General features: G+C 39.8%; 1 long non-coding RNA gene across 1 annotated transcript; it reads right to left on the bottom strand.

Moving 5' to 3' along the window:
- Positions 1–27,612: 27,612 nt before the first annotated feature.
- On the bottom strand, positions 27,613–43,221 carry LOC116993342. The gene is made up of 8 exons (XR_004417273.1): positions 43,167–43,221; positions 42,096–42,310; positions 41,318–41,326; positions 41,164–41,228; positions 39,576–39,741; positions 38,159–38,310; positions 29,434–29,499; positions 27,613–28,302 (listed from the first exon to the last, which is right to left on the bottom strand). It is a non-coding gene; the product is annotated as an uncharacterized LOC116993342 (long non-coding RNA).
- Positions 43,222–72,089: the final 28,868 nt, after the last annotated feature.

The raw sequence follows: 72,089 nt of genomic DNA, 5'->3' as shown, positions 1-72,089 counted from the left end.
TCATGTGTCAACAATTTATTTCAGGTTTTGAACCAAAATGAATAGTTGCTATAGCAATTGTTACATCACAGCTCATTCGACATACTCTGATCCAGAACAACTATGGATGAGGTTTTAAACAATTTTGTCACCTGTGCAGTAAGAGCAAGGGAGGACATATTCTTGAAAACTTGAAAACTAGAGCCTTCCTGCTGACACATGGTTTGGTTTGGGTTGGTTTCCAGAATTCATGGTTTCCATGAATTCTGGAAGGACAATTCTGTACTAGTCTCAAACTGTGCTGAGAAAAAAAATCAGACATAAAGAAAGATTCAAAGGCATTTAAGGCATATAATTAACTTCTCTAAGCTGTTCATTACAGCTATGTGAAAATACAGTTCTTCTCAGTTCCACAGTACATGTATGAGCTCTCTTAGAAGATTGCCACATAGAGATGCATGACTGCAGCAACTGAGTGCAAACAAATGTACTGCAATCTTTTGACATGCTCTTTATTTTGCTCTGCACCTTTGACTGGTGTCAGTTTTCTCTCTAGATGAGGCTTAGGTAGAACTTACTGGAAAAACTTCTGCATTTTGCCAAAATATAGTTTAGGACCAGAATCTTCACTAACACATGAATAAATTAGCTGCTTTATTAAACTATCGAGGGGAACTGGACCATAACATAAATTACAGTGCTGTACTCCTGTCAAAAGCTTTTGCACTTTTTGTCTTCACTTTTCTCATGGTTCTTAAATCCAAGTTTTATTGGTAGAAACCTGGCATTAGCAACTTTAAATTTACACAGGCAACTATTCACAAAATAAGATCTGCTACGTGTGTGGGGAGAGCTTTCTGTCAAACATTTCCAAGGATTTTGGCACAAGCGGAGCTAGTCAGGGAGATGAGGTTCTAACTTTAACTTCTGAGTTGTACTTAAGGCCATCAAGGTGTTGAAGGACCCTGCAGGACAAAACAAGACTCTGCAGTTTCCATACAGTCGAGAGGTATTTGTTCAATGCAAGCACTGTCAAAAGCTCACTTCTTCAACTATTTTTATTTCTATAATATATTCAATTGACTAAATTAAAGAGAGAAGGCTTTTCCCATTTTCTTTCATTCCCATTTAAAATTAAATTAAAATTTTCTTGTTCTCTGAAAAGATACATGACAAAACAAATAAATTGTGGCAGAATAGAGTGCAAGAAGTGAAACTACCAAGTTTTTACAAATACATGAAAATCCTTGTTTTCTACCTTTTCAAGTTCTTATTTGGTTGACTCATTCCTGTTCCTCGAAAAAAATTCTTACAACATGACTCTGAAACAGATCAATGTATTCAGGTCACAGGAAATAACAGAAAGAAAAAGATTGAATGTGATTTCCTGACTGAAAGAGCTATTTCTCTACCACCCCTCCCTAGATATCCTGCCTTCAGCCCATCCTAATTCAATAAGGAATAGTACTAGAAATGTCTCAAGTTACTGCAATTGCTGCAGCAAAGGGGAGGAAGATGATAAAAAAAGTACATACCCCTGACCTGTGTGGGACTGCTCCAAAATAACTCAATTACATGTTATAAAAATAACTGTTACCTATGCTACTCTGTAGTGGTGATAGCTACGTGGGAATAGATGCCATCATTTATAAAGTGCCTCTGACCTATTCACCTGGACCCAGATCAGTAATCCATCTGCCCTGGGACAATTTCTAACACTCCCAATCTGTCAACAGCTCCAAACAGCTGCCATTTCCAAAATGAAGCCAGCCTTTCAGACAAATGTCATCTCCTTTCTCTCAAGATGTGGCATTACTCTTCTCTGTGCTCCTCCTCATAAATTTCACTGATGTGATGGGGGATCAGTAACTGCTCCTTGAAAAGGTGACTGAAGAAGTGGCAGATCCAGTAGCTGATAAACCATCTTAACCTGAAATGATAAAAGATTACTCACACTCATGCTCTGGGACTTGTGATTCTAAAGAAATATGGGCTTCATTTCTGCCTGAAAAAAATAGAGTGAAACATTATACTAAAAAGGGCAGAAAGGGTACATCAAATCTACTTTTGGCTTTTTTTTTTACTGGATATTTTTGTTTTCATGTTTATGAAAATTCTGTGAGATGACATTCTATCTTTATTATAACACCGCAGTCAGTGGAAAGTAAATTAAATTTATTTGTGAGGAGAAATGATGACAGGGGACTGTTTGGATGAGGAAGGGACAAGATGTTCCATTGGTCCCATTTGCTCTGAATTCCCATCCCCAAAATTTCCCTAATTTTTAACACAGCCAGGGGTCTTTGGGAGTCACCTGTTTGTAAACGAAGATCATCCATAGGTGTGGTGTGAAAGGAGGCTGTATGAAGATGGACTTCTTTCACAGAGCAGATTTTTATGTATGAAACTCTGCTTCCATCTGGTTGAGTTCCTCCAGTACATTTGCCTTGAAGTGGGAGAGAGCTCCTGCAGCTTTCAAAATGTTATAATTAGCTTTAGTACTGCTCTCTGCTGTCACTGCCAAACTGTTTTGCCATGTGGAATTAGCAAGTTCAAACCCTTCTGTGTCATGGTTCCCTGTGTAGCTCAGATGTGTGTCACGATGTCCACAGCAATGGTGAGCATCTTATGTTTCTGTATCTGCCTATAACATGCAGCTACAGAGGATAAATATATGTACATTGAGTAGAGCACTGAATTTAAACTCCTATAAAGGAAGATTTAAACTCCTATAAAGACTCAATATCAAAAATTAAAATTAGATTATTTCACTAAGAAGATTGTCTGGCATTTTCAACTTGAGGTAAACTTGTTAACCAGTTGCAGAGAGACAAAGTAGAACTGCTAAGAAAAGTGTTTAAGATATGATAAAAAGTATTAAAATTATTTTCTCTGAATTCCTGAGAAACATTGTGCTAGCAACTAAGGGATGGTTGGAAGTGTGGTTTTACTTGTATTTATTTTTCTGTTACTTGAATCATAATGAGTTCCCAATGAGTGCCAGTGATATTTTTATGTAACACAAAAAACACAGCTAAAAGAAAATGCAGCAATAGCATATTAATTGCCATGAACTTAATCAGTTGTGTTTAAATGGTGGATTTTGCATCTGTGCCTCACAAAGCTTCCTACATGGGACTGTTGTTGGAGCCAATTCTACCTATTTCTCCAATTACTTCAGAAGAATCTGCAAGTACTCAGCACTACTGGGCCTGTTTAATAAGAGCATACAACCTTTGGAAGTCAAAAAAATTTCTTTAAAAAGGGAATCATACAGAATTGGCCATTTATGATGTACATAAATAACATTGATGATAAAGACTCTGTAGCACTCAATGGAAAATACAGAAGTTTGAACAATCCTACAGAATTTAGCAGGTAAGGCTGTGTTTAGTGGACGGCATGCAGGAACCTTTGAAAAGAAAGTATGCAAAACATATTTTATATCAAGTCCCCAAATATTTTATACCACTTTGACAGGGACTGTATTCGGTTTTATTTATTTATTTATTAGGTATAAATAGGACAGTTTAATTAAGTTTATCAGGTGTTTTCATGCCCAGGAGATACTATCTAGTGTCTTTCTAAAATAAACTTTCCACTGAAGCAAACAAGAAGACTTTAAGACTTCCTGGGAAACAATCTCTCTTAAAGAGAAATTGGTGATATCATTTATTCCCCATCAAGTCCTTTTCTAACTTGTGAAGTTTTTTAATGTAGTTGTTTAGAAAACCCACTGGATACAATGAAGTTAGTTTATAAGTATACACTTTATCTCATTGTATTCATCTAACTAGCTGTGGATAAGAAATCATGGGACTGTTTTATCATTTCTCTGAGCACTAGTGAATGGAGTTTTTCCATTACAAATCCTTTTTACTGAATTAAAAAGAATAATTCATTATCAGTCAGGTACTTTAGTCCTGAGATGTCCCAGTTTCAGAAAGGTTTTATTTATGCCTAAAGCTTTGGCAACTGGATAATCTGTCACTAAGTGGGAAATAGGTTAATTTATATGGAAGAGTGAAACCAGAAATAGTGAAAATTTTTTTACTGATTCTTTATACAAGTGCTGTGACAAAATAAAACCTTTTGATAGAATCCTTTGATGTTAAATTTGATACTGTATCAGCCACAGGAAAAATAGGCAAATTCCTTTTGGCTAGAGTATCCCAGGGCTTCAAAAACAGGGAAGCTAATGCTGTTCTTATATGATATGATAAAGTATGTAGGAGTTGTTTTTTTTTCAAGCAACTGCACTGAAATTTCACAAGCAATGATGGTTGTTCAAAATTTGAAAAGAGATTTATGTCCAAGTGTTCAATTAAACATACCAATATGTGACTGAATTTTGAGACAATGGCACCCAAGAATACTCCTGATACTTTATTTTACTTTTAATTACAGAGCTGGGACTATGGAGGATCCTAAGGAACTGGCTACTGGAATTTCTAATGTGTAATAATCCTACATCCCTCCCCAAAAAAGGAAGGGTGTGAAATGAGTAAACAGTAGGTATGGCAGCAGTAGCCCAAGTGGTCTGCAAGAAGGATTAGGGTCAAAATGGAAATTACATTACCTTGGAAGCTTCTTAGGTGACAAGAATAAAGACCTGAAAAAACCAGCAATCTGACACAATTTTTACACCTCTCTAAAAATATAAGCACAGTCACTGTGGATTCATGGTGAAGACTTCATAATACCACAAAACCAAGACCGCCTACCCGGCCACCCATTTTAACCTCTGGATAGAACTGATGTATGATTGATAGACACTAACTATGGAAATATTTTACAGGGGGCAGAAAAGTAAGGTTTTCCATGGGGCTTATTGTTTTCACAAGGTATGTTGGCTCCATAAATAGTTCTGGTTAAAGTAAGCACAGAGGATGCTCTGCAGTTTTTTATCCCTGTGCTGTAACCTGGGAGGCTGCTGGCTGGGCTCACAGTGCTCCCACATCTGCCATGCACAAAAAATCTCCAGGTGCTCAGCACCTCAGATACACAGCCCCATGGAAGGAATGCCTTTTCCGAGGGGAAAGGCAGCTCACTGTGCTCCCCACTCACACTTCAGCCTCTGGAGTTGAGATTGAACCTTGAACACAGTTTGGACAAAGGCAGTTTGGGTTTTGGTGATGCTGCCCATAGGCAGGTTTAGAGGATGCCAGGACCCTGGAAGTGAGCAAACCCAAATGTGCAGTCAGCCAGAGTCTTTATCTGGAAGGTTTTGACATGGGGCTTCTTTTACTTGAAGCATGTATAAGATTATGAAGAGGACATGTTAATGTTTGCTAACCACAACAGAACTGCCCTGTGTGACACCACACAAAGTGATGATACTGTAAAAATTCTTTGGGGGCTTTATGGAAAATAGGTCCTTGTTTTAAATCTGTTCTAGGATTAGTTCTTTCTTTTTTTTTTTTTTTTCCTTATTTAAACATCCTCCGGGGACAGTCACTCACAATTCTGTGCAGTTTATAAACCAGAGTTTATTTTCTGTTAGCACAGCAGTACCTCAATGCTGTGTGAGAACTCAAGGCTTTATGCATTAGTGGTGCAAACAGAAAGCCTATTTAGAATTTACCACGGCTCACATTGTCTAATCTTTTTTCCCCCAGCATTAGATCTACTGAAACATCTGTAAGTCTGCCCTGCTAAATAAAAGCGCCTGACTTTTAGAATGAAAGCAGCTCTTGTAGATTCTGTTTGCAACATGTCATATGGTACAGCTTGGTCAGGATATTTTTGAAGTTAAATAGTGTTTAGAGAAGTTCCAAAACAAAAATCAATCCAAGAAAAAAATTCCAAATAGAAGATTTCTGGTTTGCAAAATGTTGAAATGTTGTCAGCCTTGCTTCTTTATGAGTAAGGCTGATCTATAAAAAATGGCTTTGTCTGTACAGCTCTAACAAAGGGGATTGATTTAATTTTCTTTTTCAGATGAAATAATTACTTTTGTACAGACATGGAGGTATGGTGTTGCCTTATTTGAAGAACAATCAGTCCAATTTGGGAAAGATAAATGTTTGTGTGGTAACTTGTAGGTGCACAAGGGCTCACACCCCAATCTCCTTGTCCACGGAGGAAAATTCCCTGAGCACTGGATTACACACTGAAATACTTCTAGTTCCAGGCAGGCTACTTGAACATGTAACTACAACCTTGTTCCAGGTGTGCCACATGTCAGCACAGGCTTTAGAAAGCCAAAAATCTTCAGAGAGAGTACTTTGATCTTTCTACTCCTCAAGTACAACACCAAGCTAAAGTAAAAGCAAACATCCTAGTTCAGCATGTTTAATCTGCTCGGGAATGTGGTATTCCCTGAGAGCAGATGTACAGTTTTCATCTTCTGGCCTCTCATAATTTTACTCTTTTTTAAAAAAAAATGCATTTAGTTTAAGCTACAGGCTCCCAAACAGGCTTCTGATTAACCTCTTGCATAAGTATAGGACAAACTATTCATGTCCAAATTCCCCAGTCAGACCACAACTCACACAGACTTCTCATCTCTCCTCTGGTGGGGATCTTGGGAGTTTCCATTTGTCTGAGGAAGGGTTATTTATCACACATGTGATTCTGGTTCTGCTTCACCTGAGTCTCATGACCATTTTTAGGCTGTAATGATCAAGACCTTGTTTTTCCTTAAAATGGGAAAGAAAATTTCTAAATTCTGTGATTGCAGAAAAAATTTGAAAGTGTGAAATGCTCCTCTACAATGCGGAATCCAGATGTCAAATAAAATATTTTCCTCCTTTTTTGTTTCAGGTTCTTACCTTTTTCAGTCAATTTCTTCCTTTGGCATTGTTTTTTTCTGCAGAGAAGGTGGGGGCACAGGAATTAACTCTCACTTTTTGTAATCTATTTTTTGTTCTTTGAGGCTGACATTGAGCTTTTGCTGGTTTCTGACTATAAGGACTATGCTGATCTCATTCCAGCTGAATTGGCAACCAGTCTCCAAACAGCACCAGCTACCCCTCCTTCACAACAGCAGTTTAAGATCCACATGCCACGATCTATCTGAACCAAAGACATCCAAAGGAGCTCTTTTCTTGTAGTGCTTATGGCAGTCCTAAAAATAAGGGTGGGAAATGGCTCTAAGAGGAGACACAGCCTGACTGACGGTCTGGGCAGCATTCAGGGGATCAGAGGAATTTGCAGAGCAAGTGTTGGACCAACCCTTTGCCACTCAGCATTCTGAGAGGGGTGCAGAAGGCTTCCTTTTCCCCCTTATGAGAGTCCTGCAGCCTGAAGGTAAGGGTTCAGTGCTGGACAGCCAAGACATTTCTTGTTTAATTGTTAGTTCCTTGCTGGTATAATTTTAGATGTGAGTAATTGTTTTTTCCCCCCTCTTTTATTTTTTTTATCTTTCTTGCATCAGTGGAAACAAAATATCAGAAGTATGGGAATATTGGAGCAAGTGGAAAGAGTGAAAACAACTGTTTTCCTGGAATATAATATTATGCCATGGGGGTCAGAAACACATGAAGCTAAACAGTGACACGAGAGTGCCTTTACACGGTTTTTCTTGTTCCATTTTGAGCCATAAAATATACAAAGCTACTGATTTTACCATAAAAATAATTATTTTTCTTCTGAACAACTAGATTAAGATTTAAGCTACTGTTGAGTGACTAGTTTCTTTTTATTCTTTCTATTTACTTTTTAAATTTTTGTGGTGTCAGTATATTCAGTGCCCATTTTAGTATGGCTCGTGTTGCTCAAGAGTGGTTGCAACAGACTTTGTATTTAGTCCACCCAAGAAACGACTGCTTGTAGCTATCAGTGTGAAGGACTGAGAAGGGAACTTGCTGGTCTGTATTTGACCATGCTATTTTGAAAAGCACGTTTCAAGAAAGAGTCATTTACACAGTTTACTAAGAACAAGGAGTTCTACAATTAAAAAGCCTTCAAATAAAAGAAGTGGGTTCTTCTCGGAGAACCCACTGGAAATTTTCATTTGAGTTCACCCAAGAAAAATCACTTTAAAGCTATTGACAATGCCAGATTCTTGAATTTCAAGTTCAAGGTATTTCTTTAGTAAAAGGCATTTTTTTTTAAACAAGGCTCTGTTTTTTTTAAGTCACAGATTTGTTTACTGAAGACAATTCTTTATAAGTATCACAAAGAAGTTGTATTTTTTGAATGGAGGGAAAAGGCATGAATATGTCTGAAATGCAGATCCACTAGTTTAGTTTTGTATGAAGTGTTAGCTCTAAGAATTACTTCTGGTTCATTGCAAGGACTAATAAAATAAGTAGGCCTTCTCACATGTTTCAAGTTAAATATATGATCAAGTGTTCTGCTGGATTTGACAGGATGTACTCTTCAGTAGATACAGAAAAGCATATTAAAGTTTTTTCTTTTCCCTGAGAATAAATGTAAAACCATAGTGAACTCAAGTATTTCAGAAATCCATTTATGTTTTATCTTCTTGCTAATGCAAAACTCCTGAATATTGACCAGATAAAAGTTTGGTGGGTTTTTTTGGTTGGTTTTTTGGGTTTTTTGGGGGTTTCTTTTTTTGGAGTGAGGAGGATGGAGGAAACAGTTTTTCATTTAGAAATCTTCATTTGTAATTCTCACATACAAAAAAGCAGTACTTGAAGATTTAGCGCTTTGGATGACAGGAACTTTTTGTCTAACTTTGTCAGACATGAGATGAAATTTTCCAGACTATTTGATTCCTACAATTGTTTAGGCAACTCAAAATGGCTTTCATGCTTCAATTTTACAGAGCAGTCAGGAAATTTGTTGTTTTCCTTTGTCCAACATTCCTCTCTATCTGGAAAGTCTGCTTTTCAATATTAGGAACTTAATGCTATTTAACCGTGTTAATAATTTAACATTCTTGGATCTTTTTCAGGTAGTTCAAATCTTGAGAACACACAGTTTTTCACTCTTACAGATGAACTTCAGTTGGCTCACGTTCTCCAACTTCAGTTTGTCACTGAAATAAACATTACACAAAAGCATTACATTTTATGTGTGCTACCCCTCTCCCAATACAGTGAAGGAGGCAATTGGCGTTGCTCCGAACTGCAGAGTAACAACCATATTTAACATCAACATTCATATTTCCTTCAAAATATGAGTCCATGAGCAACAACAATGAATTTACATTATGCTTTTTACATGCAATGTTTTTTCCTTTCAGGCTGTTTGCACCTGGCAAGTTACCCCAGTTGCCAGCCCATGAAAGTCACAGTCATGCTATACAGAGCAGGTGTTTTAGTCTGGCTGAGAAGAGCAGATTTCCAGCTGGACAACAGCCTGCAGCCCTTTATACATACTGGAAGATGTCACATAACAATGTAAACAACAACAAAAAAGAAGAAGTTACTAAAACTTTGTTTTGGTACCAACAAAGTACAGCAGCTCCTTTTGTTGGCTGTAGTACTGTATGGAACGAGACAAGAACACATGAGATAACTCCCATATTTTTGAGATCTGAATAAGAAATTACTCGGGATGGTTCATGCAGAAATGCTGTCACATGTGCAGCAGCATCTTTGCTGATCGTCATGTGTGCAATAATAAAGGCAGCACCAGACCACCTAAACTGAAATCCAGTGATCTTTATGTTCTCCATTATACAGCCACTCTAGAAATGCCTTTCCTTTCAACTTGTGCATTAGATTCGTGTCTTTTGTTTTATACGTGTTTTTGTCTTTTGGTACAACATTCTGAAACTTACAATACTGCTTTATCTCTTTTCAGTCTCCTGTGGTTTGTGAGACCTCTTAAGCCCTTTCCATCTTTTCCACACACCTTCCTTGTGCCATTTACTTTGTGTAAGCTTCCAATCTTTTATTTTTTACATTTACAAAGCTGCCAATTCTCAGTCTCATTCCTCTTTCCATAAACACGTGGCTGCTGCTCCTTACTGGTCTCAGGAGAGCATCCTGCTCCCAGAAGTTCTTTTTTTTTTCCCTAAATAAAGGACCTAAAACTAACACAGACTCTTTGAGAACTTCCCTTTCCTCTCTACCCATGGTGGTGAGGCTGGGGCATACTTCCCCTCTGCACTAAGGGGAACTGACTGTGTACTTCTCCTTCCAGCCTTCCCCTCTTCCTGGTGCATTGGGTGCCTGCTCTAATGCCAGAAGGTAAGTGGCTGTAAGGTCAGACAGTGGCTAGCAATGTGACACAACTATTGTGATGTTATAGGCCATATGAACATTACAGCTAAGGCCCATTTGTCTTCACCAGGCTTCCTCAGTCCCAATTGAAAAAAAAGAAGCAAAAAAGCCCTGCCTCCTACTGCCACACAGATGCCATTATTTAAATCCATTATCATTGTGCTGAGAATTCTTCCATGGTCTCTTCTTCAAAATACACTTTTTTTTTTTTGGTGACATTTCCATCAAACCAGAAGAGAACCACTGAAAAGGGCCAGAAAGAAGGAACCTTCCCCAGCCCCACCATGAGGCCCTGACGAAAGCCAGAAACTGGAGAGAGAAATCAGAGGAATGAACCCACTGATTGCCAACTCCAAACCTTCAGTTCACCTGCTTGCCATTCGTTGATTGTGTAAGTGGTGTTCCATCTGTAGCCTATGTGCAATCTAACTCAATAGCAGGTTCTTTGGTGCAGGAACCTCATTTACAGCTGGGATTTGAAAACCAGTAATTCTATAAAACTACTTTCTTGCTGAGGGGGACCTAAAACAATTTTTTTTTTTTTAATTGAAGCCTGCATACGTATCTTCTGGAAATCAGACTCCATGTTTTTTAGTGTCCCTGTAACTCAGGCAAGCTTCTGGACAGGCTGTGGACCGTCTTTCAGGAGAAATTTTCAGAACACAGTGGAAACAAATAGTTGCTAGGAATGTTCTGGATATAAACAATTCTACTGGTAGTTTTCACAGCAAGGCTTCTGTCTTTTCCTGTAAGAGTATTGCAGGAACTCCCTCACAAATCCTTTCCTCAATTCCTTTACTAGTTTTCACATTTTAAAGAATGTCTCCAAACCATAAACATTTCATAAATAACAATTCAAAAACTAGACAACGCCATCACAGGAGGCTAAAAGGAATTCTGGAAATTATGGTGTTCTCTCACAAATCTGATGCTAATCATGTGCAGTAACAAATGAAGATCTGAGAAGAAAACAAAGTCATGGATGAGAGTCTAACAACAGATACAAACAAAAATGGTTTAACAGTAACAACAAAACAAAACAAAACAACAACAAAAAAAACCAAACCAAACCCCTCCTGCCCCCCTCAAAAAAGAGGAAGCGGAGCTAAAACAATCTCTATTCAAAATTCTGTTCCATAACAAGTCTCAGTGGAGCCTTTGGGACTGTGGTCCCCATATTTCAGTCAGCTATGTGTTTCAAGAAAAATTTAGATCTGAAGATTCATGAAGTTCTTGAGTGTTTTTAGCACACTGGCTTTTGTTCTTGTGCTTGTGCTTTTGCCCAGCACCTCAGCAGTTGGATCATCCCTCTGGGACGTGAAAAACCTGGGGTTTTTTCCTCCCTTTGTCCAACAGAATTCTGGCTTAAAAATCTCTCTCCAAAATTTTATGGAGGGTGCCTTGGGGAAATCTGGGATCAGAGGAGCCTCTGAATATTTCTGTGGAAACTGTTCCATTTTGAATGAAATAATTAAATACTTGCAAAGCTTTTGGCCTTGAGGTTAGAGAACTTGCCTGGAAGGGGAGAAATGAATATTTCAGACTGCTCTGATTCATAGTTCAGTATTTTATGTCAAACCAAGCGGGGAAAAGACCTCTAGCATTTTCCTTCCCAGCAAGCCTTACTTTAAAGTCCTATTCACACATTTCTTCACTTGTTTTTTTATGTTCCACCCAAACTTAGGTGAGGGGTATGACTGCAATATAACTCCAGGGAAACCTGGAATTTTGTGCTCAGCATTTCCTGCTGCCAGGCTTTGGTGCCTCTCTAGGCACTATGCCAGACTTTGCAAAGCTGCTTCTTATGTGCCCACACAGCCTTGGCACCTAATTAGGGTCCAGTGAATTTGGATATTTGGAGGTTCCTTGTGTGTGTTTCCTTTTTAATAATTTTCTTATTCTTTATCAAATTCCTATTCAATTCAAAATAAATCCTTCTACTAATTGTAGCAAGACATGGAAAGTATTTTGCTGTAACACTGTATATCTGTGGATTGGAATTGGTGTGATACCTTCTGCAGGACCCTTAGCTCCATATAACTCTTTCCCCTGTCAATGTTTGTCAGTCACACTGTTTGAGGCGATTCAAATTCAGGATGTAGAAAATCTTTGTACATTTTTTCCTAGCATTTCCTGATTACTAAAATAACCTCCATACTATCATCTTCTACGAGAATTTTTCCAGAGGCAGAGAATTTGGGTGGACTTCTAGTAAAACTACAGTTGAGATTTTCTTCTTTTTTTTTTGCCCCAAAGGCAGGGAACCATTTATACTCTCCATGGGTTCATGGTAAAAAGCCACTGAAGATTGTTTTCATGCTTTTTCATCCCCAAAGGTCTGTAAGATGATGGGTTAATCTTTGATATTAAAAAATATATATATATATTGCAATGGATGGCACTGCTAATATTAACACTGTTGGTTTAGATGCATGTGTCATAATATGCAAAATCATTCAGCACTAAATATCCTAAGTATCCAAAAGATATGTTGGTTACAAGAAGCCTCTGCAAGTCTCTTCCTTTAAAAATTATTATTGTGGACAGGCAAAAGGACCATAGAAGTTTGCAAAATGTTAAATTTGTACCCAGCTGACTCTGAAATGTCTCTGTAGAGTTATTTTAAACTTACTGCAAAAAACAAAGTGGATATGAGTATGAATTAACTTGTTACTTCATTTAGCACCTCACGGGAATCTGATACTGGAGAACATTAGTTATCTAGGCTGAAAATAATATAATTTAATCTATTTCATCCAGAACTCCCTAGTTTATAGAGCTGCTTCAAGGTTGAGATGTTGCATTTAATTACAATGCAATAAGAAATTACCTGTAGTACAATAATTTAAATTGTCTTTCTCTGAAGCTGGTCTTCCTTGCAGTTGCATAGTGCCAAACAGTTTGGGCAATTTGACTCTTGCCCTTGAATATCTGGAAAGTTTCTGCTTACCAAGAGTTTTGGTTCCCCCTCAAAGAAGGGTGATTAAATTTTAATTATTATATCATTGGTGTGGTTCCCATTGTGAGTACATCTAGAATGCCACAAAGCTGAAAAATAAAGAACTTTGACTGAGAATGAAAGTGATGACTCACAACATATTCTGTCCTGTTGCCTGTGTTACCCTGCTTGCCAAACATTGTTCAAAATTTCCAAAAGTAAACTAAATGTTTAAGTGGTGTTCATACTGTGAAAACCAGTGAGCCCATCTTGAGAGCAGGGAAACGAAGAAAAATCCAAAGGAGCAGGTCTAATATTCAAATCCTCTTTTTACTTCTTTCCTGTTTCTCCATTGATTCTTCCTGCTGCCACTAACTTGTGCTTTGCAGAGCCCTGGTCTTAGAACTGGCACTTAAACTGATTTCCAGAGAATGGGCTGGTCTTCATTTCACCTGGGAAGGAATGCAATAGCAGCTAGGATTTTAAAAACTCTTCTGGCTCAATAATAACTTTGTCACTTTGCTATGAGCTGCAAAATGGGAAATGAGCTGTATGGGAAATTCACACCAAAGAAGAAAGAGGTGGTATATGAGAAGGATGGGAGCAAGACCCAGAAGGGTTATTCTCTATTTAGTTCCTAACAAGCTAAAGCCAGCTATATGTTAACCTATGTTCAGTGGCATTATAAAATTATCCTTTCTGAATGGGAAAACACTAAAAGAAGAAAAACACAGTCTCTTATTAGGTTAAAATATCTTTAAATTTCTAGCTGCAACAGAAGAAATGTCATGGCAGGTTTGGAAGTGCAAGTTCAATGCCTTGAATTAAACAGTCACAGAACAAAGCACTGTCCAAAACCAGAAAAAAAGTTGAAGTGTGTGACAAGAATATTTCACCCACATCACTTTTTTTCACATCATGTGTAAGTGAACACTGAATCTTGGCATAAACCCAGCCAGATGAGGGGAAAGGTTTTCACAGGTCTGTTCTAACCACCAATCTGTTTCTTCTTTTTTTTTTTTTTTTTGGTAAGTTTAGGACATTTCTGTCTGCAAGCTGACCCATTCCTTAAGCATATATACATGTCACTTGAGGATTTCAGAGTCAGAGAGTCATTGAGAGACTGTCCAGATCCCTCTTTTACTGTCCAAGAGACAACTCCAAGAGGCTGAAATACTACTGGGATTTGAAACTGTGTGTGAAAAAAGTTTCTATTTCTTCAGCTAGTTAAAGTGCTTTGTTTCTATAATTTCATGTGCATTAAAAATAAAAGTGTGGCAAGTAATATTTTAAACTAACTTTCTGTTATACTCTTGGCATCATCTCCAAAACAGTCGTATGTCTTAATGACATTCCATTTATTTAACTGCTTTTCTCATTAGAAACACTGCCCTGGTGGTACTGATTGCTCAAAGTTTGACTCTAGACTATACAGATCTGCAGGAAGAGATGACAACCCAGGGCAGAGCAGTAACCCTGGAGAAGGGAACTGCCCTGTTATGAGTTAAAGGGCTGAGGAAAAACATGCATTGCTTGATGCACTTATTATCCAGGAAATTGCTCATCTCTGTTAATGATTCTCCCTGAAAATAACAAAATAATCCAAGAAACTGGGTCTTTCAATTAACACTGGGTCCAGTGCTATTAAAATGGTCATGGCACGATTCTGCAAATTGAAGCATTTTTAAGATTAAGTTAAATTAAGACAAAAAACTGATGAAGTATTTTTAATTTCAGTTTGTTTAATTTATCAGGAAAGTAGATTTTATCAGTGCCCTGAGTGGGTTTGCTACAACACATTACAGATATGTACATTTTGAGACCCTAAGTCCTTGGGTTTTTTTCTATTCACAAAGCTGGCTTGACCAAGCAGGCCCTTGAGCTAAGAAAGGGTGGCAAAAAAGTATTACAGTTTTAGTGTATAGGAGTATAAAAGTCTTATACTCCCAGTATGAGAAAGTCATTCATGTTTTAAGCTCTCTCCTGGTTAAAACTTGGGTTTTGCCCTTGCAATGAAGATCTTGGGAACCAACAAAAGTCAGTGCCCTGGACTGTAAAAAGCCTTTCTAGGGACTCTTCTGTGCCAAAGGGCAATGAGAATCTGCAGGTTCTCAGTACTGTGAGACTCAGGAGCTCTGAAAGCCTGCAGTGACAGTACTGATGGAGAGCTCCAAACTGCACTGCTCTCAGAAGGAGAGCCCCTGGGAGTGATTTGGGAGCACAATATAGACCCAGCCAAAATGGTCCGAGGATGGCTGCCAGATGGAAGGGCCTCTCCAGGGTGGGCATGCAAGGTTCATATCTGTGAAAAGTCCCATGCAATCTCAATTTCAAATCAGTGCATGGTGGCACTGAGGCTCAGTGGGAGAAGAGGTGCAGAGCACTCTGAGAATGAGAGAATTCCCAGAACACTCTGAGAATCCCAAAAAGGCACCTCCACTCTGTGACTCTGCTGCATTTTGCAGGATGCACATCCCAAGGGTGGTATGGTGCTCTCAGCATACCAGTTTTTATCACACACAACTGTGTGCCCTGTTTCTTGTATTTCTGCCTCAGGAGCCTCTGTTGTGTTGCACAAGATGAGCTGTTAGGTGACACAAAGTCATGCCCTGACACGTGTATGCCCTGTGAAATCAATCGATAGCAATACAAGGAAATACAAGAAGTTGCTCAAGAAATGGAGATTACAGGTTAGTGCCTCATTTTCTGACTATTCTGCTGATGGACAGAATAGTGCAAAGATCAGAGTTAAAATATGGTTCAACTGCTTGTCATTTGGTCTCAGTGACCTGCAGACCAGGAAGACATGAGTAACACACTGAGATTGGAGCTGTTTAACAATACAAACACTCCAGTGATGTACCAGGTGCTGCCTGAAGGCATCAGCTTTCAGAGGAGACCCTCAGCTCTTCCTCTGAGCTCTAGCATTTTGTAGATAAATGATCACACTGCACTTTTGGGAAGAGCACAGGGACAACCCCAGGTTTCTAGCTAACATTCACTTTCTTAACACATCATATAACATGCAGGGCTGTTACTGACTGAAGCTTGGCTGTTAATGTTTGCCTACACAGTCACTGTGTTCACCAGCACCTAATTCATCTGAAAGTGGTCTTTAGGATTTTGAGAGAGATATTAAATAAAATTAAATCACGTTTTTCCATTTTGTCTCACCTATAAATCTCTATAAATATAAACCAATCCTGTGCATGCAGTTTGAGCACAAGCTTTGCTTCTCATTTGCTTTAAATGAGAGTTTTTCACATCCTTAGAAGCAGTATCATTTCTGCTTTGATTGTTAATAACTATTCAAGGGGACTGAATGTTTTGCAAAAATATCAGCAGCTCAAGTCACAGGTGCACTTTTTGCAGCAGCACTTTCCTGAAGGAGTGTGTAAAACAAAGGCCATGTTAGCAGTAGAACTTCTCATGCCAGCATTTCCACCTCTATTTGTTATCTCCAGATGCAGAAGTTATTTGTGCAAGCAGCAGTTCAAGCAGTGGTTTAATTTTTCTGAGGCCTGTAGGCTGTCCTCTGCAGAACTAAATTATTTTAAGTGTTTAGAGAAATAAAAGACCTTGACAGCAAGTTAAGTATGAGCCCAGGGAGCCAGGGGTCCCTGTCCAAGTCACTTTCCTCTGCTGATTGATTGTGGATTTGTCAAAAATCATTTTTAGCTTTTATATATTATGTGTATTATCCTTGTAATAGCTGACAGAATCTTTGAATGCAAAGATAAATGAAGAAGTTCCTGTACTAAGTTCATAATTTTCTGGGAAAATTGATATACATTATTAAGGCCACCAAATGTCTGCACAAAACTGCAGTGAGTGGTGTACAGCAAGGAATAAGAAATTTGAGAATTTGAGAAAAGAAGATGTGTTTTCCATTTACCTAAGCATTTATCACAGGGAGGAATTAATTTTGTTATTCTGTGTTCCCTAACTCAGCTTTTCATTTTCCTAAATAAAAGTGTAAGTCAGTCATGTAAATCACACATATAATGTACAGAAGAGGCATCAACTGCAAATCTAACTTGTACAAAATTTTGTGCAAAGATGGAATTTGACTTTTTTTTTTAATGTTGCATAAGTATTTTCCCAATAGAAATAGCACCCCTGCAAAATCCCAGTGAAGTTAGGCACCCTCAGTATTCAGATAGAACATCAGACTAGCTCAGTTTTCAGTGTGAAAATATATTGGTATGAGTGTCACCACTCACCCTTTACTTGCTTAAAAAATTTGCAAGTGGCAGAGCTGATCAGAAAATAATGACAAATATCCCTGTAGCCTGTCTCAGGTTATTTTTGGGAGTCACATCAAATTTTGGAATCTAAATAGAATATAAACAAGAACAAAAATGTGTAGCAAATTTAGTGATATTCCTGGAAAGCAGGATATATGTGTATATTATAAAATAACAAAAAAAAAAATTAAAAATCAATATGTTATTGGATATAAAGTTGTAATTCTGTGTACAAATAGGTAGAAAACCTGAGAAGTTACTTATAAATGTTGCAAACTTTTCAGCATAATGACTTGTTTTGTGAGAAATGTTCAAAGTAACAAAATTCTTTAAGAGATCAGAAAAGAACAAAGAGATTCTGTAGAAACAATGGACCAAATATATCTCAAGGATAACCCCACTGAGATCAGTGGAATTGCACTAGGGATATACTTGGCCCAGTGACTCCAGAAATGATGTTAATGAGAAACCTTAACACTACTGCAAGAGAAATCTCTATTTAAACCATGCTGTGGCAGTTCATGTGAAAAAGTAAATGGGGCCTTCACACGAACTGCACAGCATGCCAGTGTGAATCAACAGGCTATAATAAATTGGTTTGGTTTCCTTCTCCCAGACTTAACCAAATGTATTATATTGTAGAATTTGAGAAGTTATAGTGAAGGTTATGTATTATTCTATTGCATTCCAAAAAGCCTGATTGGGTTCTAAAATGGCCTCATGTTGAATAATATATCATAATTCCTACCAAAAAGAGAAACTGTATCTCAGATTTAATGAGTGCTAAATCCCTATTAAAAATTCCCTTTCTGTCTAAAATCTGATCTGGTAGATATCAGTAAGCTCTAGATGAAGAAATGTTTTCTAAGATAAAAGCCTTATACTTTTCAAAGGAAAGTAAACCTGAATGGGTTTCTAACAAAGTTTAACTTTCTCATAGAAAGAAGCAATGATTTAAAAAGTGCAGAGGAATGTAACATCTGACATCCTATGACATGATAAATCCTGAAAATACTTAAACCCACAGAACTTGACCTAGCAGAGAAAGGAGTGACCCTTTCAACTTAAACTACTGATCATAAAAAAAAGTAAGGCTAGATCAAGATTAATTTTTAATTTAGGATAAAATACTCACAAATAACAGAAGCTGGAAATGCCTGGATTGCTCTGGCCTGCCCCAGACTGAATGCAGCTCTTACATAAAGCTGTTCAGCAGCAGATTTGTAGGCATTCCACATCTGCTGTTCCTAGGGATAAGTGGGGAATCTGAAATACAGAAAGATAAGTTGGGCAGCATCCCTGAGGAGTAAAAATGGAGCCAGGATCTCAGCACACCCACTGATGTGAGAGGCAGAATCCAGCAACAACATCCTTACAGCAGATCACATACATAAAATGTGACTGAACCCTCCACCTCTTTTCTGTTTGAGGATGCCAGCTTCAGCCTCCACCAAAAAGCAATAATTTGTTTCCTAATCTAGTATCTGCTTGCTGTGAAATGTTCAAACCTTTCAAAAAGAAAACAAAGCAAACCAACCCAAAAGAGCCTCAGCAGCCTGCGGGTATGTGAGTGGGATCATAAATGTGGTGCCAGTGTGCTGGACTGAACCCTGTGTGCTGGGTTTGGGGACCCTGGACGTCACTTCCAGTCCTCCAGCCCTACAAACTGTGATTTCATTCCAGAGGTCACTGGCAAAGAAACGCAGCATTTCACAGATTTTTATCTAGCACATGCAAAATGATTGTGTCCTGACATTTCAGCTGTTGAAAAGAACCAGCATTTACTACTTCACATGAAAAAGAGCAGAGCTAGAATGCGTAACAAAGTAAAGCCATGATATGAGACAGATGAACTCATTTAGATAAAATAAGACAAGACTCAACCTTCACCTGAACTTCAAATTGAAGCAGTTAAAGCTGCCATGGAAGGAAGATTAAAAGTTAGTAAATTTATTTGTTTCCCAGTTCTCCTTTTTACTTGAGACTACTATTGAAGAGCTGGCTTAGATTTGGGAGAGAGCAGTTCCCACTGCTGCTACAGCTTTCTGAGCCACTCTGAGCCAGGTAACACCCTCACACCTCAAATATTATCTCTGTGTCCCCCAATGTCACCAAGAAGAATAAATATTTTTGACAGAGATATATTCTTCATATTCTATCTCTCAGGCTTAGCATTCTGGCTGTTACTCATGTGAATTTAAAAAAACAGTAAGAAAAGAAACAGAAATATGGGACACACCTTTGCTTGCACTATATAAGCCCTGTGGTATTTATTACATGCTTTCATTCAAAAGTTAGAAGCAAGCAAAGGCATTAACTAAATTTTAATCCATACTTTATGGTATGCAACTATCATTCTGCTATGTGCCATTTCCCATATTGTTACAATAATGCTCTGGATCTTTTTGCATGAATCCTTTGGGTTAGAAATGTCCCACAAAACAAAATAGAAAATATTTTTATAGAAGAAAATGGTATACAACTCAGCACGGACCAATTCATAATTTTTTTCTAAAATTATTCAGAAATGTTAATTTCTCTACCTGGACTTCATAAATATCTCAGACACTCCCAGCTGAACATAAAAATAACTAATGTTTAATGGAAACTGTCTTTTGGGTCCTTTAATTGCTGTTTCTAAACTTACCATTTTCATCCTGTTTTGGGTTGCCCAGCAAAACACCTCAGTGACTCCTACAAATCTTGGTTTGTGAAAGTCTTTAACCAGAACCAATAATCCTTGCTCTAGCTCAGGAAATTCGGAAAAGTGAGGTTTAGAACACTCATTATTGGATTTCTTCAAAGGAATGAAATACTGGCTCAAGCTTCTCAGTCTTTCTGCTGGGACCTAAGCGATGTCTTCATCTTTCCCTTCCACTGCCACTGCCTCATTTTGTCTTCCACCTTCAAGGCACTTAAAGAAATCCTTGTTTTTATTCATTCTCAACTTATTCAACACATAATAATCTGGTCAACAGGCATAATAATATTGTGAGGGATTCCAGTCAGCATAGAGCCATGGAATCATTATGATTGGAAGCGGCCTCTAATATTGAGTCCAGCCCTTAGCTATACATAACTTGTCTGCCTGGAAATCAGCCTGGATACCACTACAAAAAAATTCAGTACTTGGGGCATTGTTGAAACTGGGCAGATAAGGCACAGAAGAGCCTTTAGAGTCTTGGATGAGCAAAAAGATAATCTAATTACATTCATTACACTCTCACATGATATAAATATACCAGACAGTTGTATTTTTCAGACTACTACAAGTAAAACAAACAAAACAAACCAGCAAGAAATATCTGTGCAGGCCAACTGGAACAAATAGTTAAAAAAACTGATGTTAAAGAGGAGAAGAAGGAGAAATTGTGAAAAAAACAAAACAAAAACACAGATATCTGATTCGAAGATCTTCCATGACTAACATGTGCGATATGACACAGTGTTGTCTCTGCTTGCTGTGAAGTATTTATAGATTTTGATAGGGATTTTTTGCAGCTGTGTTGAACAATTTTTGAATGTTACCACAGTCCAAATACACGTAACTATTACAATAACAAAACATTGTGAATCATTCCCCAATTTTCTTCCAGCCTGTGTAATAGTAACTGTGTTAATCATTTAAATGGTTTACTGTATTTCCATCCTTTATGCAGCAGTATTTAGAGGTGTTCCCATCATTCTGGCAAAGTACATTTCTGAGTTTATGTCATGCCAGTCATTGTATGGTCAAACACTAATTTAAAAACCTAGCAAAAAACAAATATTTAGTGAATAGGTCAGTCACAATCATTCATGGAAAAGCAGAAAATATGTTAAGGCAACAGAATATAGTTTGCCCTGACATTTAGGAAGAGAAGAATATAAATCACTGTCATGGCATCTAAAACATTACAAAACTGTCTCAGCTGAAACAGCAGGCTGCAGGGCAATATTTACTGGTAATTCTGTTTTTATGGGTATTCACTTTTGGTATTTCCATTTCCTTAACACCACTCCCCCAAAAGATTTAAATTACAAATTTCTGTTCTTATACAATAATTTCACCCTACCACTGTTGTTAGGATGTCAGCTCTCATTCTTGGTCAGTTCTTCAGTTCATAGGTGGTTATGGACACATGAGTCCTTACCTATTACAAGTGTTTTCCCTATTCAATTGAAAAGTACATTGAAATAAACTCAGTTTTTGTAGTGACATTAAGGAGAATAATTTCATTTCAGTTTCTGCTGCCATCAATGCCTATTTTTTATTTGTTTTCAATTTGTCAGTGGGGCACTTGGTAATGTTCTGCAACTTCACGCACAAAAGAACAAAGGTTTCGAGTAGGCCTTGCAGAAGATTACAATGACCTCAAAAATTAGAGAGCAGCATCCTCAAAATGAAAAAAATTAAGTTGATAAAGGAGAAAAAAAAAAGCAGAAACACCAATCCAAAAACAGAAGACAACTTAATATATTCTATCAATTCTGCAAAGAAAGTGATTAAAGAAGAAATTTTAAAAATATTTCCTCACTTATCGCAAAGTGGATGAGTTTAAGCAGCACCTCTGGAGATTGTCCAGTCCAACCTCCTGCTAAAAAAAGAGTCAAGGGGAACAGGTTGCTTATGACTGTGTCCAGTTCAATTTTTAATATCTCTGGAGGTAACTCCACAATCTCACCAGGCAACTCTGTCCAGTGTTGGATCACTTGTAGTAAAACTGTCTTTTACTTAAATTTTCTTAATGGAATTTCCTGTGTTTGAGTTTGTGCATTTTGCCTCTTTTCAATGGGTAGCAGTGAGAGGAGTTTGTCTCCTTTACACCCTCCCTTGGCACACACTGATGAAATTCCCACCATGAGCCTCCTCTTCTCCAGGCCCAGCAGTCCCACCCCTCTCAGTCTCCCCTTGCATGGCAGCTGCATCAGTTCCTCAATCATCTTCCTGTCCCCTTACTGGACTATCTATGAAGATTTTTTACTCAAATACACATTGTTTATGCATATTTATTATACTTATACTGCACATATTTTAAAAAGCACCACACGCCTGCTTTAGGGGGAATTCTGTAGGGAATGCTAGAATTAGATAGGCCTACACAACATTAATTCAGTTCATGTGGTATGCCTAACACTATTTTTAATCTGTTTTGAGAGGGAGGAGCATGATCCATTCAGTCTACATATTTGTTTTCTCTGCCCTCTTCAGTCTGTGGCTTGAGGCCCTTTTTTAGCATTTATAATCATACCCTGATCTGAAAAAAGAAATGCATTTTTTTTATCAGACTTTAATTTCTCACTAGTGTACTTACACAAATATTCACAGCACCCCTGTGAGGCAAGGTAGCATCTCTACTCCCATTTCACAGACAGCTTCTGGCCTGAATTTTTAAAGAACTCTGCATTATTTGCCCTTTAAATGTCCCCACTGACTTTGGTTGCAGCTGCCAGTGCTCAGCACATTTGAAAATCCAGGCTTCTGGGGCTACAGATTGGCTTGTCCAACACAATCAGCTTAATCATAAAGCACAACGTTTTTATCTAGTGAGATAACAGTTTGGAACTAGGGAAAATCCTATTCAATGGAATCTTTATGGTTACAGCTCCCCTGAATAACTGTCCTTTCCACACTCCTTCATTTCTTAACCACGGTATGAGATATGCAGCATGTGGGAATGAAATATGAAATGCATGCATTTTACTGAGCAAATCTCTCACTTGAAATCTGAGGTCTTTGGTTTGAAAATAAACATGATTCAAGGCTCAGTTGGGAAGTGTGTGCTGCTCTGACAGCCAGGTCCCACTCTCCTTACTCAGTCAGCCTTTTGCATTAGCCTGATCTTACACTTTCCCTGTGACAAGCTTCCAGAAGTAAGTGTGAAAAGGAAGATCACTTTCCACTACCCAGAGGAAATGAAATGACCCTTCTGCTGTCTGATATGTGAGCTCAATCCCCTGCAGAAGCCAAGGCTAGAATGGACTTGTTCTCATTAAACAAAGCTAAATTTTGGAAGGACATATAAACTCCTCCATATGCTCCATCTGAGCTTCTAGAGTTACTTCTGTTAGGTTTAGGATATTCAGCCTTAAGACTGAGTTGCTGGATGATGGCACTGCAGGTGTTACCTCTAGTGATAAAAATGGGGGGAGTGTGTGTACATGTGAGAGGCTGCCATGAACCACACTGCTTCCTAATCTTGGGGCACCTCAGGGTTTCAGTGGGCACTACCACAGCTCTGGAGAGGAGCTTGCATTGTGACAGCCTTAACCCAGCTCTTTGCTACTCAGAGTCCCCATCCAACATACTCCTTCCACCATGCCAGCAAACTGCAGAGCTCTGGCACGTTGAGTTGTAGCCTGTTTGTCCAGCTCCATCTCACAATAAGTTTAGGGGGCAGAAATCCACCCCATGAAGCTCAGGAATTCTTGTTTGAGGCTGCCTCTGTTCTCACAGCCACAGCTGAAATCCACACCAAAGTAATGGTTCCAACAAACTGTCCTGGAGACAGGGCAAGAGGAAAGGGGTTTTCATATTGCTCCATGGATGATCTGCCTCAGACAGCATTTCTCTTGCTTCCCAGGCACATGGCAAAAGCCATCTCCGTCCTCATCTGTGCATCCTGTTCTGCTGTGCTCAAGTTATGCCTAGGGACGGCGTATTAATAGGTTGTCCTTCTGTGTATGTTTAATTTTGAGGCTGATGACTTGAACATGATATGAGCACTGACAGCCATTGTAATTGTATAAACTTGGGGAGAGGGGGAAATTAAATAATCATAACAAAACCAATTGTCAAGAATAATAAGATTTTCCTTTTAGTGCAATAATAGTGTCATTAATTATTAAAAGAGGAAAAATTACAAGGAATCATGAAGGCAAAAAGTAAATGAGTGTGGAAACTGCAATTCCTTCTTATATAGCAGTGCCCTCTGCAGTCTAGTTCCTGGGGAGAGATGCTGTGCCCATTCACAGGATGCTGTACCAAAGAAAATCAGAAATAAGTTGGTAAAATTCAGCGCAGAAAGTTGGGATGTGGAGCCATAAGTGAATCCCTGAAGCGTGGGGCACACAGCAAAGAGCATTCCCTAGACAAAGTGCTAGGACATATGTCTGATGGACAAGCTGAAATACCCATGTACACTTTAGGGGTGGGTTTTCAAATGTGAATGCTGCAGCTAAGGAGGCACAACTTAAATCGTTGCTGCTTAGACATAAAGCAGTTTGCTCTTTGTTTTAAAGCTTAGCAGAAACTGTAAAGCGATCTTCGGGAATGTTCTTCAAAGGGGACATTGTCTCTGTCCTTTCAGGATTTTAACTCTAAAGCTGGTCACATGCTGCCATAATATTTTAATGTCATTCCTAGCTGGCAGGTAGCAACTTGCTTTTCATCAGTGCCTTATGGAAGTAACCCAAGCGTTAAGATGTGACCTCATTCCTAAACACACATTTCTCCATCAACTGCAAACTTTACTGGAGTATCATTCCTTCTTTTATGATGTTTCACAAAAAAAATCTATTTTCAATTAAAAAAAAAAAAGTGTGGAAAATCATATTTAATTTAAGAGGTAAAAAGTCCTAAGCCTCTAAAAGTTTATACTGCCTCCAATTACTTTTCATGCATGACTATGTGGCAGGGAATACTTCATTATACCAGGTCACCAACTTTGACATCTCTAACCTCACAATAATGGTCCTTTTTGTAATGTACCAAAATTGAAAATCAGTTTAGTTTATGTTCTCACTAGGTTCATGGCTCTGGTGCCTAATATATTGCTGACTTGTAGGTCAGCATTACTCCCTAGTGAGGAATATTAAATAGCCACAGCTTATATTAGAAGGGGTGAAAAGGTCCAGCTCCAGTCTGCTGTAGAGTTCACATTCGTTAGTGCTTTAAAAACTCAGTAAGTTGCATAATGTTTCCACTTATCCATGAAATTGAGGCATGATTCATATCACAGGCATCTTTAAATGATTTGTAGTCCACTATTTAAGTATGTATTCCACATAAATAAATACTTCCTGAGTTTGTATACATGATTCGTGCTAGCCAGTATCATAAAAGAGGCACAATAGTGCCTGACCTTGATTACTGTGGCAAGAAGTTCCTACATCTAATGGAAAGCCCCCAGACAGCCAACAGGAATGGTGCAATACAAAGCACCTCTGTTTGGAAAAGGCATTTTTGGAGCTTATCAAAGTGTGAATGCTATTTCCCTCCATCAAAAACTTCTGTACTTTCCACTCCCAGTACTCTTTGTGCTTTCTAAAAATTTCATTTTCGGGCTGTGTTGTTAAAATTAACATTAGCATGTAGGATACAGTGTTTGACTGCTGATATCCGGGGTGCTTCTTGAAGCTGCTCGTTCCTGAGCTATGTTTGTGGAACAAATTGGACTGGAGCTGCAGGCCTTGCTTTACCAGTGAGCACACCTGTCTTCAGCAACAAAACTGCTTTTGGGGCTTTCATTTTACAGAGTAATGTTGGAAAAGAGAAGATATCCATAGCTGTCTGGAAGATGAAGGATGATAGTTGTTAGAAAAAATGCCACATTCTTTCTGTCACCATGATACATCTCCAATGTCTGGTAAGTTATTTGCAAGAAAACCAAAGCTGCTAAGTTTACAACGCTCCACATTGCACAGTTCTCTATGCAAGAGCCTGTGAGCATCTCCTGAGGGTTGTCCTTTGGCAGACTGAGGGCTGCAGAAGGGGTTGAAGCAAAGAACCATGCCTTCACCTTCAAGACCCTCCCTCCAGCACAAAAACCTCATGGATTCCTCACTCAGAATGTGTGACAGCAGCAGGTTCATCGTGCTTTTGGTACCATTACACTTTAAAAGAACTAATCACACCCACATTAGAGATTAAAATGCCACCTTAATCTTAAAGTCACTGGAACTCAGCATAAGTGAAAACACCATCAGATCACAACCTTTTAATTAACAGTATGTTGGTATAAGCTTGGTAAAGGAATTACTGAGTGAAATGATACAAGTTGATTTATTTGAGTCAGATGAGACAGTGATCACAACAGACTGTTGGCCAATGTGTATGAATCTGTAGGAGTCCCAACTAAAGAAGACAATAGAATATGTTTTAGTTTTAATTTCTTTGGTGTCTTTTGAAAAGAAAAATACCTGCACTTAAAGGTCCTTTCTGAAAAAAAAACAAACCTCAAACCAACAACCAAACTCTTTGCATACTGCGTGGTTTTCTCTTTGAACAATAACATTTCTTCATTGTCCCTTAACTGCTTTTCTCTTGTTTCCACCAGGTAAAAACAGAAGCAAAAGACAACACACATATATAACTATTTTGTTTTATCATAATGGTGATGGACATTTTCAGCTTCTCTCAAAACACTGTAGTATTTGTTGGAGTTTATTATTAAAAAAAAACCAGAATTGTTTCACTGAAACAGACAGCTGAATTTTCCATATGGATATTTATATTGATATGTACTACATTATGTTCTTGAATTTTGATTCAATAAATATATTTTTCTTTACTGTCAATCCCTCTTTCTCCCCCTTTTCTTTTGCTGCTTTAAATCTGTTCTCCCTTTCCTCTGTTGCCATGCAAAATTGCCTAAAGGACATCCAAGCCATTAATGTGCACGTGGGTCTCAACTGAGCAAAACAAGCTGCCTGGTGTGCAGACAGACTTTTCAGCTCAAACATCTCAGCTAAATCTCCTCTGTGACATCCAGTCCTGAAGTGCTGGAGCACGTTCCCCATGCAGTGTCCTGCACAATGACTTTGCTCACCACAGCTGGACCCAACTGCACTTCCCTTACAGTCCAATTGCCTCGCAGCTTCTGGGTTGATGACACGCAGTTCTGGACTCACCTCTTTCATGGGAAAGTATTTTAATTTTTCCCATGGAAAAAATTGCCACTTGGCCCAAGTGTTGACTTCCCTACACATCTGTCAGAATAATCTCCTTGAAAACTTTTTTTTTTGGTCAGCAAGGTAAGAACACGGTCCTTTTTCTCTCTTTTCTTTCCAAAACCTTATATCTAATACATGTGAACAGTCAGAAACAAGACTAACAATGGACTCTACATGGGCACAGCAGTTGCCTATAAATGGCACTTATGCTGGTTCAAAATATATGACATGGCAGGCAGAAATGTTCAGATGAAACTATAAACAAACAATCAAAATCATTACTGCAATTTGAGAACCAGCTAGAGACTACTTGGACATAAATCACTTTGAGTAGTAACACAAAGGAAATATTTCTGAAATGTTGGCTGGCAGCCATCTTCAAAAAAGTCTTTTTTCTTTTTTTTTTTTAGGTGGATCATATGGAAAGGCACGGCACTTTTGGCTAACATCTTTTTTCCCCTGAAGATCACAATATTTTCATTCAACACTATGGTTTCCCCTGCACATTAAAATGTGTATTTATGAGCAAAATAACAGCTCAAATCCTCATTACTCTTCTTGATTTCACAATTATAGCTGCTGTACATGACCTTCTCAGCCACAATGCTGCACTAATCTGCCAGTGCAGGAGTCCCCCACCATGACAGAGCCTGCTGAGCGCTCCTGTGAGGGTGTTTTGGAGAGGACATGAGTCTGAACAAGGGGCAGAACCAAATCCCAGAGGCTTTGTGCTTTGGGAACTGTGGGAAGGAGAGTTAACTGAAAAGTTACCTATTGAATTGGAGCCAAATTCCCTGTCTGGTCTCAGTTTTGAGACTCACCTGTCCTGCACTGCGTGCACCAGGCCACTCAAAAGGCTGGGCTGTGATTTGTTCTACTCCAAGGACTGAAAAAGTTCTGTCATCCAACAAAATGTTTTATGAGGCTCATGGTGTTTTCTTCTGTCAGTCTCAGGCACAACACAGGTTTTAATAAAGGAGAAGCCTGGGTCTTCCACCGTGGTGGTCACTGCAGGTCACTCCAAGAAGCTCCAGGGAAAGAGAAGGGCAAGCAGGGATTTGTGAGGAGCAGAAGAGGGCAGTGTCTGGGTCACTCGTGGCATGAGGGTGTTGCCTGGAAAGGCTGACTGGAACAGACACCAAACAGAGCAAAAGCAATAAAATAGGTATTTATTGAAAGGATGCACCTTGAGCAGTGCAAGAGCCTGGCCAGGGCTACACTCAAATCAAATCCCAGGTGGATCCCAGCCACGAGTTTTTACACTTTCTTAAGTTTTGGTTCATCTACACCCTGGGGTCAATTATCCAACCACAGCCACAGGCCATGAAGTCTCAGCCCCCAGGCTTGCCCCGTTTCTTTCACCATTGTTTATGCTTTTTGGGTGTCCTTGATTCTCTAGCTGGGAAGGGATTGTTTTGTCTAAACACCCAGTGAAGAGAACTTACTGACACCTAATATGAAGATTCAGTTACTCACCAGGCAGCAGAGATTCTGAAAAATATAAAAGCTAAAGCCCAGGGCATCAAGGGCATTGACATAAATTGTTCACATCATAGAGCAATTATAAATGCTATTCAGTAGCTGCAAGGATGCTTTTCTGTTATTGCCATGCTTCTTTCTGCTCCCTGATATTTCAGGAGAGAGGGCAAAGTTCTCACCCATCCACCCTTCTGCTATTGGTGTGCAGGCAGGAACCCCCAGATGGGGCCCAGAACCCTTTGTCATGCAGGATGGCAAAGTTTCCTCTGACTTTCGGCTGTGCCTAATATGCTCTGTCACTAGCTTGCAGAAGGTGGAACTTTTGCCTCCATGTGTTCCTGAAATACACTCAGTACCCTGCAGCACCGTGACGCAAAGCCCAAGGAAGCTCAGCCTTCATGCATTTGGTGAAATCAATGCTACACGACAAAAAAAGTCCCCATTCTAAGGTTGTGGCTATTCTTGACATTTCATTAAAGCAAACTGCAATGCACGCTGAACAATGTTCAGAGTCCTGCTGAGGCTTCAGTAACTTAATTATGCTTTATTCTTTCTAACCCACCCACATACATGCTTTACCAATTTAAACTTTTTATAGATCCTCCTAAAGTATTTTCTGCTGTGCTTTGCTCTTAACATCACACTTGTTTTTCTCACTCCAGTCCTTTCTCAAGTACGGGGTGCCTTCTTATGCCTGTGTAATGTTGTGCAAGATGGTTTGCATACCTTAGTGTGGAGCAGAGCTAAAAGGAAGAAGGAAGGAGAAATAGAACTTTACCTTGTGCCACACCTCTGTCTGGCTCTTCTGATTTAGGAGCGTTGCTTCTTGCAAGCCAATAAATTACTGGAAGCAGATATAAAAAATGCAAATTGAATCATACTTTAACAAGAACTGAAGGGTTTATAACTTAAGGAAATTGTTACAAAGCACAATCAATGCTAATTGTACAATCAGGGCCAGGCATACACTGTTGCAAGCGTAGAGAAAGGGTTTTGTTTACAGATCAAGTTCATATTCTCTGTGTTGGACACAGTGATTAAATACATATATTAATATAATTAAACAATATACAAGCATATTTCAAATGAAGCATCAAAAAAGCCATACCAACTTACCTTTCAAATCAGGAATAATTAGAACCGTTTTGAGCCCTATTATTTTCAGCTGTCAGACAATAGCTGTTTCCAATGGGATCTGTGTCACTGAAAGCCTGTGCAGTATTTTGCAAGACAAAGTTCAGATCCATGCTAAGCTATTACACCCATTCATCTTGCAGAGTTTCTTCCCTAGCTAAAATTCCCTTTCGTATTTAAGCAGTATGACTAGTCCCCCATCAACAACATATTCCCTAGAATAGCACTGAATTTCAGAATTAACAGCAAAATTTGCAGACTTGAAAATAAAATTATTGACTTGCATATTTGATAATTGCCACCATCTTCCATAAGATTATTGTGCTGCTGGGTTGAACTGATTATAAAATAAAAGGAATGGATCTCCTAGCAAAATCGAAAACTGTCTTAAAGAAAGATGCTTCTCAGATCTAAATTGCAAGACTTGAATTCTATTTTCAAATTGAAATCATAAACTAATCAGATCTATACAACACGCAAAATGCATGTGGTTTTTCTATTAAGGAAAATTATTTCTGGCAGTTGTACCACTTGAGATAAGAGGTGATAGAGACATGAGAAAATACCTTGGTGGGAGCTTGGAGCTCTGCCTAGTCACATTTCTAAAAGAATCAGAGCTCAACTGATGGCATCCTGTTTAATCTTTAGCTGAGGCATACATTGGAGGTCAGGCTTCCCCTTTGTATTATGATGTTACCACCACTAATGACTGTTCCACTTCAGTGTGGCCTAGAAAGTGGGGAATATTTGGGAAGTTATATCCACAGGCAGAGTAATGAATATATCTTCACTGGAAGTCATAGCAAGATGCTCATTTAGGCTGGTCATAATCATGCAGTAGGAAATCAGAGTCTGTGAACAGCTTGGGCACAATAAATAAAGCACAATCCACATTCTCTCCACCTGCAGGCTTAACCCCACTTTCATGGTACAGCACCATTTTCAGCAATGGGTACAACCCATTTTCATTAGAGTTTACTGTATGCTGAGCTGAAGAACATGACAGTAGATTCTGTTGGAGGTAGGCATTGAAAGGAAGATGTGAATGTTCTTTTCTGGTTATGTGCAGGTTTATGGAATACTGAAGTCCACCTGGGACCACAGTGGGATGTGAGGAAGTCAAGCCTCAGAATTAGCTGTATGATACTGGATGGAATAATATTTTCATACAGAGGGAAGATTGTTTTAGAAATGACCTTATTTTATTCTCTACAAAAACAGGAAAGACATGCCTCAGGCAACTGAATGAAGCAGGAATTGCCATTTTTATTCTTTCTCTTCCCTGAGGGGACACAAGGCAATGAGTCAACTTTGATTCTCCCCTCAGTCCCACTGTCAGAGAGGCTGCCAAGTATATATTGGGTTCCCAAGGGCAAAAGGCCTTCAAGCAGATATTTGTGATACTTATCCCTGTGGCTAGTGCTGAAAATTAAAGACACATGATGTTCAAACCCAAAACAACAAGCATAGCTTTCCAAAGACAACCAGCTGCTTCACTGGGAACTGCCAGAGCAAACAATTAGGAATACAGCAAAAATATTCACACGACCTGCTTTCTCCAGGACAGTCTGAAATGCTCTGCCATGAGGAGAGACCACTTTGATATTTCAGCAAAGTGATAAGAGTGATTATTTATCACTGGCTTTGTCCAGCTGGGAAGGTAAGTCTAAGTATCTTTTTGGGAGAAAAAATAGCTGAAGCGTTCTCAGTCAGCAAGGCAGCTCATGAAACACACATTACCTGAGAACCAAACAAGAATCAGACACTAAATGGGAAATTATCATTAAAGGCAAGCTGTTCAGGAGGTTAACTATCACTGTCAAAACTGAGGGGACCTTACATGACATGTTTTTATAAATGAAAGTGAGATGGATGGACACAAGGTGCCAAATTCAGCCTCTTTCTGCTAAGCTTCATGTGGGTGCAGAGACTACTTTGCTGGTGTGGTCTAGCATGTGTAACACATCCATCACTGTCCTCAAATTAAGAGAGTCAGACTGGAGTCACCACTGCTTAGGAGAATCATTCCTGGGATAAGACTGAGCACTGAACCTGTTACATAAAGCAAACAACCACCTCCTATGCTAGCTTGTGGCAGCACTCCAAAATTGACATTACTAGAATTCCCAAAAGTATTTCTGTATATTATCTTTTCATCTTCCAGTGCATTTGACTATACTGTTCTTCTTCAAGGTAGTATCACTTTATCTCAGTACTTGATGGTTATTGACTAAATCCTACAAAATTGAAATAACCATAGAGTTAAAAAAAATAAAAATGCACAGTTCTTCACATATGTCAATGGCTTGGCAGAAATTGCAGAAAATGTTACAGAAATAAAATTATTTGTTGGTCACAGCTCCAAAACCCCATAAAAAGTGCTGCCAGACAAACACCATTCAGGCTGAAAATATGAGATTTCTAAAATGCAGTACTTAAAAAAAGCTAACAACAAATTAATAGGGTACCAGCTGCATAATCAGATGCTCAAATTAATATCAAGTTTTTCACTATGGATAGCAAAGCATATTGAACTTTGTCTAAACCTCATCTAACTCTTGACCTAGACAGTGATCAAATCTTGTGAGGGCATGACTTTCTACACAATTTCTAAACTCCCTGGGTTGAAAACTTTCATGGAAATAATCCTTTCTGCAAAGCTGTTAAATGCTGCTTGCTATTTCACTGAGTGCTACCTTATCACACAAGTTGTACTGAATGTTTCACTGTCATTTTCAGAAACCTGCCTAGTCCTTGGAAATTAAAATTATGTCTCAGATCTCACCAGAATACTATCACAGAGATCTAAATGCAGATTAGAAGAGTGTGCATCACCAGAGGTTCAGCAAAACCAGGTTTTTAATTTATAGCCATTCAAATGTTGTTGGTTCGAAAAATTATCCAAGAAGTGAGTGAAACAGTATCTACATTTCTTCAACACAGCTAAAATACTAATCAAATAAGCTATGGGAGAGAAAGAGAGCAAAAATATAAAGGGGGAAAAGAAATTATTGTATCTGTATTAATCTATTACTAATTATTAATTTTATAGATACAGCTAGATGAATAAAGATGAAGAGAAGGTGAGGAGAAAGACACATTATTGCACAACATAAAAGCAGACATCACTGCTGACATCACATCACATCACATCACAGGAGCTGACCTTCAGAGCTCTTCCTGGATCATTTTAAATGATCTCACATGAACTGCCCACAAGTGAAACTGCCAATTTCACCTCCATTCAGTGTGTATTTGAGCCAGGCTTTAACTGAAGTGGGTCGGATTTCTGATCAGAATCTTTTTTGCTTGGCCCTTTTGCTAATAATCTGGCACACTGCTGAGATGGTCTATGAAAAATACAGATATTAACTTACTAATGGGAAGGGAATGGACAGTTCAACTGATCAACATAGATGCTTGAAAACCAAAAATTCTCCATTGAGGCTAGAGATAAGGTATTATTTCTAAAGCTGGTATTTTCAAGATTTGAGTTGAATTTTCTTAAATGTCTTTTGGCATTTTTTAAAACTCAGCATAATACCAAACTGCTTATCTTTTCTATTCTAGAGTAGCACCTTCTGGAAAAGGGTGGAAAAACACCTAAAGTTTTGTAAGGGATCTTTCCTGAGTTGGGCAGGTAGAGCTATAGATAACTGCTGTATTTGTGAGCAGGCAGAGAATGATGGTCTCTAGTAAAGATTTCAAAACCATTGAATCCACTTTAAGAAAACTTCTGAAACCTGGACTTTTCCTGTGAATATATGGTACATGTCTCAGAAACATAAACCCAAAGAACTCAATCAAAAGCACAAAACCAACAATAAAAAGCCATTCAGCAGGAGGAATACTGTTACTAGGATCTCTTTCTAGAAAATGAAAACCAGCTTTGCCCTTTTTCACTGCATGCTGAAGCATGCACTTTGCTTGCCTCTGTCTGAATACACTAAACTCTGGCAACATGGCAAAAAGCCAATAAGATAAAACACCCTGTGAGATCATATTTTGCAAATCAGAATTTTCCCAAAGAGTACTGGTAATATAACAGATCTAGAAATTAGTAAAAAATATCAGCATTTTCCATCTTTAAAAGTTCAGCTTATCTTTAAACCTATTTACCATCATCTAATGTTATATGAAATTCATAAAATTATAAGTGCAACAGTTAAAAAAGCATTGAAGAACTGGACTGGATAATTAACCTGTTTAGGGACCTGGATGACTAATGCATTAGCTCTGAATGTGATAAAGGGATAGAATTCTGCTGGTGTTATGCAAGCATAAATCTGGAACAATCCTTTTGAGGACCCTGGAAATTCTGAAATATCATAGGAATATAACAGAGCTCAAAACCCATACAAAATCACTGCAATGCCATAATTCCTTCCTAAACTACATGAGAATATATGCATTTGCAGGCACAAGAATAGTAAGATTACAGTGAGACATTCATAAAAAGAAGAAATTCTTTCAAAGGAAAAAAACCCCATTGATATTCCAGCTTGAACGTTTTGGAGTTTTAAATAATAACAACTAACCAATTTTTCATTTTCTTTCAAGTTGACAAGCGGGTTGTGCTCTTAAATTATCTCTGGATGTTATACTCAAAGCCTGCAAACAATGAAACCTAATTAAATTGGTTTGAAAAATGCCTGGTGAAATACTTACGATTAAATTATTTCGTCTGTAGATTGGGACAGCAAATTTCCCAGGGTTGTAAAAGTACCTGCATTATAACATGGATCAAAGTATTTGCCATGTAAAATGAGAAACAGGCCAGCACAAAACTGACAGAATTAATTCATGGTATACACTTTTCCATCATAATAAATGCTACTCTGTGCACTGAGCCATCAGTAATCTCAGTTCTTTTTCCTGTAAGTACTACATCACTGGTTAGATCATTTTGTCCTTTCAGGGTTACTGTACTTTAATTTGCCTTGTGCTCTACACTTCCTCTGCAAGCTGCAGTTTAAGAGATTTTTATGAAGATGCAACTACATTAAAAGTAATGTCTTGTTATGTCTTTATAGTAAAAGCTCTTGAGCCAAAGACCTTTAATCTTCTGTTGGCTATATACATTAAAATTCACAGCTTTTGTATTGCTTCAGAGAATTGCTATGATATTTCAGTGTCACCATAAATAAATGTTCCTTAGTGGAAAATACTTAGTCAAGCTGATGATTTCGTATTTTTTATTTAATCATCACTGTCACTGCAGAGTCTGAAATACATGATAAGGAAGTAGTAAAAATAACAACAGCAATGTCTATCCATAGTGCACTGAAAACAGCCCTTCAGCTCCTGTGCCAGCAACTTGTGGAGTGAAGTAAAAAAAAACCCACCAACTTTGTGCCCCATCCCTGCAAGGGGCTTTGAGAAACTCTGTCTAGTGGAAGGTGCCTTGCACTTAGCAGGGGCATTGGGACAAGATGATCTTTAAGGTGCCTTCCAACAGAAGTTGTTCTGTGACTCCGCGATTTATTGAAATGAGCTTTAACTCGACACACACTACCTGCACAAGCCTGCACACAAGCTCACAGACCTCACTTTAAAGATATCAGCAGGCTGTGAGATACCACACCTGTATTACCTGTTGCTTTTATAGTTTGGCAACCATGTGGTATGACCACTTGTACAAGCTCCTGCTGACTCTTAGGCTTGCCAAAAAGATCCCCTCCGCTGGATGCAAGAGACTGTCCTGTTTAACACACTTTTAAAAGGCTGTGACTTTCACCAGTTTTTGCCACTTGCACAAGCATTAAATGTGCTGAATTCCATATGTGCTTGCACCCAGCCTGGGGACCCAGAGATAACAGGGCAACATTAACTCACCTGCATGGTTCCAAACCTGGCATGTGGAAAGGGCTGCCTGCAAAACAGGGACTACAACTTAGATTTCACCCCACCTCTCACTATTAGTCAGACACCTCTTTCTCTCCCTATTTGTATGAGCTGTACAGTAAACTCGCTTTCTTCAAAGAAAAATCAAGGACCTCATTTCCCTGTTCATGCAGCAAACTACCCAGCAAGTCTTGAGCCTCCTCCACATTTTTGTTAATGGCTTTGTAGTTTGATTCTTATTGGGGTCTAAATGTTCACTGAAGATGGAAAACTTTGTCTTGAAACTGGCACAGCTATTCCAATTTCTCCACTAGTTGTGTAGAAAAAAAAATACTCTGAGTGTTGCACAGAAGCTCAGTTGCTCTTTTAGATGAACTTCCTCTCTTTTCTTCTTTTCTTGGTCATTTGCTTTAACTATATGGAGTAGTACTCAGTGAGTGAATAAAAGAGAAAACAGTTTGAAATTAATTAAAGCTGAAAGCCTAAAATCACATTACAGATGATTTTCTGGATATGGATTCTGTTCTGTCCCTCTCTAGACAGGATCTTTTCTTCCTGACAGCAGTCCAGCAGCCATTGACATGGACTATCTGCTCCAGTGATATTCCCCCAGCTAATCCCCTCAGGTCAGCTGCAGAGAAGAGCTAAACTCCTTGAGAATCTGAGCATTTTTGCAAAGGGTTGAGGATCCTCACAGTCTGGGCGAAAACGGAGTCTCCTCTCCTGCAATGGCAATGGATTCTGAATTTTCTCAGAGAAAGGATCAAAAGTACCAATCTAGGATACCCCAGGAAGAAAGAGACTAGATTGAGAAGATCCCAGTGCTTCTCATTTTTTAGGTCAGATTGAATGTCAGCATATTCACAGGACATGGGACTCTTGTGCAGACAACATATACTGAAAGTGCTCTCCCTTGCTGAAGCCTGAAAAACGTGAGTGTAGGTACTTAAAAACGCAACATGCAAATGTCAAAGCAAGTAGATCAAACCTACCATAAGAAAGAAAAGAACAACAAGTGTGAGTTCTTTGAATCTGGTCAAAGCTGTAGGCTGCTTTACTGTTATCTGAATGAGATCAGATATTGTTGGTATAGCAATATGCAAAAATCAGGTTGTTAAACACGCACACAATCTCTTTTACCAGTTAGTGCTTTGCAATACCACAAATCACCATTTCCCCTCTATGACCTTTCTTAAACAGTCAGCAATCTGAAGAGGAACAGAAGGAATTTTAAACTAGATGAAGAAATAAAGAGGATTCATGCAGATATTCATTTCCATGGTAATCAGAAGGGCACAACAGAGATTATAAGCTGAAACTCTCCTTTGGTACTATGACCTTTCTGGAGGAATTCAATTCTTTCTTTTACAAACATAAATCCAACTGTAAGTGTCCTGATATATCCAGAAGCGAAGCAAACTAGACCTTCTGACTTGAAAAGGTTAAAGTGAAAATCTGTCAATCAGTGCTATTATCTAACAATATTAGAGCTGCTCCCTCATTTTTTCACTTTAATAAACTACTGGAGCTACGAAGAAGACACTTGTAAAAGTCACTTATAACCAACATCAAAACCCAGAGTTAGGTGTAAACCTGTGGACAAGGGCTCCCTCTGTGCAAGGACACTCCCTGTCACAGGACAGGAACAGTGTGCCACAGTGAAAGGTGCCAGCAGTGGGAGGAAACACATAAAACAAATTGGCCCTCTCCCCTTTCCACCAGTAAATCCATCTGGTAACAGCTGTTACCTATCCAGTTTATACAAGCTCTTCTCCAAAATCTTTGATGTCCAGAAGACTGGAAAATTTAATCGTGTCTTGGGAAAGAGGATAAAAAAAAATATTGAGAAAGTAATAAAAACACAAACAATTCTCTTATTGCAATACTTGCTGAGAACGAAAGTTCTTCAGATCTGGTTAGTTAGCAAACTCTTTTATAAACCAGTCATGAATGGAGGAAGTTTACTATTCATGGCTGCAGAAATAAAATTTTAAAAAAGGATTTGCTTTCAGCAATCTTGAGAACAATGATATATTTTCATTTGCTTTCCTAGGGACAAATACAAAATGAGAGCATTGAGGCTTCCTCTGGAAGCCTGCAGTTTACAGCCAAGGCTCAGTTCAGCCCATTAGCCCAAGGACTTGATTCACCATTACATCAGCCGTAGTGGAATGACACTTGTGCAGTGAAGCTAAAACAGTAAATTACAATATCTCTGGTTCTACTGTATGGCCAAACTGGACAGGAACACCCCAGTCTTGGAGGTCTGTGGTCAGGCACCAGAAGTGGAGCAGCTTGGCTGCTACCTGCCTTGCCAGGACTTCCCAGCTGGAGAGGTGACATCCCGAGGGACACACAGCAAGCCCAGTCCCTGCTGGCAATGACATAACTGCACTCCTTGGCTGCTGAAAGCATCTCTTTGGGATGTGCTACCCCTGACACATGCCCCACAGTAGCTAAAGGAGGAATGAGAGTCCTCTTGTGTCCCTTTTGCCCCAGACAAGAAGTTGCAGCGTTGTGCAAACCTGCCCTGCTCGGAGCATGCCAGCAGGATGTGGAGCACTGCCGCTGCTCCCGCTGGGTCCATGGGATGCCCAGGGCTGTGCTTGGTCAGTGGAGCTGGAAAACAAATGGCAGCACCTTCTGGGAAACAGGGAGGGGGCCAGTCTCCAGGCACCTGTTGAAACAAGATTATGAGATTTAAGTTGGGAATGCCAATGTGCTTTTCCTGCACGGATCCTGCTGGCACAGCTGTGGTACCTAGCAGAGATTGCAAAACTTCACACAGAGTGGACCTCTCTGGCTGCTGTAAAATCAGAATAGTGCTCATTCCAGGTCACATATACAAAGTGAGAGAATATGAATTTTGAATATGAATTGTAAAGCTCTTTCTGTAGCACAGTCTCATTCACTTACAGTTCCTGTGTACACAAATCTCCCCACAAGGTTTCTTACACATCAGAGCCTATTTTTTTCTGTTTGGAGATTGCTCAGATTGCAAACTCTAATTAGCTTCTTTTTGTTTTAAATAACTGCAAAATGTCACTGTTTTTGAGGGGGAAGAAGGTAGAAGCAGGTGGGGGGGAGGCCAATACATTTTAGATTTTAAGGGAAAGAGCCCCTCCAAAGTGCAAAATCTTTCAAAGACAGACTTACACAGTTTGTGAAACTTGGTTGTGACTTCTCTCTCTAACTCGTACCAAACTCTGCCTCCTTCACCCTCTGACACAAAACAAGAAAACTGGATTCAAAATGAGATTGCACCATGGTGAATTCATTCCTTGAATTGCATCGTGCGTTTCAGCAATACCCAGCGTGGGAACACGTCGATTAGCTCTCGCTTTGAAGAAATTGGATTTGCAAAGGTCAGCAGTGGCTCGGCCCATTTCTCAGCAGATCTTTGGCTTGCTTTTCATCCCGGGACTAGCAGGGAGGAGGTCAGAGAGGAATGACAAAAAGAGCGAGCTTTTTGAAGAGAGCCCAAAGAATCTGACTGTGCTCCCAGCAGTGTGGAGGTTTCTTTCGCTCAAAGCTAATAAAAAGGTAGAGTTCAAACTAAATTTATGGGAATAACTTTCGGGTTTTACTTTACATATTAAAAAATTAATTGTTTTGGTATAAACCAAGAAATGCTTTCCAATGTAACTTTTGGTCTGGCAAGAGCCGCCTGAAACTAATCTGCAGAAAAGCCTGCTTGCCCTCCCCCATCCCTCCCACTTTTTGTGCAAAAGGGTTCAGCCAGCCTGGAAAAGAGGTAGAGAGAGGCAAAGCTCAGCCTCCAGTGGAAGTGTGAAATCCAGGGAGTTTGTGCTCTGTATTTCTCCTCTGAAACATGTTTCCCAGTTGTTTAGTTTGCTCCTGTGCCAGTGCACTGAGACAGAGGTAGCTTCATTACCCTTTTGAGCCAGAAAATTCACAAAATATTTTGGCCACTCTCTGCACCTTATTAACATAAACTGGACTTTCCTCCTGCTGCTGCTGGCAGGGTGCTGGGGTGCTGGGAGTGTGTGATCAAGGCGTTTCAGCAGCTGTCACCAACGTTCTCCTTAGGCTGGAGGTGAAGGATTCCTCCTGGATCCTGAACAGGGGTTTACTGTGGCCACTTACACTGGAAAGCCACAAAAAAGGGAAGGAGGTGGGGAGAAAAGAAAGAGAGCAGGTTAGAAAGGAGTCCAAAATACCAGCAAGCCTGAGTTCCTTCACCTCTAAATATTAAACATTTCTTGCAGAAACATGATAAAACACACAGACAAACATACAGAATACAGAACAGATAATGAAATATAGAACACAGAAGACATAGACTGAAACATATCTCCTAGAAAATTGGGAATAATGGACTCATCTGCTTTGTTAGTGTATTATTTTTGGCAGCTCACTTTCTCTGGCTTTAAAGCTTTGTGAAGGCTTGCAGTGTGGGGAAAACATAGGCAGAATAGCTCCAGCTGCTGTTGCAGCTCTCCTCAAACTGTAAAAATTTGTTTTTCCCTAGTCTTCCAACAAGCTACATGGCAGCATTCTAACATAAAAGTATAATTTAGAAAGTGTCCAAATCATAGAAGGCCAAATCTTGATGCTCTGTTGGTTCTGTTAAGTAGCCAGTATTAAGCCAGGTGAATTCTTCTTGCCATTAACTGTGCAATACTTTGCCCCTACTTCAGAAAATTCCCTTCTGAGTCTGTCCCAGGAATGCCCAGAGGTCTGGCTGCTGCAGAAGGTGCCAGCAGGAGTACAGCAGAAATACTGCTGGAGAAGGGGCATTTACAGCATGGGCAATAGAGAAGTAGGACAGAGTGTTCTAGGGAGATGAAGATGAAAAGGGAGTGGTTGTTGCCAAAATGACAGACAAGAGATGTTTCTGTGACCTAAAAGGAAGTAATAAATGCTGGGTTTAGGCTTTTAGTGAAGAAATGGCTTGTTCACCTGCTGCTTCATAGCTGCATCAGACTTCCACCAAAATGTTATCACCACCACTAAAGAGTGAGTCTATGGAGAGCTGGTTAACAACTCGGCCAAGGAGATTGTGCCAGCTCCTCTCACAAGTGTTGTCATCACAGTTCCACCTGGAATTTCTCATTACCTCACACACCAGCAACTCTTTAAAAGTGCCTTCACTTTCCAGTTACAGGGGTAGAAGGAAGCAGGGGATCTGAGTAAGGGTCTGCAGCTGAGGGCATCTTCAGAAACAGCACTTGGTGCTAGATATGAGATCCTGTCTAGAAGTTTTATTAAAGCATCCTTTCTAGGAACATATTTTTAACTTGACAGATTTCCACAACATTTGACCTGAAGAAGATTGTGATTTATGGACACATACCTCATTTGCAAATTTTTATCTGAGTAATGCAGGTAAATACATACCTAACCTGGAGATCTTAGGCATTAGAACATGTATCTAGATTACCTGTGCACAGCTGTTCATGGTCAGCCATCAAATCTCAGATCCAGCTTCTTTTCTCTATTTTACATCCTCTTCTCTCTGTTTTCATTTTAACACTCTTTTATGTGGGTTGTTTTTATCAACACTTACTTCAGCATTCTTCACTGGAGAAAGGCATCCTTGTCACACCTTTCACATATGTATAAGTTCCATAACTGAAAACACAAGTTGTAGGTTTAGCTTTCTTTTTTTCAGAAACAAGCCAAAGGAAGTCAGGAGGTTAAACAGCTACAGTTGAGGGTACCTTGCTGAGCTGCAATAAAAAAAAAAAAAGATTGGCCTGAATACGCATTTTTTTATTAAAAGAGAATGAACATAAATTACAGCTGCTGACCATGTAGTCATTCTTTTTATGAGGTGTTTCCCTATACCCATATATGATTTCCACATATAAATTCCCTGTTGGACTGAAAACTCCTCACATGAAACTTGTGCTTTTCTTAATAAATTGTCCATAGAATCAGTATTTCATCTCGGATGTAAAAAGTTCATTAGGGAGAAAAACCATCCCTGTGTCCTGGAGGAAAGCAATACCAGACACTATTCAAGCTAAAAAAAGATCTGCCTGCAGTTTGTGTATCATTTTTCCTCTGCTTTTCTACTTAATTATTTTCCATAATTTAATAAAATCCAATATAACATAGCATACTATAATGGTGCCTGCAGTAACAGCCACTCAGTCCAGAGCAGAAAAAAAGCAAATATATTCCATTGAGGATTTTAGCATTTTGAGTTTTGTTTCCTTTAAAACTTTCTTGAAGAAGGGCACTTGGTTCTGAAACAGTGTGAGCACAGAAACCCTGAGGTCCTCTGCTCTGAAAAAGCTTGTTTTATGGAGTGCCCTCAAACCATGCAGTGTGGAAACTGCTCCAGGTCTGCGTACTGATGCCTTCTCACCAGAGAAAAGCACTTCAACCAGAATCAGATGTTCCATACGGGGTGCTCAGTTGTAAATCTGTAAAAATACAAAATTGTAAAAAAATGTCCCCGGAGCACTCATGAAAACCCGCATTGATGATTACCTTTGTTCCTCCATGCAGAAAAGAGGCAATGCTGAACTAAACCGGATGGCCATGTATTCAGGGTCATCTGCTGCTGCTCTTGCTCTGGAAGCACAGCTGTCTTCTCATGAAACCAGTGAGCTCAGCAGAGACCGGGTGAAGAATGCGCTCCTAAGAGATTCCCCCTTCCTGAGAAAAACGCTTGGTTTGACAAACTGCTGGATGTGCATCAGAACCTGACAGAAGGGGGACATGAACCAGTGTGCCAGAGTGTGGCCCCCAAAAGCACAGTTGCTTTCATTCCCATAATTTACTTTCATCTGTCTTTTTCAAAACCTTCCCTAATTAAGCTTAATTGCCATGCAGTCACACATTAGCACAACATTCAGTCCACTTATGGACCACCCATAAAATCCTTCATAGCATTAATCCCGGAAAGTGGTAGACTGTTTTGTTTTGTTTTCTAATGTGCATAAGTGCCTGTAATGCACAGCAATGGCTTTTTGGAACTGATACTTGACTCTGATTATCATGAAAAGAATCTTAGTTTATGTCAGAAAATCAGAGAGGTCAGAGGGGTGTTTGTGTTTTGGGAAAAACAAGCATTTATGATGATTGCGAATTTAAGAACTTTGGTGCAGAACTCAGGCATGGAAATTCCCACCTCTTTGTTATAATTAACTCCTTAGAACAGTTATGGCTTGGACCATAATAATTTGGATACCTTTAGCCTTTGTGAGCTAGTCAGGTTCTCTGCCTCACTTAAATTTTCAGTGAGTCTTCATCCCAAAAGGCAGCGATCCCATGACCTCCTGCAAGCCATGCAAATTATCTTTTTCTAAAGATGGACAAAGATCTAGTCTGAAGGATGCTTCTAAATAGTTTGTAGGAGCTGAAACCTAACAGAATATTTAGAAATAGTAAAGCAAAATAACACAGAATCACAGGGACGTCAGCTGAAATATTCTTGCAAGGAGCTGATTATTGTTTAGAATTGCAGTTTATCTAAATGCCCCAACTCCCATAATGTGGTAGTCAAGAAGACCCTTGAGTTTCTAGGATGCTGAAGCAAAAGCAGGAAGTACCAGGTACCTCAGAACAGTGTTGGATGGGCTGAAAATTCAGACGACTAGGAGGACAACAAACCTGAAAGACAAGAAGGAAGTAGTGTTAGAGAATAAAATCAAAACTTCTGGAGCAAAGAGACAACACCATAACTTACAGCAGAGAGATACAACATGAGGGAATTTCAGCCTCACTTACTTTGGTGAATGACTTAGGGAGTTGGAGATCACACCATATGACTAAACTTCATTTACCATCTGTAGTGACATGGTATCTGGACACCAGGGAAAAATGCCAATATTTTTGCCACTGCTAGAAATACTTTTCTTCATCCAGAAATGACAAAAGAAAGAGAAAGGGAAGAACAACATTTAGGCCCAAGTAAACATTTCTAAATCATTGGTAAATGATTAAGTTATATCTAGTCCTTTCCAGTGCTTTCAAGTGCTATAGGATGTATCTATTGGAAGGGGAAAAACAAAAGGAGAAATACCAAGAGCTCTCTAACCAGCAGGGACTTGTTTCGGATGTAACTTATTACAGTAATTTCACGAATACAAGCCGCACCAATTTGACCAAAATTTTGGTGGAAACCCGGAAGTGCGGCTAATATTCCGGGGCGGCTAATCTATTAACAAAATTCTAAAAGCTGCCAACACGGAAGTGAGAGCCCGCGGCAGCCCCAAGCCAAGCTGGAGCCCGGCCGGCCCCGGCAGAGGTGGGAAAGCCTGGCAGAGGCGGGGCCAGCAGTGTGGGGGGCGGGCGGCAGAGCCTGAGCCAGCAGGGCGGGGCAGGGAGGGCGGCAGAGCCTGAGCCAGCATGGCGGGGGAGCCCGGGAGAACTGGGGCTAGCAGTGCAGGGGAGCATGGCAGAAGCAGGAAGGCCGGCGGGTGGGGCTGCCTGGCAGCGGGGGAAGCCCAGCAAAATGGGGGCCAGCAGCGTGGGGGAGCCCGGCGGTGCGGGGGCCTGCAGTGCCGGCCAGGGCGAGGAAACGCGGCGGCGGTGCAGACGGGAGGGGGCGGCCGGCGAGCCTGGTGGCGGCGGCGGCAGCCCTGCCGGCGGGGCGAGCCGAAGCGCCGCTCGCCGAAGCGCCGCTCGCCGAAGCGCCGCGCGGCGAGCCGAAGCGCCGCGAGCCGAAGCGCCGCGAGCCGAAGCGCCGCTCGCCGAAGCGCCGCGCGGCGAGCCGAAGCGCCGCTCGCCGAAGCGCCGCGCGGCGAGCCGAAGCGCCGTTCGCCGAAGCGCCGTTCGCCGAAGCGCCGTTCGCCGAAGCGGCGCGAGCCGAAGCGCCGCGCGGCGAGCCGAAGCGGCGCGAGCCGAAGCGCCGCGCGGCGAGCCGAAGCGGCGCGAGCCGAAGCGGCGCGAGCCGAAGCGCCGCGCGGCGAGCCGAAGCGCCGCGAGCCGAAGCGCCGCGCGGCGAGCCGAAGCGGCGCGAGCCGAAGCGCCGCGCGGCGAGCCGAAGCGGCGCGAGCCGAAGCGCCGTTCGCCGAAGCGCCGTTCGCCGAAGCGCCGCGCGGCGAGCCGAAGCGGCGCGAGCCGAAGCGCCGCGCGGCGAGCCGAAGCGGCGCGAGCCGAAGCGGCGCGAGCCGAAGCGCCGCGAGCCGAAGCGCCGCTCGCGAAAGCGCCGCGGGGCGGGCGCGGCGCTCGCGAGGCGCGGCGCGGGGCGAGCGAAAGCGGCAGCGGGGCGGGCGGCGAGCCCGGCGGCGGCAGCCCTGCCAGCCGGGCGAGCGAACGCGGCAGGGGGGCGGTGCTGACGGGAGAGGGGGGCCAGCGAGCCCGGCGGCGGCGGCAGCACCACCCGGCCAGCCCCGCCGAGCCGTGGCGCTGAGCTGGGCCACCCGGCCCCGTCGGCAACCATGAGCGGGCCGAGCCTGCCTGGCCCCGCCCCGAGCCAGTAAAGCCCGCTATGCCGCGATCCTGTTACTAATTGGCCAATTTGTGAAAGCTGCGCATGGATTCTCGCGACGAACGAAAGTGCGGCTAATATTCGGGGTGCGGCTTATCTATTGACAAAGACAGCAACATTGTCGAGGCACCGGGGGTGCGGCTTATAATCCGTGCGGCTTGTATTCGTGAAACTACTGTACTTAAATTTGTCCAACATACACACTCCTAGAGATGCACATTCTGTGAGAAAAGTAGGGCTCTTATATTATGCCTGTGAGACAGAAGTAAAATAGAGAACAAGAGATACATAAATTATTGTCTTAGTCCAGAGGCAAGTTCTGATGATGATTTAATATTTTAATGTCAGGGAAAATCATTCCTTCCTGTCACACCTTTATGAATTTCAATATAGCAAAAATCCCCCTATTTATAACTTAATTGATTACTGTAAAAATGAAAATACATAATTTTTGTTGTTTAATAAAAGGTAGAAAATTTCAAGTGATGCAAAATTTCTTCAAGTTTTCTTTCTTAAAAGCTACACACACAGACCCCGCTTGTTATCTACATTGATATTATATCTGTCCCTTTTTTACTGCCCAGCCCTAGCATTCTTTCTGAGTGGCAACAGCAGAAGGCAAACACTCACGGGCAAACTGAAGTGACAAGCAAGCAAGCAAAACAGAGGAAAGAAAATGAAAAGTGTGTATTTGCTCTGACAATTCTGCTGCAGGGTACTCAGGGTATCATAGCTGCATTGAGTTAGTCCTACAATTAATTAGTCATTACAGGAAAAATCTGGCAATTATTAAAGAGAACCACCCAACTCAGAAATGCTGGGATAAATTAACACATTGCAATCCTACTGACACCACCAGCATCACTCTCAAGGAAAAACTGGTGTTGTTCTTTTGTTCTGTTGAGTAGGAGTCATTTGTTAAATTTCAAATTCTCTTCCAAACATTTACATGCCTAGATGAGGTGAATGTAGCAAGCCTGGAGACTGCCAAACAAGGGGGCCAGGCTGGTTTGATATGGGGCTTCTGCACTTCAGGTCCTCAGTGCCTGGGGTGCACCTCAATCCAAGGGGTATAAGCAGCAGGGTTAGGAATGTGATCATCTGGAACATCTTTCTGGGTATTTACTCAGAGAAAACATGCTGCCATCACACTGATTGTTTCTATGCATCTTTCTACTTACTTTCCAAAATAAGCAAAATATCTAATCTCTAAAAATACTGACTATTAAAAAGTACACAGTTCCTTAGGGAGGTTTCAACATAATTGTGTCATATGAATGTTTGCCTGTCATCTGTTTGCTCTTTCCCCCCAGTTTTAACTCCACTTTACAGAAGGGCAGAGGTCTCAGTGAGTCAAGTTCTGACAAGTCCTGTGCAAATTGGGGACAGCTGATGTCTGCACACACAGCAGTGCTACCCTGGCCACGACACTGTGCTCCCTGCCAGGTGCTGCAGGCACGAAGGACGGGCAGGACTGATGGTGGATGAGCTGGGAAGCAGATGATGAGGCAGGAGAGACAGAAATCCATAGCAAATGAGTCCTCTTCAGCTTGGCTGCCTGTGGGCCAACTTGTTACTGATTTGTACAGTGTTTTTCCTCTCACTTCTTGAGTTGTACTGAAAATTATTTTTCTCGCCAGTGATGCTTTCCAGGAACAGGCTGAAGTGCTTGCTTCAAAACTTCTGACAGTATCATTTATTTGCTGAACAAGAGGGCATAGCAAACAAGCTTTTTCTTGTTTTGCTTTAACCTTGCTGATGCCTTTTCAGTGAACTGTGAGCCAAATTCCTCATTTTGCTGCTTTAACAAGTGTGTAGATACTGACATCTCCAATCCCACTTTCCCAGGTCAAGGTCATATTTCATTAGAGACCAACTGATCCTGCAGAACTCTATTTTCTCATAAATGTTGGTCTCACTGATCTTAGTGGGACAGTATGTGTGGGCTGGGGGCTTGGTACCCACCTGTGTATGTACATACTTATATTTAATCCAGAGATGCATCTACCCTGATGGTGAAAATTCTGTCTAATAGAATGCAATAGTAAATACAGAGCCTGTTCCTATAGACTCAGTTTGAATGTGGCTAATCAAATGAAGTCAGTACTCCTGAGAGAAACAGAAATCCAGAGACACCAACAAATCATGATTAAAAGTGAATGAAGCCTCATTAGGGGATGGTTGCAGATTTCTTACTTTGTTTTGCCTAATAAATATTTAATTTCTGCTACAGGCAGAAAAAAGAATAATTTGAGGCTTAAAGAAAGCATTTGTTCTAATGAAAGTATTTTGCTTGCTAATAGTATTACCCCCTGGTGAATACCAAAAGAACTGTGAACTCCATCTATTTAAAGAAACCCCAGAACTATTCAGAAAACCAAATATATATTTAGGGCTCTAGGCAACAAACATCAGATACACCCTACGATAGTACCACACGTTCATGGTTATATACACTGACACCATTTCATGGCTCGTCTGGAAATTAATTAAGTTTATATTGTCCACATCCAGTCCCTGTGATCTAAATACAGGCAAACCTGAGAGATCTAGTCCAGACAAAAAGCAGCACCTTTTCACCTGGGAGGAAATAGTAAATTCTCTCATCACTCAGCCAGTGAGTGCATGGGATAGTTTGGATATCCCTGGTGCAGACAGCAAGCAGGAAAAGGCTTCTCACTGCCCACCCTTGCACCCTCCCTGGCAGTGCTGGAAGCCCAGAGCTCACCTCTGCACTGGTGGCATCTAGGTAAGGGAAAAATTACTGACATGAATTGGTTACTGTCAATGCTTCTCTCACAACATCTTTAGATTTATGCTGCGGCTGTGGTGCAAATCTTTGATTTAGAGTAATGGTGCTTCACGTTCAGTAACTGACATCCTGCATCATCTTTCCAAAATTTTAGTTTTGAAAAGATGACCTCAAAACTAAAGTTTGAGTTAGCTGCAGTAGCAGAGAGAGGATTTTTGCCATTGTTTGTGCTCAAGTAGCCAGGAAGAGTTACACTCACTGAAGGCAAACCCTAGCTGATGCAGTTTCTGACACAACTGGAAGTCTATTTGCTTCCTCTGTGTTTCCTAAAAACCTGAGATCAATAAATAAATCCTATCTTCTAACAATAAACAAAAAAGTTGATGTTCTGTTGTAGTTTGGGAAAATATAAATTTTGATGACCTACTTCTGATCCTGTTTCAGAATTGCTGTAACAGTTTGCCTGCTGTCCTCACTGTAATGGTTTGTACTGCTGCCCAGGAAAAATCTACTGCAGCAGTGTACTTATCCATGATGAAAATTCCACATGAGTAACACTCAGGAATATTAGAACCAGCCTGTATGCATATGCACTTAGATTACAAATTTTAAAAACAAAAATAATAAAAGAATACCCTGCTAATTGTCTTGACCTTAATCAGCAGAGGAGTGTCACCAGTCAAGAAGTGTAAAACCTATGTGTGTATCTGTATAAATATTCATCTGAAAAATTTGATCTGCCTCAAAAATATAGAAAAAAAATTCCAACAGCAGTTCTTTGGCCTTTAGGTAGACTCCAACAGATAAAAATATCCCAGAATCCAGAACAACACACAACCCGGACAAAAACAACAGTTATTCTTTGTGCTGAAGCCATTGCCCAACTTCCCAGCGCTGGTCCCGAGCTGGGCTCCTCGCTGTGCTGTAAGTGCGGCAAAGGGCAGACGGAGCCCGCAGCAGCCCAGCTCTGGGGCTCATGGGGATGCCTGGGGAGCTGAGCTGTGCCAGGCGCTGGCCGGCCGGACCTGGAACTGCTTCCCAGGCAGCTCCTGGGAGAGAGCTCAGCTGGGCTCTCTGCGCTGTGGGCACTGCCAGGGGCAGGGCTGGACCCTGCAGGGCAAACCACAGCAGCGGCTGCGCTGGGTGATTGCACTTGGGGAAACCCAGACTTACAGAAACAGCAGGCTGTGTTTCGGGAAGGGGCTGACCCTCTGGACCTACAGAGCACTGTGGGAACAGTTCTGGCGCTTTTATTCCCACTGAGCAGGCCTGTTCCCCCAAGCAGACCCAAACACTTACATGAACTCTGGATAAATAAGGTTATAAAGCCACTAATGTTCTTTAACTATGAAGAGATAATACCAACCATGAAACCTGAGCGGCTTTTTCTTGTCTCCTGCACATATGAAAGATGGCATTAAAAGAGATTAGTTTAAACCACTTGCAATTTCCTTTATGCAATAAAAGATTTTCTTTGCTTGGAATTTTCCTATTTATGGTGTGTATTTGGACTCAGTATAGCATAATACTTTCCTCAGTATCCCCGCTTTTAATGATGCTCACAGCATTTGAGCCATTCATCAAATTTGACAACTGAAACAGCTAGGAGTTAATGGGAGCATGAGCAGTTTGACAAACACAGTCTATTTGACAAGGCTGAGGTCAGGACTAAAAGAACTGCTCTTGGTTAAATAAATAGAAAAGCAACAAAGTAAAGCAAAATCTCTGCAGCCATTTATCAACTTTAAAAGCCTTTTGTTATAAGAAACACTAAGTGAAGCTGCACACAGAGATGGGAATTAAAAGGGGTTGGAAGAATTCAGCTGGCTTCTTTTTCAGGTGAAATTAAAAAGCTCAGTTAAAATTGAGGGATTATGTCCATAAAACTGACATGCAGCTACATAATACCTAAACCTACACTTTAGAGCCCTCTGCTTCTGAGCTGAGTTACTCTTTTAAAGAACCCAGGCTATTCCCAGGTAACAGATTGATTCAGGCAGCACTGAAAGTATCACAAGAGATGACTTTGATGACATCTGCAAAGCTGGAGAGCTCTGTATAGGCATGTTTGAGAGCACAGCTGAGACTCCATCCATCCATTGCTGCATCCATGACAAATTTACCTGATAGCAACCTGTGCATGGGGCCTTCAGAGAGTCTGCAAAGTAACAGAGCTTTGCATTTAGACACAATATTGCCTGTAGGAAATTCCTGGACGTCAAATGACTCCTGGAAGCTAATAATTAGTGCAGCCACTAACTTCCTGGCTTTGCTTGGTTCATGGATTTTTAATTTTTTATTTTTTTACTTGGCGAGATTGGTTTGGGCTCATCTGGTTTTTCCTCTGTCCAAGACCCCGGAGGTTCTAGGAAAGATAGAAATGCTGAATCTATTCTTGTACTTCCTGAGGAAAGAGGCTTTCAGAGCACTGCAACACATTTAGAAAATAAAGGATAATTTATCTTTTTTTTTTTTTTTTTTTATATGAAGTGCACATTGACAAGCAAAATCAAATCCTCACTGTTCTGGGTTTGGTCTTCCATTCTATATACCAAAGATGGTCTCCAGGCATTATAGTTTTGACTTCAATGAGAACAAGACTGACTTTCCTGTGATTCAGCTGTCCTGCTCTTTAAATTTGGGAATTATACTATTCTCATGACCAGATAAGACAATCCAAATTTAAGCACTGAGAAATTCTTGGATATTATAGCTGTGCAGAGTATTTCTGCTCATTTGTCTACCATGACTTCATGTAATCATTTCTATCATTGTCCAGAAATCAACACTAGGGAATTTCCATCAGAAGTAAGCAAACTGGCAAAATTCTTTTGCAGTCCTAAAAGTTTCAGGAAAGGTCTTTATGGCTTTGGGGCTGGACCTGTTACCAGATGAAAAAATTCCTTTTCTTCAGAGGCTTCTCCACTTTTTCTATCGCTTTCATGCTTTTGAAGCTATTGGCAATTTAGAGATAATAAAGAAAAAAAGGCATGTATTGAGGCACAAAGACAGCAGAATGACTATGAATAGCTATAAAATTTACAGACTAATTTTGTGCATCTTGTTTCTCCAATAACTCTTCATTTTTTTCTTTCATAAAGCAATTTGTACATCTAAATAATATACTTAACAACTCCTATTGCTGCTGGATAATAATGAAAGACTTATTTTCCTCGAAGTGATTGATTATAGTCTGGATAAATGAAATAATTTTCCCTCTTCTCTTCTCATTATGCTTTGAGCAAAACACCCATTACAGGAGTACTGTGCAGCCATTTGGAGCTAGGAAATGTATTCCATTTAGCCTGTCAAACACAGTTTAATTCCTGTTTTAACTCTGCTTCTTTTCCAAACCTCCTTTTCAAGACTACACTAATATAACCTAATTTTGACAGAGCATTCTGGACTCTGAGCAGCTCTGACTCTTCAGCTCTTTTCCATCTGGAATTGGTTTTTCATTTGCTTAATACCAGAGCTTTCTGGTTTGTTTGGTTTAGTTGTTTTGCAATATACAACCTACAGTCATCTTATAAAATAATTTATAGCACTCATTTGGCCTCCTTTTTGGAACTTTCTATTTGGGAAAGAAAATAAAAAATAATCAAAGCAACTCAACCCTAGTTTTCATTTTAATAAAAATGTTTTTACCCAAAATACTGGAGTGGATGTCTGAAGATTGCACTCTCCTTTCCAACATCAACAACAAAAATGTCTTTCCTAATGGACATAATCGTTACTTTGTGTCATGGCTAGGTTGTATTTAGGAGGTTCTTTTTCTCTGCTGAACACCATAAAAATATGAGAAAAATTTTCAGTGTGATAAAAATTAAGTGATAGGATTGTATCTAATCTTCAGTAAAGTGGGATACTGGAATAGAGAACAAGAAGAGTAACCCTAATTTTAAAATGAAAGTGCATGGGTTCATGTAGAATATATAGAAATTGCATTATTAACATATTTCTTACTCATGGAATAACATAATAGTGAGGTCTGGATTCAAAGATTCAAGAGATCTCCTACAGTCTCATATCTCTTGTAAATGTTTTATGGATGGAATAATTTCTCACTGCTATATAAAGAAAATACCATTTCACAAAGGTGGGTTTGTTATCTACTTGAATATTGGTAACCTTTTTTTTTTGTTGTTTTTGTGATTTGTCATCAGCATTGTGCTAAACTGCTTAAGGAAATCAACCCCATTCATGTTTTTGCCCTCTTTTCTTAACCAAATGGAGTTGGTACTGAGAGATTTTCACTGCAACAATGAAAATCTTCTCTTTAGATTGGTCCTGGGGAAGTGGAGGTTAAATGGATCAAGAATCGACTTTCACTTCACAATATTACTGCAAGCAAATAATAATAATCATAAATAATAATAATAGCAAAGCCATCATTAGCGATGGTGGTGGTTCTCCAAAGCTGGTGTAACAAGAAAGACGCCTGAATAAAAAGCAGCCTGCATGAGGTATAGAGTAAGACAGCCAATAGGACAGAACAGTTTAGGAGAGTCTTGCTCTGACTAACCCCAGGGTAAGACTGCCAGACCCTTAATTTGTCCCCAATTAAAGAACTAAGAAAATATATGGGATACAAAATATCAAGTGCATCTTTCTGCTTCTCAGGAAGCACTATCCCAATTTTTGTTGTATTTTACTTTAAGAATAGTAATTCAGTATACATTAAAACACCGTCTGCTACCTCTGTAATTTAGTGCATTAGTAGAAAATACTACTTTTGTGCCAGATCAGGTTATGCTGAGTAATAAATCTTTTTTTTTCAAGCTTTGTGTCTGTAAGTGCACTTTTTCAGTGACAGAAACCATAAAGTAAATTTCCTGGACTGTTGCTGATCTCCTAACATCTACTCAAACTGCTACATTAGGAGCTTTTACTGTCCATGCTGCTCGGGCCACAGAGCTGTGTTCAAGTTGGGCATCTCTCGTGTCAATCTTGCTACTATTTATTATTCCTGAAGTCCCAGCAATGTGCCAACAGTGGCAGCCCTTTCCCACATTTAAAAAGCTGCCCGAGTTTCAATTTTACTAAAACTTCTAAGTCACACAGAGCAGGCAACAACAGACACACCACTAGGTAAAAAATTTTAAACTTGGGGTGTGGAAGCCAAGTGACGATATAAAAAGACACAGTTTAATGTGGGGGGGAAGGGAAAACCCTTTCTTTCTTTCTGGATTTTATTTTGTCAATTTTTTTTTCTTTGGGTTTGTTTGGGTATTATTTCCTGCAGGACAGGCCATGGAGTATGATTTTACTCAATAGGAACAGAATAACATGCACTGCTTGTTATTGCCCCTCACTGTCTCTAGGCAGCATGGATGGACTGAGTCTTCAAATGGGATGTGAATGTGCCACATATAAATGAGAGGGACTGCACACATGTGGCTTCTCTGAAATTGTCACAGAGATTAAATTCTTCTGAGTAGGTAAGGGTGTATGATTACAGATACCTTGAAAGCTGCAAGCAAATGAATGAAAAGCTTTCCTGATCAAACTTTCAGCCCAGTCTACCTGGTTTCTATGGCAAGTCATACTATGTTCTCTTCTTTTTCATCAAAACATGATTGGGTGGGGGTATCATTATTTGACACATCTAGGTATTGAAAGTATTTCAGTATTGTTCACAGAAAATGAAATTATTATTGAAGATTTAAATGATGAGATGTCATTTAAAGTGCAGTGACTCTGCTCTTTTTATAACAGCAGCCAGAGAGAGCTTTTTATCAGAATTGCTACACAGTCACAAGAAATTATTTGCTTTAACCTCAAAATATTTTTATAGCTAGAAATTTTCAGCCAGACTTCTGTAATTTCATAATTATGGTTTCCTTCTTAGAATAAGAAACATTTATTAAATGGGTTAGACACTGATCAAGATTCATTTAATGTAAAAATTCACATAGAAATTAGTGATTTGAGATGGTAATCACTTCCCCCTCCTTAATCTATTCTGTTGGGTCAATTAATGTGGTCATTAGAGACTACTTGCCCTTTGAGCCAGCTCTGAGAAAGAACAGAGCAAAACCAGGCTGCAGTAAAAGACATTCTGCAAGGATGCTGGCACTTGGGTCATGTGTTAGAGCTCTGCAACCTTTCTTAATGTACTGCAGATGTTACTAAGCTTTGAGCCTTTTTAGCTATGTTTTCATTTACTCTTTAGGCGGTCACTGTGTTACAGTGTTGCCAAGATAGCTTTTGAATCAGCTTAATATAAGAATTAATTATATTAATTAATTCAGAAGTAACTGAAAAGACTTAAAGAGTTAAAATATCAACTGAAGGCATTCTATCCTGAATTCAGTCGCTAAACCAACACATAGGACACATTCCATCCACCTTAGCAAACAGTTTTTTATTTGTGTGCCAAAATTGTCACTGCTGGTTAGCTCACTGAGGTGTTTGGCTGGAAGAGAAGAACTGCTACAACTGGAGTCTCCAGAGTCAGGCACAAAACACATGTTCCAGAGAGACTGAAAATAGTATCCTTAAGCAAAGACCAATAAAAGCTTCCTTTTCCTTGTACTGATGCCTTTCCAATCAGAGAAAACTGTTCCTACTCTAGTTCTACTGATATTTGTATTTTTAAATTCAGTTCTCAGCCTTCATAGGTGTTTTCTTTAGAAAGAGTAGGGAACTGAATCCTTTTGTGCGTGAAAGGTGAAAAACACTGGGACAAAGATTTTACCAAACACTGCTTCTTCTTTGAGTGTTAGATGGAAGTGTGACTGCATTTCTCCTGTAGCTGCAAACACAGCTAAGAAATCTTACATTGAGTTCAAGGGGACCTTTTCCTTATTTTAAACACCAGGGCACTGCTGATGTTCAAACTATTGTCACTGTTCTTTTGTGCTGCCAAGCAGTCCCCAGAGGTTTGCTCATTTGAGAGGAATTAATTCAAACACTGATAACCTGAGCAAACCTGAAGCAGCATTAGAAAACATCTATAATAAATAAAAAGAAAAAAGCTGCTGAAAATTTGTTGTCCCTAGCTCTGTTAATAAAATAGGAAACTGGGTTCATTCTTCTGATTATTTTTCTTACAAGGGAGAGAAGTGGATGGAAGAAGAAAGTGGCTCTAATACAGAGGAATATCCTAGTGAACACCTCCAAGGCATCTGACTATTAGTTTTAACAGGGATATTCTTCAGAGAATGACACAGATATAAGACTTGGGGCCTGCTGCACCACAAACTCTGCCTTTAACTTCATCCAATTGAAACAGTAACATTTTACCTACAACACAACTCTGGATTTTTGTAAACGACCGTACAAGCTGCAAAGAAAGGATGAAATCAAGTATTGATATTGTAAATAGAAGCACTTTTGAAGTACACTTCAAACCAACAACAAATGCAAAATTAATCTTATATATATATATATAAGATTAATTTTGCATTTACCCATTCAATAAGAAATTCAGAAATAAATCTGTATTTATAAAGAAATTAGCTACAATCTAAATGTGCATATGTGTATTCATATGAGAGAGACTATGTATCATGTACACATCTATAAAAATATTCTACAAATAATTTGGAATTGAGCCTTCAATCTTCTGCCACATATGAAAGTTAGATCAGTGTTAACTCAATGGTCAAAACTGTGTTGGGAGAGCAAATATCAGTTTTTCTTATAACATTTATCTGCCTTGGGCATGTAAGATCACCCCAGTACTAGAGCTGAAAGAAATGCTAGTACAAGAATGTTTTATGCCAAATCTCAAAACACTAGTACAAAGGAGTGTAATTTATCAGATCCAAAGGAAAACACTATCTGACAGTGCTACAAAAGTACTACTATTCATTACATATCTAAAGGCTACTGATCAATAGAGGCCACTCTGCTCTTTTATTCAATAGGTTCAAGCTTAACTGATTTTCATGGCTTCTTGAGTGCTTTTATGACTAACAAGGCATGATCCACATAGTGCTTTGTCACCGATTGGCAATAATCTAATAAACTGACAGTAATAAATCACAAGTATCATTAATAAACCACCATCAAACAAAGCAGATAATTCTCCATCTACTTTGGGGAATAAACAGGCTAAACACACAGTACTACTTAAGAGCTGTGAGTTCAATTCATAGTAAACATATACATCTGAGCTGTTAGAGATTTTCTATTGCAGTTAGCCAATACTGCTTCTATGTTTCTTCAGGACAGGTTCATATAGAAAAAAGAAAAGACAAGAAAAGGAAAAAAGAGAAGAAATGAGGGAAAACAAAAATCAAATTGAGTAAACCAGTGCTTGGAACACAAGGATATAATCAGCTTGGTGATGCTTGTATGCTGTTAAAATAACATTTTATGCCTGTTTACTTTATAATTTTGTACCTCATAAATACCTACAGTAGCTAAAACTGTCAGTGGTGCCACTTCAAAGGGCAGTGGCCCTCGGAACAAGATCTTTGAGGTTTGGCCTAGCCACAGTGTGGTTAAAGTTATGACAATGTTTCTTTAAATCTAGAATCTAGCTGGCATAAATCCATGAAAAGCACACATACCTTCAAATGCGAAATTCAGGATTCATTTACTTACCCTTCAGGTGTGGATTTAATGAAAGCTGGGCATTTAACATGGTAACAAGCTCCCTCAGACTACACAGAAAAATCCAGCTCCAAGATACATACAGCAGCAGCAAAGCAGTCATTTTGACTCCATCGTCTCTACAAAAAATTCATACAAATAGCAAGTGTTTACTTGAGGTGGAATCCTAGAAACACAAACTTGCAGCTGTCATGCAAGTTATGGCTGGGGTAAACTCTTGATAGCACTTACCTCTACAGTGAATAGAAAGTCAAATTACTTAGCTTTGGAACATTTTGAATCAAAAACTAAAAAAAAAAAATGTTTCTTTTGCTTTTAGTTCCCAAATTTATCAGAGAAGTGGTACAATTACAAGGGGAACTCCGCTTCCCTGGAGTTTTTGCTTTTTTTATAAATACCACCAGAAATTTTTTGCCTGTGTTATTTTCAATTCAGTATTTTGAGGCTTTCCTTCTTCTGATAAAAGAATCATCTGAATTCTTGAGCATCAACATGAACCAAATTCCAATTAAAATCTTTAGGTGCTTTTCAACCACTTCTCTGGTGATCCTTAAGCAAATAAATGTTTGTGTCAGTGGCTTGAGGTAAAATACATGATTAGAGTGAGTACTAAAACCATCTTTCCTCTCAGCCTCAGAAACAAACTTTGATTCAAAACTAATAGCCATGGAAAAGAAATAAATTAGATGGTGGCTAATAGCAGAGTGAATAAGGGTTTTCTCTCTGAAGACCAGAGGGCTAGACTTTGGTTTATTACAGCAAAGGGGACAGGTATTACAGATGGTTATTTACAGGCCAAACTCCCAGACTCCAAGGTAAAGCATCCCCTTTTCATCTATTTTGGAAAAATACACATCCTAAATAAATACTTAATTCTTCTCTTTGAAGGTGGTAAGGAAAACTGGTGAGGCAGAACTAAGGTGGAGCTGAGAGCGGTAAGGAAACCACTGATCAGGAGGCAGGAGAGAGGGAGGGAGGTGAGCTCCCAGCAAGCCCATTTGGCACCTTGCAAAGCCCAGTCTCTCTCTGCAGCAGCCTGAAACAGCAACTGATGTCCCCAGCAGCCACCACATCCCACTGTCCGCATCGGGGTGTCTGGGTGTCACAGCAGTGGGAGAGGGGTTTACCCCTCCCAGGAAAATGCTGTGGTACATGGGCTCACAGCAGCAGTTCCCACAGCCATGAACTGGACCTCAGTATCTCTGTATGCATTTAAGGAAAGCAAAACATTTTTGCCTAATTTATTGCTTATAGATACATTGAAATTTACCAAAAGAAATTATTGGTCGAGATGCTTGAGAGAAAAATCACAGTAATTTCATGACTATAAGGCGCATCCTTTTGACTAAAATTTTCCCCCGAACCCGGAAGTGCGCCTTATAGTCCGGTGCGCCTTATATAAAGTTGCGAAATTTACCAACCCAGAAGTGTGAGCCATGAGCCGCGGGGGGAACCGGCAGGGCCATGGCTGCCGGGTGGAGGCGGGCCCGCGGTGCCGCGGCTGCTGGGTGTAGGGGGGCCCGGGGGCCCATGGCTGCTGGGTTGAGGTGGGGCCTCGGTCAGCAACCGCGTGGGGGGAGCTGGCGGTGGATTCTCGCTGCAAAAAAATGTGCGCCCTATAGTCCAGTGTGCCTTATATATCGGCCAAAGTTCGGAAATTTGCCAACACCCGGAAGTGCGCCTTATAATCCAGTGCGCCTTATAGTCATGAAATTACTGTAATTGATATGAAAAGAAAAAAGAAATCTCTTAAAAAAAAAAAAAAAAAAAAAGGCCCTGAAGATCTTAGTGCTGACAAAACAAACCTGAAGCTTAAAGTCCCTGTCACCATCACACCTCTTACTCAGCATGTTACTTTGTTATTTTATATTCAGAGGTCACTGCTTACTTTAAAAGACTTTAAAGTGAGTTTAGCTTTTGGGCAGAGATGGCCCTGGGGGCCAGATGCTCAGCCGAACAACAGAGAGATGCATGTGGAAATGGATATTTATAAAACTGCCAAAATGTCTAAAAACATTTAGGGTAGAGTTAGGTTGCCTGCTGACATTTGACCTGCATGTACTTCCTATATAATAGTTTGTTTAAAAACAGTGTCCTTCATTAGTTTACTTATTCACTTAAGCCATAGAATTACCGCTTTTTTAATGCTTATTCCTATATCTGTAAATGAGTTAAGAGCTCCCAAAATCTTAGGTCTTTCTTTCTCAGGATGAACCCCTTCACAAATGCTTTTGATTGCAGTCACAGCTATCTCTGCCTTTTCCTACTTTCTTACAATTGTCCCTTTCCCTTAACAGAAGTTTCAAAGAGATGATGTCTTTGCAGGACAACCCTTCCCAACATCCACCAGCCATGCCTAAAGTATAAAAAGAAACTAACTTGTTCCTTCTGTGCAGAAGGCAATATGGGAACGAGAGCTGGTTTGAACAATCCCCTCTCCTTCCCCTGCCTGAGTTTCAACAGGGGGCTGTGATATTTCTGCTGCTCGCAGCATCCCTGGATGCCGAGGATGCAGCGGGTGCCAGTGCTCAGGCCCAGAGGCTGTGCTGCATCTCCCGCCCCAGTGCCCAGAGTGCTGCCAGGTTTGCTGAGGGGGTGACACTCGCCCCTGCTGGGGACCCACTGTGCTGTTTAAGCCCGGGGGAATGGCAGGAGGGCAGGAATGATGGGGTTTCTCAGAGAAGCAGCGGCACAGCTGAGCCCCTGACCCTCTGCCGTACCCGTGACACTGCCGCGCTCTGGCACCAATTAACCCAGCGTGGAGGGGGATCTGAGAGGAGGTATGGGGAGGGTCTGCTGGACCCACACTCCTGTGGCTGTGCTGGAAATTAATTCCCACATATGTGCTGCAGATGGGCCACAGCCCCTTTTCCAGGCTGCAGCCTGCAAATAAACTTAGGAGCAGCTGGGGAGGGGAACCAACAGAGCCTCATGTGCTTTAATGGGTTCTGTGTTTCTGCATATGGGAGTATTCCCTCCCCTCTCTAACCCATACAAAGCCTTCTGTAAAGTCCCATAAACAAAGCTGTGGATATAATTTTCAATGAGAAACTTGCCACCAGGGAAAACGGTGGTCAGGAAAACACAACATACCTTTTTCTCCAAGAGGGTGTTTTGGTGTGTTTTCATAGATTAAAACCAGATTTGGCTGGTTTGAGCAAGCAGGCAAACTTCTGACCTTTTTTTCACATAATAAACCATCCCTCTCCGCCCAGCTCTGGTACCTAACCTGTCCTAAAATAGCCAAGTGGAGCATGGAGCCTGTGAGGGGAGCCAGCCTCATTGCCAGGTGCAGATGCTTGTCACCACAGCAAGGACATGTCCATCTCTGAGCCCTTGTGTCCTGGTCTCCATCCAATAAAGCAGTCCAACATGTGATTAGCTTTATGTTTGCAGGAACTGATCCTCATCAAGACCAGAAATCAGACATTTACAGGAATGCGTCTCCGGATCAGTGCTCGGTTTGAGATGCCAGTTTGCACCAGAAAGTATTGTGGATCAGACTTTTAAAGCAAAGCATGATTTTTACAGCTCCACATGGAGTTCAAAGTTAGGGAAGTCTGTATGATTCTGTCATGTTTAGGCAAGCAAAATCAAGTTGAAGAAAACTTCATATTTCCAAAATTGCACCCAAAATGTAATCTAGGTGCCTTTTTTGTTAGTTAAATAAATGCAAGGAGATAAATATGATGACTTCTTTTTAAAGGCTTCTGTGTTCAGCAACCTTTGAACCTGGAGTTAAAGAGATAATGCAAAAAACGAGGTACCTAAATGGTTTGAAAAGTCATTTTTAGACAAAGTGGTTGCCCTGTAGCAGGGGCTCTAACAAATGTCAGCAGGTATGTCCATGCCCATGCCTGCAGATGTGGGCAGATAGGGAGAGAAGATGGAGGTCTGGGGTGTTTGCACTGCCAGCTTTTCTGTGAGAGACCACTTATTTCTCCTTAATGCATTCAATTCTTGGCAACAAAGAGAACATGGGTAGATTTTAGGTGATACATACCTGGTTGCCAAGCAGACCATACTTCAGTTTCTTATTCAAGAGAGTAGATAAATTCAAAATCATCATGTCTCTACTGTTCTAGATTAATGTAGTAAGCTTAAATTAAACTTTTTTTTTTTTCAAAATGTAAATGTAGCAAAGTGGTTACTGATAGAAATGTTGAGAGAGTAATAAAGACAGAAACCATTTGTTGTTTAGATTTTCTCAGAAAAATCACTAAATTTGAGCTATTTAATCAAACATCAGTAATAGTTTCCCTGATGATTATGAGACTGCTGGAAAAAATCACATCATTGTCCATATTAATTCTGGGTATTTTCTCTTTCAGCATTAAATTAAGAAGACAAAAAAATATTTAATTTTACAGCTTCTCTCAATGGTTTATAAAATAAGAGTAGAACAAAATTGACTATCCGACTTTTTGTTTGGTACTTTGGAAAAGCTGAGACAAAAAAACAGGAAAGGTTGAAACCAAAACCAACTCCCCCTCCCAAATCAAACAGAGAAAAGCAACAAGAAAAACCAAAACATGTTAAGGTAGTAGAGAATCTAGGGCCAAGAAGTCATCTCTGACCCACAGAATTTTTGGTTTTTTCTTATTTTCATAATTTTAAGACCCATTTGGGGTTATCTAAGGCTTGTGTCTGTGAGGATGCCAGTGAAACACAGAAAGGACTGAGGAAAAGGCTATTTTGAAGCCATGACTCTTTTCTGTTTGCTTTGGCTGTCAGAGCTGTGGTGTTTCCCATTTCTAGTCTTCACACCTTTATTAAGTTTGGATTGCATGTCAGAAATATTTCAGATGCTGCGGATGGAGACTTCCTCTTGGCCCAAGGAAGAAGAGGTTCCAGTGTCCTCTGGATTTCCCCTGTGCTGGTCAGGAGACTTCCCCTACCATTCCAAGGGCTTGCCTTTGTGATACTGCTGGTGGTGCTTCCCCTGGCTGCTGCAGTCTGGAGCAGGGACCTGTGAGCCTAAGTCTTGTGAGCCTTCAAAATTAAGGGAAAAAAAAAAAAGAAAAAAGAAAAAGAAAGAAAGGTGTAAGACTCCCAAACTTGATGGATGATAAAACCAGATCTTTTCATTCAAACCCCTTAAAACTAACCTTCTTCTGGCTACTGCCCCTTGGAAGTCAAAGGTAATCAATGCTCAGCAAAACCTGTCCTGGGTTTGCTCCTGGTGGCCTTACTCCAGGCCAAGAATGTTACTATGACACATTTCTGCGCAAAATTTGCTCACCAGCTCATGCTCATTCAAGGGTTTGCAATTCACATTTTAAAATATTACTTATTAAAACTGCCTACAGAAAACACTTTCAAGCTGTGACCACACCAATGCTAGACTTCTGTCATGAAAATATGAGCTTTAAAATGGAGGGAAATTAGTCCATTTTCTGGTGGGTTCCCACATCTGATAGCTTGCTGTCTGGTGCACACTGACATGCCTTGTCCTCGCAGAGATGGGTCTCCCCAGCAAAGGCTGAGTAATGAGTCCTAGGATTGCTTGTAACCCTCTGCAGCCCTACAAAGCAGCCCAACAACCCCAGCTGGCCTTTTTTTTTTTTTTTCTTCCCCAGTAAAACATACCACAGTAAGGGTAAACACTGCCAGTGCTGCAAGCAGAGGTTAGAATTCAGAATGATTTAGGGATGGCAGTGCCCACACTGTGCCTGCCATGCTTGGTGGGGACCTCCTCAGGAGGGGCTGCTGCTAGTATCCACATTTCCCTTTCAAACATATTTTTTAAACATTCTCTTCTGGCCCTCATTATGCTCATCCTTGGCTAAAAAAGCTTAAAGAGTGTTCTAAAAATCAGAGGGAAAAAGGCATGACCCCTCTAAATCTCCATGCTGTAGCTCTAACTGGCCTGACTGCCCTGCATCAACATCCCTCTGATAAAAGATAACAACACGTGTTAATTAAATACAACTCTCTTTTTTCCTGCCCTTATTTTTCTGTTTCCTGTCTAGCTCTCCTTCCATCTCCTGCTATTATTTTATAGTCTTTTGTTTTTTCTTTAATTTCTGCCTGTGATTATTTTTCCATCTCCTTCTTACTACCTTTTCTCACAATCGTCTTTTTATTGCTAGCACATTTTACCATTCAACTCTTTCACCATGTCTTCTCCCTTCATTTTATCTTTCTATCACTCCTTTCTTTTCCTCTCAGGCTTTTGAAATGGCCCCATCTCTTTCTCACTTTCCTATTTTCCATTTCTGTTTTCAGTAATGCTTTTTTTAGAAAATGATATTTTGCTCAACTTACTCATTTTTCTCTGGAGCAAACTAGGTTAAATTCCTGCTCTTTTCCTGGAGAAAAAAAATAGTGAAAAGTCAGTGGAAAGATGAAGAATGTGGAGATGACATGTCAATGAAAAATACTAGGTTAGCTCACTAGTCATGTAGATATTATCTAACACAGGCTTTGCTTGCAAAAGCCATCTTTCCAATATAACAAAAATTCTTGTGTTTATTTTTGAGCCAGTCAGCAGCTATTTCTTGAAGTATCCTGAAAACACCTTAAAATTAATACAGATAGAATAATGTTGTTTTCTCTGGGCTGTTTCCTGCCAATTCAGTTTAAACTGAAGACTGAATTTGGAAGCACCATTCGTGGCATACAGTGTCTAGAGTGGAAGTTTGTTCAGGACACTGATAGCTCTGAAGTACACTTTATAGGAATTATGAACTACCTTAGCTAGGATTTATAGCTATTTCCTTCCTAAATAGAACAGTAAATTGTTTCTGTGAATGTTACACACGCCAGAATGCAACAGGAGGCACAGAATCACTGCTGCACCCTTGGTATGCTCTCCTCATCTCTCACAGAGCCAAAGGCTGTTTTGGCTCTGTGTCATTCTCTTCAATGAAATTTCACAAATACTTGTGTTTTGAGTAGGGATGGGTGATCATCAAATGTTTTAAGTCAGGGTAGCATTAGCATTGCAAATCAACAGAACATTTCCCTGCAGTCTGCTTCTTGAAAAATGTCCACCTCAGGCATCAGAGAAGATCATTCAAGAAGCAGGAGTTCATATGGGCTCTCACCCTCCTGGGGTGCTTCTAAGCCTGTCTGCTTGTGCAACCTGTCTTTTCTTTCCCAGGTGATACCTCCTGGCAGCAGCATTTCACCTGGTTTTCACTAGGGGAGCATACTAAATGTAACCGTGGAAATTCAATAGCTCTAAACTGCAACTCAAAGCAGAGACCACCAAGGGCAGTTTTGTCTGGTTTAGTGGAGCTGCCTTGTAAAATCACAGCCACTTCCCAAACCAGCTGTTAAACCCAGAGACAGCAAATTCCGATTCCAGTGCCTTCCTTAGTGAGTGCTGTGCCTGCCACGAAAAATGGCACTGCTGCCTCCTCCACTTGTTTAAAGCCAGTAAGGATCAAAGCCCATGGGAGCATGCACTGAGGGGAAAGGGGAACTGCCTTGCTGGGTCCCTGTTCCTGACCTGCATCCATGTCTTCTGGCCCCACACTTGAAAACAGTGGATAGCTCTTGAGCAGCAACACTCCCAACCAAAGCAGTTCAAAGTTGCTGTGAAGGACTGGATACAAGAAATTTTTGAAGGTGCCTGATTGCTTGTTAGTCACAATACATTCTTAGGGTTTAATCAGCTTCCATTGAACTCCCAACTTTGACATTAACTTGACTGAGATCAAAATTTAACATCACTTTATAAATAAGTAATAATTCAATTCCCTCTTCTTTCTCCTCCTCACCACAACATGCATCCAATCACAGTACTGATAAACTGCAATTAAAAATGCAGTTGCAGTACAAATTCATAGGCACTTGACTTTGGGAAACACAAAATTTTAACTGCAATAATTTCAGAAGTATGGAGCAGAATAAAATGACTATCAGTTCTTCCACATGCTCTTGTTCAGGCAGGTTAGGAATGTCATTGGGAAGTTTTCCACAGGAACTCATGGCACTAGATTTGAGAGCAGACTTGCCTTTTTAAGTTGATAGACATTTGTCTTTTAGTTTTTACCCTCTGATGTGTGTTAACAGCCAATACATGAAATAGAAATATTTCCAATTAATTTTCTTTTTAATCTACTTATCTCCTACTTATCTCCTTACTACTATGAAGAAGGTTCAGATCAAATATAGTACAGAGGCACAGTAACATAGTAAAGCATTGCCAAGCATAATAAGCTGTCTTTCAAGGTAAATTTTTCTTTAGTGACTTTTCTGCAGCCAAGAATAAAATTAAAAGAATGGGAGAAAGATAGAGAGGGGGAATTAGCACATTTGACTCAAATATAAGCAACAAGCAACCCACAAAATATGTTACTAATCAGGCAGATTCCCATCATCGTACTTATCATCTTGGGCCACACTGCATGTGGTTTCTCCCCAGATGTGCAGGATATTGAGGAAGACATTCTAGGACTAGACACAACAGCAAGACTTTGAAGACATACAAGTGAGACCTACAAACCCCCCTGGCAAAGCCTGTAACTCTCAGCACACTGCATTTCACACAGCACACAATTAAATTGTAGTACTCACTGATACTGGCGAACAATTTGGATTCAGAGAAGGATTAGACAATTTGGAGATGATAGATCTGTCACTGAGTATTACCCATAATGGCCAAGATACATCTATTTCAGAAACTCCCTCAAGTGTTGACACAATCTGGAAAGAAGCTCCAGGGAGGAAACATTGGTTATATGATCTGGTCTAAAATTTTTCCCAAAGTACCATGAGACAACACCAAGAGGATATGGGGCCAGATGGGCTGTTGGTCAGACATAGCTCTGTGTGTAAGAAGAAGAAATCAATTAGCCTTTTGTTTGTTTATTGTCTCCCTTTACTCACCGCCATTTGAGATTGCACTCCCTTCTTGCTCTGGTGTGGATTTTGCTATCAGTAAGGGGTTATCAGTTCTTTAACAGTTAGCTAGCAAAGGTTATCATGCATGGGCCAGAACCTTTGATGAAGGCAAGAGAGCTTTGCCAGAAGAGCATCTGAAACAAGACTGGGTTGGATATATGTGGATTGGACTCTATTTATTTATTTATTTTATTTATCTTTTTAGATGCAGATGCCAGTGACTTTCTTTTAAAACTTCCTACATACCTTTCCTCACAAATTCTAAGAAATAAAGTGACTGCACAGCATTCATTTTAAATTCCCAACATTGAAAGAACTAAAGCTCTTGCAGAGGCTCTTAAAAGTTTATGTTGTTCCCCATTATAACTGCTAATACTACATGATTGGCTTGTTAATATAGCTAACTCACCAGCAGCATTCACATTAATTTTCACCTTTTACTGTGCAACGGTAGTGCTATTTATTAGCCAGACAGACCATTTTTAGTAATGTTATAGGAACAGAGTGTGCATTACACAACAGAACTAGATTACACCTGCAGCTGACCATTTCTATATTTATGGCTGTCTGACATCTGTAATGAATGGCAAATGGAAAATATTTGTTTTTTTACTTTGGCTCAGTATGGCTTTTTTTTCATGTTTTAAAAATAAAAGTGAAGTGAAATACCTGGCTTTAATTAGGGATTTTAAATATCTTCAAGTCTCTTGCCAAGATGCCCTGGAGAAACAGAACAGATCCTTAGGGCAGTGCACAGGAAAGAAATCGTTAGCCAACCTCAACCATCACTGGAAAACTTGACTGAAAAAGCACAGATTGCATTACAGTTCAATTTGTAATCACATCCAGCCCCTTTCACTTCAAGTCTCAAGTAATAAGTCCCCTCATTGTATGGATATAACTTTAAGATGGGGAATTTACCATGTCTTTCTAACAGAAGATCAAATGCTTTGCAAACTTTGTGACAAAACTGGTGGGTTTGAATGAAGTTAGGTAGTTCCTGATGTAATGTTTCATCTCATGCTTATCATCTAATTATTATTGTTAACATGCAGAATCTGGGTTTTTTTCTCCTCTTTCCCTCAATCATGTAACCATTTCATTTACAATAAAAAGAAATCCTTTACAAACCAAATAAAATTCAAGCTGAAACTGTCCATAGTACCAAATTCTTATCACTTAGAGATTTGAGAATTTCTGTTTAATTGTAGCAGTATTTATGTAGCTGATCCCTGAAAGACCTGACTGGAGAGATAGAGGAATTTCAATGGCATTTAAAAAAATAAGATTTCAAAGAATAGGATTTTAAAGGAATTAAAAATAATTAAAGGAATTTTAAAAGAATTTTTTAAGAATAGTATTTAAAAGGAAAAAAAAACCCAAACAAACAAACAGATGCAATTGCCTGCAGCAACTCAAAGATAAAGGAAATATATATTGAGATACACTCTTTATGAGAATGCAGCAATCAGAGCCAAAGCAGCCAGTTGTCACAAAGCTGGAAAGATGAACAGTAGGTAGTCTGAGAATAATAAATAATGGCCATGGTCTCCTTCTGTCTTGAAATCAGATTCTTTTTGTTTTATGTTAAGGAATCCTTTATCAGGTTCAAACAAAATGATTCTCAGATATAAGGAATAATCATATTGACTCAATTTGCATGAAATTATTTTCTTATCTGTAGACAGGGACTTTGTATCAGAACTCAGCTTGTAGGCTCTCCTCTGGTCCACAGAAGGGTAAAATCTCCCTGTAAAGACAGCCTCAGTGAACATTGCTTTCATGAGGAGATGCACAAAGGCTTTCTCATGAAGAGCTGTGTTCTTCCTGCTGCACTATCTTTGGTCAACTGCAGGTAAAACATTTCAGGAAGGCCAGAAGGAGATTTCTCCACTGTGCTGGAGAGAACCTAAAACACTTGAATTAAATGGAATTCACACCAGTTCTCTGGCATCAGCTTTTAAAACAAATCTTTCAGTGATCAGTTTCACTGTTTGAAATGACCAAGATTTATTCTTCCTAGAGGCAAAACTAGGGGGATTTCCCATTCCCACATTTTTCTGCTATTCAGTAAACAGCTTTGTAACCTACTGACAGGGCATACATCACTCTGTGTATAGATGCTAATACTACAGAGTTGATAGGTGAATGCAACTATCCGAGCCTTTCAATCACACAGAGATTTGGAAATATATGAAATTAAATACAACAGAATGAAATCTACCAAAAACATTGAGATTAATTGCTCCTCAAAGTTAGGAAATTTTGCTCTTTAGATTAGTTAAAGACATCAACTGACAATGCCTTGGCTTGATTTTAATTTCAGCTGTTCATAACCTGCATTTTTTAATGACTGTTTTAGTGTGCACCATCATCTAAGGATTTTATCGTCATTCTAACGCATTGGAGAAACATTGCTTTCCATCAACTTCCTTTACAAAACATCACATCCATGTTTCCCTTTCATGTGCCTGCAGAACAGAATGGGGATTTGATAGACAAGGTATTAGCAAGGCTAATCATAATTTAATGAATGGAAACTCTGCCTTCATTTCATCCTGATGGGATCGGTAATAGGGGTGGTTCTTTTGTTACTTCTTTTTGTTGTTGTTGTTGAGGACATTCTTGTGGGTGCAATTTAATTGGTGCCAAATTACCTGAAATAATTTGTGGTTATTAAATAAACCAGTCTCTGATGTGGAAAGTGCATTGTTCCCTGGCATTCCAGAGGCTTCCCCCTTTTTTTTTTTCCTCAAGAGATTGCAGCAACTGATCTCTGACAATAATGCTTTGTATATGTTGCCTCTTGGGTGGTGGAAGAAAAGACTAAGCCATGTCACAAAACTGCACATATGATCTACAGCTGGCATGTCACATTATAACCAAAGAAAAACAATCCCATGGCTTACTAAGGCTCTTAAGGAAGCATCACTTGCAAGGTTAACTACAGTGGTTGACAAAAGGACAAGGTGCAAACAATTACTGTATTTCTCTGACACTGAATGAAGTAAAAGAACTGTGTTGGCTCAGCCTGATTCTCCATTTGGTATTTATTTATATTTACCTGATTTCCAGGACTTTTAAATTTTCTAATAATAGCTATTTCTTGATTTAGTGTAATACGAACCCTCTGCAGCTTCACTATCTTTACATTCAGATGTTTCACTGACTGGTTTTTGCAACATAGGGAGAGGTCATTTGTCCATAATATGTGTTTTTATAAATGCAGAGCTGAACTAAATTTTTTTTTCTCACAAAACCTGCCTTCCTTGGTCTTTCAGTGCACCAGGATTCTGTAATTCTTCATCATTTGTGTGACAGTTGCCGATAGTTCCTGATCTTTTAAGGTTATTTAATTATCAGATTTCTTATTCCTGGGTGTTTTACCACCTCCAATGGATTCAACTGCAGGAATTCTGCACTCACAACTTTACATTAGTGAGTGTAAACTGAGGTCTGTCTACATTGGCCAGTCATCCTATATCTCAGTACTCACATCTTTTGCCATTTTAATTGGTCTGAGCCACAAGAAACTCAACCAATATCAAATGCCACAAAGCCAACACAAAACTGACATAAATGAGAGAAGGAACAAAAGTCCATTTTACACTGTGGTGTTTCTAGGGCAACTCCGTTAGCATTAACTATTTGAATTCGGTTTGCACTAGTGCAAAAGAGAATTTTAAAAAATGCTCTGCTCTAACTCATTTCACTGCTTGACAAAATGAACTGGAAAATCCCAACTAGTCTGTCAGGTTTTTTTTACATTACCCATAGAAAGTATCCATTTTAACACAATCAGTACCTTTTCTAGACAGTTGTCAATCTGTTGGGCCAAACAACATTTACACAGTCAGCAAATTAAGAGGTAAAAGAAGCAAATCAGGACCTCTCCAGGTACTTTCTTTCCACAAACAATGTACAATGCGTAATTTCCTACCAGGAAATTATAACGTCTACTGAGATTTCAAGATCTGATTAGTTTCAGAAGCTTAGGTTTTTTTTAAAAACTGTAAATCAAAGTAAAGATATAAACATAACAGCCACCCTATGCCTGAAATCTGGAAAAACCTGGTTACTGCATCCCTTGGGGAAGAATGGGACTCTCTAGATTTTTGCAGATAAGGTATGAATAACATTCTCATAAAGCTCAAAGATTGCCAGATATACACATTTAAAATAATTATGGTAATTAAATAGAGTTGCAAGCAGCTATAACTCCAGGCAACACCAGTTAAATGTAAAGGGAAAACATCTTCTGCATATGTTTGTGATTTATGTAATTACATGCTTCTACAAGCTACACACCATTCACTGGCAAACAGCCATCTCTTCTTTCATTACAGTTGAGCCACAGTAAGTAAAATACTTCATCTATTTGAAAAGCTCCACTTAATAATGCCACCGAGGATGCATACAACAACCCTGCGGAGTGAATGTGAAAAAATTGAATGTCATTTGGCTGTGTGTGTGTGTGTGTGTGTGTGTGTGTGTGTGTTTGTGTGTGTGTTAAAATAGCTTTTCTGCGCCTGTTTCTAACGTACATCATGAATTACTCCATTTCATACAACTAAATTACACCTTATGTCAGTAAGAAATGAGTAAAATCCAAGGTGTGTTTTGTGTATGAGATTATGTGTTTGCTCTTGAGAATTACTGCTTTTCTCAGTGTAGTAATTTTTGAAAATTAAACTGTACCGGGCCATTCTGAGGCAAGTCCGTACCAAATCCAGTGACTGGAGAGCAAATGAAAATGTTACCTGAACAAAAATGGAATCAAAACTCAAGAAGCCTCCATGGTGCACAGGCTTTCCTCTGCCAATAGAAGCACATACAAAGGATTTCCCTCATATTTTGGAGATCCAGCCTCTGGACTACCCTCACACACTCACCAGAAACTTTTAGCCAAGCTTCAATTAACATTTTCAAGGCATTAAAAATGAAAATGAGAAAGAAAAAGTAAATTTTTTTCACATTTCATCAGACATTCAGATCTTTTACTACTCAGTTTCAAACTAGAGTCCATTGGGTTACCTGCCAAGTTCGAATTTATTCAAAATAAAAGGCATCTGACTCTTGTTCTTTTTAAGACACAACTGATTTAGCAGTTCTCTATAAAGCCTAGTTTATTTGTTCACATGAAAGAGATACACAAACTACAAGGCAGTGTCCTAGTACAACAATGGGTGTGTAAATGGGAGGAAATACACTTGGTCGCTAGAAATGAAATGCTGTGCCTGTAAAATTGCATGCAACATATTATATTATATTATATTATATTATATTATATTATATTATATTATATTATATTATATTATATTATATTATATTATATTATATTATATTATATTATATTATATTATATTATATTATATTATGCTTCTGCAGTTGCTTTCCCATTTAGGTGTGCAATTGTGTCTTGAACTATTTCACATTTTAAGTCACATATAATCTCAAAGTTGCCATTATGGAAAATATTTCTAAGTATGCACTGCTGCCTAAGTACATAGCTAGGAGAGAAATTATACTCTATACATGATATTTACAGTATACATAATCTAGACTACAGTGTGATATCTGAGACCAAGCTGAAAATTCATTTCTGCTGAGCTTGAAAATATATCAGTCGTAAAAATTTGTCCTTTCCTCAATATTTCATTTCATTTCAATGCCAATTCACTGTTACAAATAACATACTTCTGGCTCTTCACCACATCTCTAAAGGATTCCAAATTTAAATTTAAGATTTTTTGGTTTTTTCATTCTCTGCCCCTACCCAACTGCAGGAAATGAGGAATCTTAGAGGTAAAGGCATTGAAAGGCAGGAGTTCTTGCCCCTGCTTTCCCCCGAAATCTCTGTTCTGGTCTCACCACTAAACTGTAAAATATATCTGTTAGAGTCAATCTGCATTTTTGGCTCATGAAGAAAATTATTATTATTTTCCTCAAATATCTGTATATTTTATATTTAATTTAGAGAGCTGACATGTCTTTTTAAACATTTATTTATTTTAAAAGCTCTCTCTAAGAGAATAACATGAAAAATTCCCCACACAGATGTCTTTAGTGTCCAGACTAGGATAGTTGAGTTGGCTGTAATAGGAGGAACCAAACCTCAGTTCTTGTCCCAGTTTATCCTGAACTGAGACCTTCTTCTGAATCCTGCACATTCTGGAACTGACTAGAATTTACTCATTACTATGGGAAGAAAAACAAAACAAAAACAAGCAAGGAAAAATCCCCAACTCACAAATCAAACCCACCATTAGTTAAGGTAATTTCTTTATAGATATTCCTAGGACTTCTAAATAATTCCCTAATCTGGATTGAGTTGGAGGGAAAAAATCCAATCTGAAGGTGATGCTGCCTTCCTTTTCTCAGCCAACAGCTGGATGCACAGCAGCCCAGAGGGCAAAGCAAAAAGAGATGCAGCAAGCTGGAGTCAGAGAGGACTCATTTTAGGTAGATTCAGGAAGCAGTGTGAAGGCAGCACTGAGGGCTGTGCTGTGGCTCGTGGCCCACAGGCCAGCCACCAAGGCCAAAGCTGAGCAACACTGCTTGAAAAGCTCAGGAGCAGCTGTAAGCACGGGAGTCACTGGTACAATCATCTCCCTGTCCTGTGCTGGTCTTAGAAAGTCAGACTAGAAACTAATCAGACCACACCATTCAGCACATGTTAGACCAATAAACTAGAAGCAGGATGACCCAAGGGTACAAGCCATTTGGTAGCAAGAAATACCTTCTCGTCTGTGTGTTTGTGCAGTACAATGCAGCTGCAGTGTGTGACTGAGCTCTTCATGCACTGTTACAATGACAAAGTAATTGAGATCACAAATAGTAGTCAAATCCATTGCACATATGCTTGGAGTGTTTGTGC

Source organism: Catharus ustulatus, chromosome 3 (genome assembly GCF_009819885.2).
Source record: "Catharus ustulatus isolate bCatUst1 chromosome 3, bCatUst1.pri.v2, whole genome shotgun sequence".
In the NCBI taxonomy this organism is placed as follows: Eukaryota; Metazoa; Chordata; class Aves; order Passeriformes; family Turdidae; genus Catharus; species Catharus ustulatus.
Note: the sequence above shows the minus strand (reverse complement) of the source record. Positions and strands in the feature narration are given on the sequence as shown.